The 72,089-nt window shown below is 41.1% G+C and overlaps 2 protein-coding genes and 1 long non-coding RNA gene across 5 annotated transcripts; 2 read left to right on the top strand and 1 right to left on the bottom strand.

The window, feature by feature from the left end:
• Positions 1-26,451: 26,451 nt before the first annotated feature.
• CEP44 (centrosomal protein 44) lies at positions 26,452-36,724 on the bottom strand. 2 transcript variants are annotated; one of them, XM_079990146.1, is made up of 10 exons: positions 36,106-36,724; positions 35,183-35,330; positions 33,770-33,916; positions 33,015-33,167; positions 31,675-31,821; positions 30,709-30,921; positions 29,357-29,432; positions 27,653-27,777; positions 27,399-27,436; positions 26,452-26,654 (listed from the first exon to the last, which is right to left on the bottom strand). In XM_079990146.1, the coding sequence occupies exons 1-10, from the start codon at positions 36,129-36,131 to the stop codon at positions 26,606-26,608; spliced, it is 1,122 nt and encodes a 373-aa protein (XP_079846272.1). In that variant the 5' UTR covers positions 36,132-36,724; the 3' UTR covers positions 26,452-26,605. The 2 variants fall into 2 exon arrangements, with proteins under 2 accessions (XP_079846272.1, XP_079846271.1); XM_079990145.1 differs by having other exon boundaries at positions 36,116-36,722.
• Positions 36,725-37,378: 654 nt separating this feature from the next.
• On the top strand, positions 37,379-54,300 carry FBXO8 (F-box protein 8). 2 transcript variants are annotated; one of them, XM_079991441.1, is made up of 6 exons: positions 37,379-37,641; positions 44,588-44,924; positions 46,698-46,824; positions 48,742-48,860; positions 51,130-51,326; positions 52,116-54,300. In XM_079991441.1, the coding sequence occupies exons 2-6, from the start codon at positions 44,596-44,598 to the stop codon at positions 52,301-52,303; spliced, it is 960 nt and encodes a 319-aa protein (XP_079847567.1). In that variant the 5' UTR covers positions 37,379-37,641; positions 44,588-44,595; the 3' UTR covers positions 52,304-54,300. The 2 variants fall into 2 exon arrangements, with proteins under 2 accessions (XP_079847567.1, XP_079847568.1); XM_079991442.1 differs by lacking the exon at positions 37,379-37,641 and adding an exon at positions 41,120-41,257.
• A 9,313-nt stretch (positions 54,301-63,613) lies between these two features.
• LOC307224144 lies at positions 63,614-64,231 on the top strand. Its single transcript, XR_013842441.1, has 2 exons — positions 63,614-63,742; positions 64,110-64,231. It is a non-coding gene; the product is annotated as an uncharacterized lncRNA (long non-coding RNA).
• Positions 64,232-72,089: the final 7,858 nt, after the last annotated feature.

The following is a 72,089-nucleotide window of genomic DNA, read 5'->3' as shown; positions in this document are numbered from 1 at the left end:
GCTTGCCACAATACACGTGGCAGAGCTTTAAGTGACTCATGGGGCCTTCATAAACACTCTAATAAAAACTTTTGGAAGGTTTTTTTGTCAATTTGTCCTAGTTATATCCTTTAGCCTCTCCACTTTTCCACCTTTGAAGTTGCTTAATGACTGTGGAAATGATGATGTCATAATTATGGGCAAGGCTACATTAGGTAAATCTGTAACTGCATTGAGTCCACTTAGGTAACATTTTTATTTTATTTTTTATCATTTCATTTTTTTTCAGATTAGTAGGCTACATCAGTGGAATGAACAATAACTGGTTTTATTTCTTGGTACGTGTTTTTTAGGTTGGCTCCCATCTTGAAACAACTCCAAAGAACACAGGCCTTGAGCATGCTCAGTTCCAACTATTTTCCTCTCAAAAACACTTTTGCCTTTTATCCTGTAGGAGGCAAACACATAACCCGGAAGTGTCCAGGAAGAAACAAGACATCCTGTTTTCTCGTATGAGAGCACAGTGGCCATTTTGGGTGCCATAATCTTGCATGATTTTGCACCAAGTTCTTGACCTGAAAAAGAACACACACACACACACCTGGAAAAGCACTTGGGGGGCTGTGATCTTATGCAGCACCCCAAAGCACATCTTTAGGACTCTGTAATCTCGAGCAGGACCACGGGCAGGAAGACTTCACCTCTCCTAAGGCAATCCAGATTTGTGGCCATCACTGCCTGTTGTGGGAGCAATTTCCATAGTTTAACTGTGAAGAAATACTTTCTTTAACCCGTCCTGAATGTTCCAGTATGCACCTTGAGGGAATTTTACCCGACTCTATAATATCCTTTTTGAGGTTAAGCAACCAGAACTTTACGCAGTATTCCAAATGCGGTCACACCATAGATTTTTATAACGGCATCGAGTTCTAGTCATGAAAATATCTGTGGTTTCTACGCATGCACACCTCTGCCTTTGTCTTTGCAGGTAGGTAAAAGCCCTTAAGTAGGATGGGGTGTGTCATCTGGGTAATGTGAGGAGTACAGAAAGGAGAGTTCTGGAAGGTCAGATAAAGAAGTGTGAAGAACCACATTTGGCCCCTGGACCGAATGTTTTCCGCCCATGATCTAAAATTACCTGATTGCACCACTGACCAAATTTGCATAGCATTCCTTTCATCCTTTTGAGGCATGATGGTCTAAAGAGATAGCTGTAGGCAATTTCTCTTGCTTGCTTCTAATATGCAGTTAGATGTAGGAATGGAGAACCGTCACATTTTTTGGTCCTGTCCTAACAGCTGTTTCATTTTTACATTGTCTCTTGTTTGAGTGAAGGGGCAAGCCCATTGGGGATGTCCTCTGCAAAAGACCCACTAAAATGAGGACTTACATGAGAAAGGGGAGCAGGGGGAGGCTTTGTCTACAGTTGATTTAAAAAAAAAACACCTTTGCAGAAAGATAAAACAGTACAATCAAGAAAAATTCACAACCCTACTTTAAAACATAAAAAAGTTAAAATACTAAAACAGATTAAAAATACCTCAACTTTCTAAGCATCTGGGTGGACTGGCCTAAACAAGAATATTTTTAGCAGGTGCCAAAAAAGTACAGTGAAGGTGCCTTCTAGATCTCAATAGACAGGGAGTTCTGAAGTTTAGGTGTTGCTACAGTAAACAATCAAGTTCTTATATGCTGTTATATTCTAACAAGGCCTCACTCCTGTCAGCAATTGCGCTACAGCGTTCTGCACTAACTGCAGTTTCCGAATCAAGCGCAAGGGAAGACCCACATAGAGCGCATTGCAGTAATGCAGGCTTGAATCAACCAATGCATGAACTACTGTGGCAAGGCTTTCCCAGTTCAGGAATGGCCATAGTGTCACCCAGCTGCAGCTGGTAAAATAGCACTTCTACCCATGGAGTCTACCTGAGTCTCCAGTGACAAAGGTGGATTAAAACGTTCCCCCGACTGCGAACCTATTCTTTCAGCGAACTGCAATCCCATCCAGGGCAGGCAACTGACCAATTTCTCAGGCACGGAAGTGACTCACCCACAGTGCCTCTGTATTGCCAAGAGCCAATCTCAGCTTGATTTTCCTCATCCTTTTCACCACTGCATCCAGGCAATGGCCAGAGACTGCACAGCCTCTCCTGATTCAGATGTTATGAGAAGTAGTGCTGAGTGTCATGAGCATACTGATGGCACCTCGCCCTGAAATTCCTAATGACCTCTCCCAATGCTTTCATGTGGATAATAAATAGCACTGGAGATAAGATAGTCCCCTGTGGCACCCCAGCCGCCTGGGGGCCAAAATACACTCTCTCAGTGCTACTCTCTGGACTCAGTCCTGAAAGCAGGATTGGAACTACTATAATACAGTGTCCCCAATTCCCATTTTTTGAGCAGTCCAGGAGGATACCAGGGTTGATGGTGTCAAATAGGTAAGGTAAAGGATCCCTGGACGGTTAAGTTCAGTCAAAGGCAACTATAGGGTTGCGATGCTCATCTTGCTTTCAGGCTGAGGGAGCTGGCGTTTGTCCACAGACAGCTTTCCGGGTCATATGGCCAGCATGACTAAACCGCTTCTGGTGCAACGGGACACCATGACGGAAACCAGGGCGCACGGAAATGCCGTTTACCCTCCCGCCGCAGTGGAGCTATTTATCTACTTGCACTGGCGTGCTTTTGAACTGCTAGGTTAGCAGAAGCTGGGAAAGAGCAATGGGAGCTCACCCCATCGCGGGGATTCAAATTGCCAACCTTCTGATCAGCAAGTCCAAGAGGCTCAGTGGTTTAGACCACAGTGCCACACACATTGCATCAAATATCAAATTTATTTAAAAAGTATCAAATATCATCAAGGGAGCAAGAGCTAGCTCGCACTCGCCTTTTTCCACTCTCTGCAAAGGTCATCCATCCAGGCAGTGGCGTAGCGTGGGTTGTCAGCACCCGGGGCAAGACAAGTAATTTGCGCCCCCTAACCCGTGGATTTGCGCCCCTTAACCCTAACCCCCAGATGTTGCGCCCGGTGCGGCTGGCCACCCCTGCACCCCCCACGCTACGCCACTGCATCCAGGTGACCAAGGCCAACTCAGTTCCAACTCCTTTTGAAAGAGAAATTCAAATTGTGATTCCTCTTTAAAACAACAACAGCAAAGTGGCATAGGAATTAAAAAACAAGTGACACCAACGTTTTTTATTTCCCGTCAAAGCTGCTAATTCTACCTAATCTACCTCACAGGGTAGTTGTTGTCAGAATCAATTGCAGATTGAGCACTGAGCACTGTCAGGCTTTGGGGAATCAGATCCCTCCCATAGTGGCAGCCAAGAATCAGAGAAACTAGAAAAGTTCTTACCAAGCAATTTATTCAATAATTCACAGAGAGCGATGAAGGAATGCAGCCTTCCCTAAATAATGGCTTCGGTCCAAGTAAAGTCCCCCCCCCCACGTCTCCCCTATTCTACATCACCCCTGTGTTGGCTAATCTGATCTCTCTGTTCTACTACCCTCAATACCCGTCTGGTCCTGGGAGAGAGGAGGAGGTCAAGAACGCTTTCCAAGGACACTGAGTCTGTCAGCTGTCTCTCCCCTGGTGCTTCTTCTTCCTGCCTCTCCTCGCCAATATTCCCCAGCTTCTCCGCTCTCCAGCCTCTGAACTATGCCCTTCTGCAAATCACTGTTCTAAATCTATACTGTCCTCCTGTTCTCAGGAAGGTTCAGGAGAAGGGGGAGCAGTCTCCACCATTCCTCCACAGTCCAGCCCTTGACAAGCACACTGTAAAGGAAGGAAGGCAATAAATGTTATACCGTATTTTTTGCTCTATAAGACTCACTTTTTCCCTCCTAAAAAGTAGGGGGAAATGTGTGTGTGTCTTATGGAGCAAATGCAGGCTGCACAGCTATCCCAGAAGCCAGAACAGCAAGAGGGATTGCTGCTTTCACTGAGTAGTGATCCCTCTTGCTGTTCTGGCTTCTGAGATTCACAATATTTTTTTTCTTGTTTTCCTCCTCCAAAAACTAGGTGCGTCTTGTGGTCTGGTGCGTCTTATAGAGCGAAAAATATGGTAAATAATAATAAATACCTTGAAGGGTAGAATGTCCAGTATTTATTTATTTATTTACTCTAGCCTCTTAAAGGGTTTGGTTTTCTTGTTTGGCTTGGCATCTCAGCCACTTATTTTGAAACTCCTGACTTCATGCTACAAAGATGCTCAGATAAGCAACAGGCATGGAAAACCTAACACGACCTCAAGGTAATTGTTTTTAAAGTGCAAAGAGATCTGCATTCGCTTTTTAAAACTCGGAATCAGCCCATATACATATAAATTGTGCCATCTAATAGCAAACTCAGATGACGAGTGCTGACAGAATCCAAAGAGAGAATCCAGAGGAAGGTATTTCTACTGAAGTTTTCTGTAGAAGAAAAGGAAATAAAGAAAGAAAAAGGGTAGAGGAGGGAGAGGGGGAGAAAAGCAAGAAATAAAATAACCAAAACCAGCCCCCTGAAGACTGAGGGTGCTTATTAGCCACAAAATGCTTACTATCAGTTGGAAAAGAAAGATGGGGAAAATTGAGGGGGCGAGCAGTATTTGCATGCACAAACACATTACATGCTTCATAACTTGACCCTGAATAAGAAATTGCCCACACATAAAGAGGAACAAACTGGTTTGACATTTAAAAGAAAAGAAAATCCCAAACCAGTAAAAAAAACCAACCTCATAGCAGAAAGAAAAAATGATTGCTGGCTGCCAAGCAAGAGGCGCAGAAGGCTATTTAAATGTTTATCAGACTTTGATACTGACTTGGCCTTCAGAAATTTAGCTGCTATGTAGGTCTCTTACTTAGTTATAAAGATTCCTCTATTGCCATCTAGTGGCACTGTTCATATATGTAGCCAAGATATTCCCCTTGCCAACTGTTATTAAACCACCCAAAAGGAATTCTTCGTTTTTCTCCAAAGTTTTCTTCTAATGCCTTTCTCTCCTTTAAGGTTTAGACAATGTGCACTTGCCAACTAATTAAAATATTTATTTTAGTAGACTCTCTATGTTGCTTTTCTACAATGGGTTTCTGAGTTAAAGCCAGGGGTGTTTGCGAGGGAGTTTAGCAGGGGAGTTTAAGGGGAAGCCCCAGAGTTGTGTGCATAGGATGGGGGACACCTGGCTTACTCGCAGTACATGTGAAAAGGATCTAGGGGTCTTGCTGGACCACAAGCTGAACATGAGTCAACAGTGTGATGAAGCAGCAAAAAAACCCTAATGTTATTCTAGGCTGCATCAGCAGAAGTATAGTGTCCAGATCAAGGGAAGTAACAGTACCACTCTATTCTGTCTTAGTCAGACCACACCAGGAATACTGTGCCCAATTCTGGGCACCAAAATTTAAGAAGGATGTTGACATACTGGAACGTGTGCAGAGGAGGGCAACCAAGATGATCTGGAAATGAAGCCTTATGAGGAGCACTTGAAGGAGCTGGGTATGTTTAGTCTGGAAAAGAGGAGACTGGAAAATATCTTAAGGACTGTCATATGGAGGAGGGAACATGCTTTGTTTTCTCCTGCTCTGGAGGGTAGGACTCGAATCAACGTCTTCAAGTTGCAAGAAAGGAGATTCCGACTAAACATTCATAAAAACCTTCTGACAGTAAGAGCTGTTCAGCAGTGGAACAGACTCTCACAAGAGGTAGTTTTTAAACAGCGGTTGGATGGTCATCTGTCATGGATGCTTTAGCCGAGATTCCTGCCTTGCAGGGGGTTGGACTAGATGACCCTTGGGGTCCCTTCTAATTCTGATTCTACGATTCAATTACTCCTGTTCGAAACTCTATTCAGGAGCAGGTTTACTGCCACCTGAGCCAGCTCAAACAAAGGGAAAGCACCTCCGGGTGCAAGTAGATAAATAGGGACCGCTTACCAGCGGGAAGGTAAACGGCGTTTCCGTGTGCGGCTCTGGCTCGCCAGAGCAGCGATGTCACGCTGGCCACGTGACCCGGAAGTGTCTCCGGACAGCGCTGGCCCCTGGCCTCTTAAGTGAGATGGGCGCACAACCCCAGAGTCTGTCAAGACTGGCCCGTACGGGCAGGGGTACCTTTACCTTTACCTTTAAGCCAGGGTGAGGAAGTTGTGCCAGCATAGCCCCAGCGAAATAGCCCACAAACTGTCTATTCCAAACTTGCTCATCACAGTGGAGCTTGAGTTTGGATTGCACTGTAACAGGGGCAGACCTCGGAGTCTCAAATTTCAGCGGTGCCCTGTGCAATACCAAAATTTGGCACCCTCTGCCTCTTACACTCCATTCTAAATCCCAGTTGCAGCGTTCCCGGCAGCACTTCCAAGGCTCTTCACTCAGTGCGACCAAACTAGTCACACTCCCCTATATTGCGTCTTACTGTAAGTCAGCTAAAAGGATGTGTAGCAGTCAAAAGGTATCTGGAATGAAATCTAATTAGATGGTAGTCATTACATACCCTCCAACATTTCTACAATGAAAATAGGGATGTCCTATTCCAGTATTATGATTATGATTATGATTGTTGTTGTTGTTATTGTCATCATCATCATCATCATTTTATTTATACCCCATCCATCTGACTGGGTTGCCACAGCCACTCTGGGCAGTTTCCAACATATATAGAAACATAATAAAACAGTAAACAGTAAAAACTTCCCTATACAGAGCTGCCTTCAGATGTCTTCCAAAGGTTGTATAGTTACTTATCTCCTTGGCTCCAGGATCATATAACTCTATACCCTCCAACATTTCTCCAATGAAAATAGGGAGAAGGACATTCTGGGATCAAATCAGAAACCAGGATGGTTTCTGGAAATCTGGGACTGTCCCTGGAAAATAGGGGCACTTGGTGGGTCTGTCATTAGTCACAGTTAAATGTTGTTGAAACACATATTACTCTTGACCGCTTTGACCAATTAACAAATCGGCGCAAATGATATTAGCAAGTCCAAAATCCTTCCAGCTCACAACTCCCACCAGAGATTGACACTTTTTGAGAAGACTGGTCTTGCACTGAATGTGGTTTTTCTGGTCTTGTGTTGGGAGCCACACACACGGCCTTGTGTGCTGGATGCAAACATCCATCCAGAAGCAGAGATGAAGCCCCCTTTTGTTATATCATGTCTGAGCAGCTTAGGAATTGGGAAGTAATTCATCTGGTTTCCATTTTGGTCTGCCAATTTGCCTGAACTAAGTGCACTTCCTGAATCAAGTTTCACTTCTTGAAACATAGCTATCTTTTGGAAATTCACACTTCTCTGAATTTTTGTGATGCAGGCCTTCAGCCAAACAGCATGCCGCCCACCCCCGCCCCCCGCAATGTTTTTATTAGGGGCAAGTGTGCATTAAAATGCATATATTCATGACAATAATATAAAAAACTATGTTATATCAGGGGAAATAGCCTGTGTTTAGATTAAGCAAAATTGCATATGAATTGCATATATTAGGAGGAATACACATGAAAATGCATATGAATTTCCATTGGGGGGGGAGTTAAATTGCAAATGGATGTGGAAATGGTAGAGTGAATTTAAAAGTTGGGAAAATGCAGGGCTTTTCTTCATCCAGAACTCAGTTCTGGCACCTCTCAGGTGGGCTCCATTGCCATTATAAGAGAACAAGGGAGGTGTTCAGGGAGAGTTCTGGCACCTCTTTTTTTTTAAGAAAAATAGCACTGGGAAATGATAAACTGAAATTGACAAATTCGCCCATTCCTACACTAGATTGGGACAATCATGGTTTAGACAGATCTTTATCATCAGTTTTCATTGACAAACGCCCACACCCACACCTATAGTTTGTGATCATGCTCAAGACAAAAATGCAAAAGAGCTGTATCTTTTACAATCGTGCCTCCTGCTCCCATCTACTCCATGATGCAGGATATATCAAATCTATTCAAAGTTTCCTCCTGGACGTGAACAAATTACGGTGCGTTGTTGTTGCTTATTTGCACATCGCCAGCTCAAGCAGGCAGCAAGCAAAAATGTATGCAGATCAGAGTGGCTACTTAATGCATCATGGGAAAAAACAAGAAGAAAATGCATCACACAAGAAGAGGGCACAGATTTGCATAAAATTTGCCCTGATGCAAATGTCTCATCATAGTGAAGAAGACTTTGACCAAGTCAGCTGTGTGCCGGCTCAGTCTCCTGTCTATCTGTTTAATGCTGATGGGCAACTTCAAGACCCCTGCTGATCTCCCATCATATGGTTCTTCATTTTTACACTGGGTGTGAAACAGACAGCCCTTCAAACAGAGAACTGCCCTCTGTATAGTAGGCTACACTGCCATCCTAATGCAGATGGTATTGTCAGGGGTCACAATCCAGCACCTGTGGGTGCCATGGTACCTGCAAGGACTTTCACTGGTATCCTGAGCCAGAGCCCCGGAATCTGAGCTTTCATTTCTCTAGCCCTTGGAGAAATTTCCAGTATTTGGATGAAATGGGAAGCTGTGTTTCCTTGTCGGTTGTGATCAGACGTTTCTGATATTGTACATCTGCATGCAAAACAGAGTGAAGGGGAAGTACACAAGTTCAAGGTTCCCCGTGGAAGAATCTCATAAAAGCCAACCAACCAGCCATGGCTTGTAGTTATGCCTTTAGGAAACATGTCCTTCTTTTGCAGCATACCTCTGCTCTGATACCACAGGAAAACCTTGCCTAATTCAATGCCTTCCAGATGTAATGGGCTACAATTCCCAACATCCCTGGCCATTGGTTGTGCTGACTGGGGCTAATGGGAGTTGTAGTCCAAAACCTGGAGGTCAACTGTTTGTGGAAGCCCACCATACTTCTTCATGTGGGTTCCGTTCTCTCTCAGGCTGTGAAGCAAAGCTAATACTGCTCACTGTTCTCAGGGTGTCTTCTTTTGCCATTGGACAGTGTGGGTGACAGAGCTTCTCAGAAACAGAAGCACCTTCTGAAATTGAAAGCAGAAGGGAGAGAGAGAGAGAAGAAAGAGGGAAAATGGAATGCTGAAAATGGCAGTTCTCACATCACGAGGAGAAACATGCTCCTACAGTAGAAAAGGTCACACATCTCACCATAAGATATAATACAATTTTTTAAAAAAAATGTATTACACAGCAACGCAAAGTTCTGCTGTCATGAATTTAAGTGAGTACCACATTCTCTTGTCATGAGAAGAATGTGTTCCTACAATAGAAAAGGTCATGCATCTTGCCACAAGATCTTGTTGTGAGTCTGGGGGCAGGGGCAGGCTGTATGCCTGAGTTCCTTCCAATTCTTGGATCCAACAGGGAATCAATTGCTGGAATAGCCAGGCAAGTTTCTTGGTAATGCCCCTCGCCCTAAGCTTGGGTCCTAAAGGTAACAAAAGAAGTGGCTTTGTGCCAGAAAGCAAAAGGATGGGGGCCCCTCCCTCACCTGGCTTTTAGAAAGACAAAGGCCAGAGTCAAGGTGTATGAGCTAGAAGCTGGAAGCAGACTAGGAAGCTGAGAGACAGAACCATGCCTGATTTCTGCTGAGATCCAAGGCTGTGGCTATGGAAAAGGCAAGACCTTCGTCAAGTGTTAATGCTGTGAACCCCTCCATTATAGGCTCAGGTTGTATATATGTGTAAATAAACCATCTATCATAAAGACACCACAGTCTCCCTCATACCGAGGAAACAGAACCCCAGCTAAGCACCTGAAACACCTGGAATCTCACACTGCTCAGAGATTGGGGTGGTGTGCAACAATATTATGCCACTTTTGATATTGTACAGAAGTATGAAGAAGTAACTGTGATTTGCACTACCTGTCCATTTGGGATTTGGGGTCTCAACTCTCCAATAGACATAAGAGAATGGAGGCATGTCAAGTGGCATCTTCATCCTGCTCATACAGAGGTGGTTAATATATAATCTTTTTCTCTTTGTCCATCAGGACAGTAATCAATCGAGTCAAGGAAGGTTTTCAGGCAAGCACTTTAGTTAGATGACCCTCTGAAGTAGCATTCCTCAACCTTGGGTCCCCAGATGTTGTTGGACTACAACTCCCATCATCCCTAGCTAGCAGGACCAGTGGTCCAGGATAATGGGGGCTGTAGTCCAACAACATCTGAGGATTCAAGGTTGAAAAAGGCTGCTCTGGAGAATTCATTGTTGTGGGTGTGAAGGAATCCTCCCTCAGGAGAGCAGGCAGGCTGATGCATAGTTGTCAACCTTCCCTTTTTTTGCGGGAAATTCCCTTATTCCAGTGCCGTTTCCCACTGCTATCCTGGATTGTTAGATATCCTGTAGACTGTCCCCGGGACAGGTGAGGCTGCTGATCCCTTATTTTCAAATCTGAAAGTTGACAGCCATGGACTGATGTTTCTATCATCTGCCTTGTGAATGAACTGTTAATGGTAAATGATAGAGTAGAAAACGACGAGGATGAACTTTGTAACCATAGGAAACTGCCTCACACCAGGTCAGACAAATTCATCCACCAAGCTCAGTAATGTCTGCAGTGTTTGACTGCAGCTCTTTAGGAATCAGATAGGAATCTCTTACACCCCTACCTGGAGATGGGGGGGGGAATGGGACCTTCTGTGTGCAAGGAGAATGTTCTGTCACTGAGCGACATCCCTACCCCTTTAACTCTGTAAAATATTTCTATGTCCATTTGACTGGATATGCTTAAAATGGCTTTTTCAGCTGCTTTCACATTCACCTGGGTTTGCTCTAGCGTAAGTTTACCCTATCCCCCCATTAAAACAAATCAGTTTGGGTTTAAGTACACCCATCCTGTGAAATAGTCTTCAGGGAGCATAAGCAAAGCCTCTGGTGATGAAATGTATGGAGATTTTTATTGCGACATTATCACATTATTGCCCACAGCAGAAAAAGTACTCAACTCTCACAGACATTAGAATGCTGTGAGGGAGCCATTTTGGAATTGTTCCAATTTTGTAAGCATCTCGGTCAAATATGAGACCATAGAGATTATTGGGAGGGGGGACTGGGGGAGAGATATTAACATTGAGGCAAAGCTTGATTTACTTGAGAGAGATGACAGTGATGGCTGTTTAGAGACGCTCTTGCCAAGGAGGTGATGACTAAAAGGGGAGAAAACATAAAATTGAACATTGTTTTCCCTGCTGCATGGCAAAGTCTGCTTATCATCAGTAGAGGAAACAGAACCCAGGTTGCACTGTTTTCCAGAGAATGATAAAGATGTGACTGAGGTCATAAAATAAAATTAAAATGGTATATTACAATACACACACATGTTAATAGCAGGAAAGCTTTATGGACTTTAGTAAGGTTGTGTGCATATATATGTATACACACACATAAATGTGAAAAGCAGACATTCTAAGATTGGTAAACATTGTCGAAAAGCTCCTAAGTATCCCCCACACACATAGTTTAACCCTTCACCATGAAGAAGCAGAACCACATCCCAAATGCTAAAACAGGTGTACTGATCAGAATCATACATGCAAAAACAAAGGTGACTTATAGAATTGCTAGACCTGGATTAATAAGAGTTTATTTTGCTACATTTGTGGCTATCTGATTCAGAGAAAGAACCTTGTCTTTTAGAAAACAATATATGTTTATTTTATAAAAATGTCAGCATTATTATTTTTTAAACACTGTTGTTATAAAGGTAAAGGGACCCCTGACCATTAGGTCCAGTCGTGGCCAACTCAGGTTGCAACGCTCATCTCTCTTTACTGGCCGAGGGAACCGGCGTACAGCTTCCAGGTCATGTGGCCAGCATGACTAAGCCGCTTCTGGTGAACGAGAGCAGCGCATGGAAATGCTGTTTACCTTCCCGTCGGAGCGGTACCTATTTATCTACTTGCACTTTGACATGCTAGGTTGGCAGGAGCAGGGACCAAGCAACGGGAGCTCACCCCGTCGTGGGGATTCGAACCTCCGACCTTCTGATCGGCAAGTCCTAGGCTCTGTGGTTTAACCCACAGTGCCACCCATGTCCCTCTACTGTTGTTATAAAGTGTAGTAATTAATAAAATAGGAGACTTTTTATAGCTGGCCATGGGTTTATCTATTAAAAGGCTCACAAATGATTTAACAGTGTCATGGTTTTTCATTCACTAGGGTCACAGTCACCCCATTCATTTAAAGCGCTATGATACCACTTAAAACAGTGATGGCTTCTCCCAAAGAATTATGGGAGCTGCAGTTTGCTAAGGGTGCTAAGAGTGATAGGAGACCTCTATTCCCCTTTCAGAGCTACAGAAGATGTGAGCACGCTGTGGAAATAACAAAGAGAGCAAATTGGCAAATGTGCTCAGGCAAGATTCACACACAACAGGAGGCTTTGAAGATGCAGCTTGAAAGAGCAAGCGACTCTGGAATACATTAAGAAAAGGTTAATCATTAATCCTGCACTATGTGTGTTGATGGCACCCTATAAATAATACATATCTTGAAGCTCCCACAAGATGGTCCTCAGGTAATGGATTATCTACTAGAGCAAACATCAGATTCTAAACTTGGCCATTTAATCGAGAAGTTAAGTCTCCTTGTAGAATATTGAAATCCAAACTGGATTCCCAGACTTTTTATTAAAGAGTTTCTTATCATTCAAGAACTCACATTTTGCTTTCAGTTCTTAACGCAGATGTAAAATTCCCGGTGGCGCAGGAGGGACGCAGGTGGCGCTGTGGGTTAAAGCCTCAGCGCTTAGGGCTTGCCGATCGAAAGGTCGGCGGTTCGAATCCCTGCGGCGGGGTGCGCTCCCGCTGCTCGGTCCCAGCGCCTGCCAACCTAGCAGTTCGAAAGCACCTCCGGGTGCAAGTAGATAAATAGGGACCGCTTACCGGCGGGAAGGTAAACGGCGTTTCTGTGTGCGGCTCTGGCTCGCCAGAGCAGTGATGTCACGCTGGCCACGTGACCCGGAAGTGTCTCCGGACAGCGCTGGCCCCTGGCCTCTTAAGTGAGATGGGCACACAACCCCAGAGTCTGTCAAGACTGGCCCGTACGGGCAGGGGTACCTTTACCTTTACCTTTAAAATTCCCGGTACCATCTGATAAGCAGAGAGGCAAAGTAACATGGGTCTGTGATCCTTTGGGGAAAATGAGGCACAGTGTAGTCTAAAGTGTCTTTGGAATATGATTTAGTTACACCAGAAACTTTCAAAGGTGGGAGATTTCACAGCATTCACATCTCAGAAGCAGCTTGTCCTCCACAGCAGCCCAGCATTGGATTACCATACATCTCTGTCCTTCTCTCCCAGCCTGCCAGTATGGTCCTGGTCTTGCACAGCAGCTGACTGAGTTCTCTCCATTGTTCCCCAACCTCTAAATTTCAACAGGATACGTTTTTCCTGTGTGACATCACCCCTCCCGGAACCTTCTCCCCCAACTCAGCTATTTACCCAGAGCTCAGGCAGAGGGTCAATGACTGGCCATTGCCTGGTAAGTTCAGGTTACCAGATTTTTTTCAAAGAATTCAGGGACACTTAAAAAAAAATAGGGGGAAAATTATTTTTTTTAATTTTTTTTTTAAAATATTAAGAATTAATATCTTATCTTCTGTGGTCTCCTTGGTCACGTGGCCTTCTTCTGGGCCCTGGCCTGTTCTCCTGGAGCATTAGCCACCATGGAGTAGGCTCGGGTCGGGCCTGGGCTCAGCCATGTGTCCTTGCCCTCCAGTTGCTCTCCTTCCTCTCCTCCTTAGCGGCAGTGTCAGCAGCGGCACGGCAAGGTCGGGGCTACCCTATTTTTTTCTCCTTCCTCTTTCTCTCTCTTCCTTCTCCTTCTCCTTCTCCTTCTCCTTCTCCTTCTCCTTCTCCTTCTCCTTCTCCTTCTCCTTCTCCTTCTTCCTGCGTTAGCTCCAGGGTTTTTACTGGCCCCAGAGCACCGCTGGGCAGTCGGCCGGGTGGCTGGGCGCTCTCACTCCCGGCTCGATTTGGGTCGTGGGGGGGGGTCAGCGGTTCCCCCAGTTGATGCACTGGGCATCCCCGGTTCCCCCTCAGCAGTGGCAGCGGCAGTCTCAGGAGCCTGGAGCCAGCCTAGTAGCACAGTTGGCTCTGGCTGGCTTCAGGAGCTGCTCGCTGTCGTGGCGCCCGCCATTTTGCCTCGCTGGAAGTCCCAATATGATGTGTCTTGTGCCATTGAACCAATCACGCAACATTCATTTCCTACTAATAAATCTACACCACTTTAAATACAAATCTGGGGACATTAAATGAAATCCGGGGACATTAAATGAAATCTGGGGATATTCTGGGGACGGATTTTGTCTGGGGACAGATTTGTAAATCCAGGGACTGTCCCCAGGAAACAGAGACGTCTGGTAACCATATGTAAGTACACCTTGATAGCCCTTCTCCCCAGGGATTTCCTGGTTTAGCCTGCATTTTACATCTAAGAATCTTCGCTTTAATACTCCAAATATTGTCTAAATGCTACCATTTATTAATTTCTAACAACCTCTAACTCTACCAGCCCTTACACCCCCAAAACATTGTGACTTGAGATCTGTAACAAAATGATTGACCGAATGCAGAAAAGCTCCCCCACTGCCCAGAATAAGGATGTGATGATGGAGAAAGTTTCACCTGCTGTAATATTATAATTATTTTGTAGTAGTAGGGGCAACTACCCTGCTCACTTCTTCCACCAACCCTACATACCCGCTCTTTGGCAACTCCCTGTCTCTTTACACCTGGCCAACCCCAACTTTACACCTAGCCCCCCAAAAAGCTTCCCTCCTTTACAGTTTGCCCCCCAAAGCCACTCCACCCTCTTGGCCAACCCCCCTCCCCTTGGCTTTACACTTTGCTCCCCTTGGCTTTACACTTCACTGTGGCGGGAGGGGAACCCTCCAAGAACTAAAACACATTTTCAGTTAAAATGCAGACATTCTCCTTCATATTTCCTATAGCAGTTTGGGGTGGGGGTAGATGAAGGAGAGGAATAAGCCCCAGAGGAGGGGGCAGGGCAGGGCTCAACCTCTTTCAATTGCAAATGCATTGTAGGTCTTTTATATATATATAATTTATCCTAATTTGTAAAGAGAAGCTGAGAAATCTTTCTGCAATACAGATTCATTAATAATTGTCATTCTGTCTGCGCTGTATGTTCTTTGCCAGAGCTCAGATAATTTTTCACTTTATAAATGGAGAGCATCAGTGCTGTCACATTACCCGGAGCTGTGAGTCATTTGCATATAAACTATAAGCAGCTTTCAGTATTATATGCACAATTTTGTTCCCCCTGGATTTAACTTCTGTAGCAGAACAAACAGGAGAAAACACTTAGTACTTCATAGACAAATCACACTGGATTGATTTAGATCAGTCAGAGTTTAAAGGAAGAGTTATTAATCTTCAAAGTTTTCAAAATATTTTACCCTTCCTGTCTAAATTGACTCTCAGCTTGTTCGCAACATAAGAATAATGCAACATAATACTGGAGATTCAGCTGTGCATATTTAGACAGCATTTGGATGGGTGAGAACAGAAGCTGCTCACCCAAATTAATGGGCATTGCCATTCAAATGATGTGTGTGTGCCGCGTCTTGTGATCAATTAAGCAGGGCGGGGCATACCTGCTCCCTCAATACTTTGTTGAAGTTGGCACCCCAGTTACAGGTCTTCTCTTTTCCTCTGGAGTTCCTTGTCCTGTGTCTAATAACCTTTGGATGGGTGGTACCTTAGACCCAAATTGGCCCTGCTATTTGATATGCTGCAAAGGCATGAAGCTCATATGTGCAAAGGATGCATAGACAGACACCTTGATCTGGGTCAGACTATTTGTCCAGCTTTGAAGACAAAAAAACACACACTGATGCAATACTGCATTCTAGATTCCCAGGCTTCTAGCTCTATTGCTGTCTCTCTCTCTTTCTCTCTCTCTCTGACTTATTAGTCCACTTGCTTTAGCTGTGTGTGGGGAAGAAGGGAGTGTTACCATCCTCAAGTTCTGATAGGTATCTAATTCCTGACTATCTCCTAACCAAGAGCTCCCAAGGCAGAAATGTCATCAACTAACCACTCTAGACTACTGTTAACCAGCAGTCTGCCTAATAGAATGACAGGCCAAAATTCATAACACCAAGGTGTAAAGAAGACCTGTAACAGTAAGGAAAAATGTCTTTGCTGACCCACATCCTGCCCAACTTTAGTTTAGTATCACCTGGTCAAGGCAAATTGCATTGCCTCTTTGAGAGCCAGCCCCAAAGATTGCAATATACAGAATCTGGGTGGCATTAAATGCTAATCCTATCCAGAGTAGATCCATTGAAGTTGATGGGCATGACCAATTTAGGTTTGTTAATTTCAGTGTGTTTACTCTGAGTAGGTCTTGTTGAATACAACTGAAGTGCCTTCCTGGACATGTATGCCCTCTCCAAAATGTCACTCATAGTTGCATTTAATCTACCACATGACTTTGTCATGCAGTGAATGTTTAGACCACCGCTGTCATGGAAATATAGCCATATTTGTAATGCTTATTTAAGTATTTGCTTAAGCATTAATTTCAGAATTGACCCCAACACTGCAAACAAATGGGAGGGATACCATGGAAATCAATGAATGAGCATTTATGTCAGAAAGAAGAATGTGCATGCTTGGACGGCTTGTACATAACAGTTGTGCTTCAGTTTACAGGTTTTCTTGGTTGTCACAGGCCAAAAGTCAGACATTAAATCTGGTTCTACAACAGAAGAAATCAAGAAATGTGTGCATAGTAGGATACCTGTTGAGGGCAACAGGCTTAGAAGAAAATCTTCCCATTATTCAGAGTGAAATACACACAATGAAAGAATGAAAAATAAATTTGATTATTTTTAGTTGGAACCATTATTGAAATAAATGTAAATAGCATACTAAAAATGAATAAAACATACCAAAGGATGACTTCATGTTTATTTTTCTCCAAAAGTGAGTGCAAGCCTAATGTAATCATTATTTTTTCTATTTTAAAAATGTTAATGAATCATTAAGGCATTTCTGACATTTTATTTTAAGCCTTTTTTGTTGAAGTTTTGTTCAGCAATACATTAACTCTTACACTAACAAGTGCTAATGTAGATCCTGCCTTCTCTCTAAAGAGCTATAAAACTCCAGAGCTTTCAGGATTTAAGCACAGTTATAAATCTCAAAGCCAGGTGTTTCTATATCATTTTCTGTAATCTGCAAATGATACTAGACTTTCTCAGCTCAAGCCAAATATGACTGTTGCACATGTTAGTATTAAACGTAACCCGCTTAAGAATGAATATGTAAAGCAAAACAAAAGGCACACTGACAGATTTCACCTTTGGGGAAAGAATGTCAAATGCCCTTGAAAATCAGATTTGAAAAGCCAGCCGTGGAAAGGTATGCAAGAGTGATAAATGAAAGGTAAAGCACCACAAACTAAGCTGGACAAAATACAGTAGGGACCTGATTGCCTACTTCAAGTAGCATTCCTCTTAATTTATGACCTACCAAACATCTTCCAAGTTATGTCAGCATTGACGATAGTTTGAGCTGGGTTGGGTTGCTTTTTAAGTTTCAAGCCACCTCTCACATTGTGAATGTAAACTGTGAGGGTTGTTTTTGTTTTTAAAAAAGAACTGCTTCTGAAAAGCAAGCAGGGAAACTGCAAAAAGCTGCCAAGAGGCCAAAACTCATTCATTCCTCCTGCAAGCCCTGTATTCAGTTTTCATATGGCTCCACGCATTTCTCTGCTGCCATAGGAAAACCTTCCCTCATTACTCTGACTGATTACTTCAATTACCAACCGAGCAAGGCCTAATGTTCTAGGCTTCATTCCCAGGAATGCAAAAGGTTCAATGATATGCTTCAGATCCATCCAATTAGGAGGGAAATTAATGCTAAATGCTCCAAGAACACACGTGCAGTGCCAGCTTGTAAGTATTTGGCCGAATAATCTCCACGTACTATCTGCACACCTCTATGTTTTCAATGACTATAGCTTTGTTTACTTTGTATATTTATTCCAGAATAAGTGCTGATGATTAATGGAGCTTTCCACTGGAAAGGGCGAAGAATTTAAGTTGTGTGGATGGCAGTAGGCCAACGACTGGGACAGAAATGAGAAGAAACATTACAATTAGCACACTAAGGCCACTACAATTTATACACAGGCTTAACTTTCCCAGCACAAAGAATTCTGTTGAAATAATTAGCTAAAAAGTATTTTACTGTGACAGGGTTGCAAAGATTAGAAGCCTGTGTTGGCGTAAGTTGGACGGCATGCTCTATGTTACACAGAGGAGCAATTTGTTGTCCTCATTATTGATTTTATTGTCTGGTATTATTACTTGATTTAGAGCATTTGTAGCCCACGCTTCAGACAAAGTGCCTCCAGAGCATCTTGCATATGATCAATTAAAACAAGACACTCCTTGCCTTTAGGCTTAGCTTACTGCCTTTAAAGGGGGGGAAAGGACAGGGAGGGAAGATGAAAATAAAAATCTACATTCAGATACCCATTTCTAAACAGCAAAGCTGATGGAATGAGCCCTGCTTCCTCTCTCTCCCACTGAGGCCGTCTCATGGAACGGCTGCTCCCTGGAGACAGCTGAGGGAAGAGGAGGCTTGATGGAGTCACAGCGGAGCCAATATTTGTACCAGTTACTTTGGAGCAACTACATTATACAGGCAACTCACAACTTATGCACATTCAGCTTTACATGCTTGGCAAAAAAAAGGGGGGGGAGGTGGGCATTCAAGAAAAAAGAATCGGGCAATCCCACCTGCTATTGAACCCAATGTGTTTTGGTCATTCACGATTTTGGCTTCATGTCCTATCCCCAGAACGTAACCCCCATGTAAGTTGAGAGTCACTTGTACTCAAAATAAGACAAACCAGTGTGGTGTAGTAGTTAGAGTACTGGACTAGGGTCGAGGAGATTCCGGTTCAAATCCTATCCAGCCATGAAGCTCTGTGGATTAACTTGGGCTAGTCATGAGTCAGCCTAACCAACCTCACAAGGTTGTAATGAGACTAAAATGTAGCACCGTGTATGCCACCTTGAATACACTTGGATGAGCAGGTTGAACTGCATTAAATAACTAAAATATGGGAGGACAGAGTTTTTAAAAATAAAAATAAAATCTGGAAGAATCCATTTCAAAATCTGGGGAGAACTATTGATTTGAGAATGGTTAGATTAAAATCCTAGGTCCCTTCTATTCATTGGCTAGGACTCCCAAAATTGCTGGGGTGTTTATGTAAAATAGAAGCTGAAATTTGGTACCATAGCAAGTTACTAGAAAATTCAGTTAAAAGTTCACTTTCAAAACACAGGACACAAATGGAGCTTCCTGACATCCTGTTTCTTGAGCAGTTGTTTGGATACGTTTGATGCTGCTGCATTAAAAAAAGTGTTCTCTCACACTTTCCAGTTTCCATTTCACATTTTCCTTGTCGCAAATCTTTCAGGGAAGCAGGGATGTTACACAAGAGTTCCACATCAATCATAACTGTGCAACTTGATTGAACTTCACCTGAAAACAGTGAGTCTGGAACAGTGGCGTAGCGTGGGTTGTCAGCACCCGGGGCAAGGCAAGTAATTTGCGCCCCCTAACCCGTGGATTTGCGTCCCCTAACCCGTGGATTTGCCCTAACCCCAGATGTTGCACCCGGTGCGGCCGGCCCCACCTGCACCCCCCACGCTACGCCACTGGTCTGGAAGCACCCAGGGTCTGCCACAAAGCAGCATCTTGCCTACACGGTTCAATTTATGGGGAGGGGCAACCAAAAAGGCCAACAAGCATCTGCTCTAGAATGTCCCCCATAATCATTTGCAGTTTCCAGAAGTTACTTGGCACTCCTGCAGGGCCAGGAGCTGTTTGACCCAAAAGGGTCATCAAAAAAGAAAGAATATTTGTAAACAACTGTTGTATGTGAATCAACAGGTTTTAATGTGAACCGATGAGATGACATATTAGAACTTTGGCTCTAGTAGTTTACTCAGGAACATTCAGTAAATTACACATCCAGCGTGGGGAAACTTGTGTCTGCAACATGGATAGCATTTGTGTAGCCCAGCCCACTGAATGCTTAAGGGCACCATGCATCTTGTCTTATCTGACATCAGGCATCACACAAATGCTGCAACACAATCCTACTTTTGCTTTCCTGGGAGCTCCAGTTCACAAGAGCCTTCTTACCCTGTTCAATGCACAAAGACAGCTGTTTGCATATAGTGCTGTCACACCCTCCCAGGTTTGACCAATAATGAAGGGAAAGCCTTGCTAACACAGCACCTTTATGTTGATTCTAGTGCTTCAGAATCTGGTTAGAGCATAGATTCATGTGGCCATGCATTTTCATTAGGAACAGCTTCCTTTTTATAAAGAAAAAGAAAAAGGCCATGTTTTCCCTTTGATAAATTACTTAAATCAACTAACTGCACTGACTAATTTATTAATGCTTTCAGACTCACCACAAGTATATAAACACACATTTAAAAACTGACTGACATGAATATACTTATTGTGTAAAGCTACATTATTTTCAAGGCATGAGCACTTCACCGCGAGAGTATTTATTCCTTGGCACTTCCTCTCCCTCTCCCCAGCCTGATTTATAAGGTTCTGTAGTTAATTTGATGTTAACATACTGCCTTACAGCTATGCTGGTATTCTTCTTCAGGAATACATTTTCCAGATTGTCACTTTAGTCATAAAGTACGATCAGAATATTTCAACTCCAAGTGCTGAAAGTCTAAAGGGAAACTTTTGGTGCCTCCATGTTTATTGAGAAAATTCTCTCACCGGTCTTGTATTTTCTGCTTTAAACCCAGAACTGTATTTCAGTAGACTCAGTTAAGTGATACCAGTTACTTGACATTTATTCCCACCCCACTGTGAGTGCTATAAAATGATCACTAGAGTGTCAACATTCTTTCCAATATTTTAGACCATAGCTATGCAAGGTACTAGGGACGCGGGTGGCGCTGTGGGTAAAACCTCAGTGCCTAGGACTTGCTGATCGTATGATCAGCGGTTCGAATCCCCGTGGCGGGGTGAGCTCCCGTCTTTCAGTCCCAGCTCCTGCCTACCTAGCAGTTCGAAAGCACCCCTAAGTGCAAGTAGATAAATAGGTACCGCTTTATAGTGGGAAGGTAAACGGCGTTTCCGTGTGCCGCGCTGGTGCTGGCTCGCCAGCTGCAGCTTCGTCACGCTGGCCACGTGACCCAGAAGTGTCTTCGGACGGCGCCGGCTCACGGCCTCTAGAGCGAGATGAGCATGCAACCCTAGAGTCAGACACGACTGGCCCGTACGGGCAGGGGTACCTTTACCTTTACCTTATGCAAGGTACTAAAATAAAGTTAAATATTGGTGAATGAATTCCAATTTTATTTAATTATCTAAATTCCTATTTTATTTTATTAATTTTATTTCAGGGGTTGGGATGATTTGAACTCAAACTCACTCAGGGACGTTAGGTACACTCTGGAGCAGCACCAAGGCCGTTGCGTGGGAGATCAATACAGATCAAAATGAGATCAATACAGATGAAACTGGACTGATGAAAGACCTTTTTCATTGTATCCTTACTGAATTCACAACATTCCCTTCAGTTGTTTACTCTGAGCTTGACAGGACAGTACAGGTAGAGTTCTGTATGCAGCTGCCTCATCAATTACTATTATTTATTGATATACCAATGAAGGCCAAAATAGGCTTCTATTACTCAAACTGTAATAGGAACTGTGGCTTACTGCCATGAAAAAACAAAAAAAGAGATATGACCCATTGATTTCCTCATATGCAGTTCATTCTTATGCACTGTGCTAAATCAGCTCATTGACAGTACGCCCTCCAATGTGGTTTATAAAGAATCTATTTTTCTCAGTCAAATACTAGAATTTCCTGAGTTATTTTTTCCCTTAGGAACTCCTTAGATCAGGGAAGCTTTTAATGTTTGGTGTTTTAATTTGTTGGAAGCCACATAGCGGCTGGGATACCCCGGTCAGATGGTTGGCCTATTATTATTATTATTATTATTATTATTATTATTATTATTATTCCCAACTATATGCCATGATGGCTGAGGCTGTTGGGAGTCCAACAACTTCTGAAGGGCCACAAGTTCCCCATCTCTGCCCTAGATCCTAAGAACACTTTTGCTTAGAAAGTTTAAATGCAATACAATCCTATGCATGTCAGTTCAGAGCTGAAGAGGTCAAAAGGCTGTGCCAGGCATCCCCAAACTCGGTCCTCCCAATGTTTTGGGACTACAACTCGCATCATCCCTAGCTAACAGGACCAGTGGTCAGGGATGATGGGAATTGTAGTCTCAAAACATCTGGAGGGCCGAGTTTGCCTATGCCTGGGCTGTGCTATGTGAGACAGGCAAGTTATGAGAAAGAACTGAAAGAGTTGCTGGCAGATTACTAAAATTGCATTTGGATGAGAGACAAAATTTATTTTCAGACACCACATTTAAAAGGTTTGGGAACTACTGCTATTCCACAACAAAAATTATAGGAATTTTTCTTGTACCACAAGGTGGTGCCAAAAATCTACTAGATCTCACAGGTTTTCAATAAGATGCTCTTTTCCAGAAGAAATTAGTTATAGCTAAAAGATCATTTACTTTTCAAGAACCCCCCCTTTCATTGCAGCCTATCACATTCCCTCCTCAAGATACCTGAAAAATATGGGACTCTGCAGAGTGAGATTTAACCTGTTATTATTGAGAAGATAACTGTCTTCCTTAAGTCCCACCCTGCATCCTGTGCAGTCCAGAAGCACTTTCTGCTTGCACACCATTCATTTTTTAAAAAGAGAGTAGCCCACAGGTTCATTCAAAAAACAAACAGCAAATCACCACCAGATTAAAACCAGTTTAGTGGCATGCTGATATGAAAAGGTCTTTACTGTGAGTACATGGCATAAGATACTTATCAGCAGGCAAGCCATAATTGTTAACACAATTGAGAAACTACCTCTCTCCAGGTACTCTGCCTAACCTCAACAGGGGGACTCAATGGGGGTTTCCAAATAAACCTATTAGGTAGGCTTGTGTGGGAAGCAATTATCTGTCAGATACCCATGCATGAATATTGCTTAGGATTCTTTGTATCCAAGGCCATACAGCAGCTGTTGCAAAAAGGGTATTCTATACAAACATGTACAATTTTAGGAATTATTTACATGTATAAATTTGTTTTTAATTTCTTTTTTTGCTTTTAACTTGTTTTCAAATTTTAAGTTGTTATTATTTGGCTTTATGTTTTCATATTGTTGGAATATAACTGTGATATATTTCCATGATACGGGGCACAGAAATATTTGAAAGAAATCAAAAGTTCTACTTTAAATAAGCACAAAATGTTTACTCATAGGATTCTTATTAGTGAAAATGCTGTGGGGGGGTGGGGGGGGTGGAAGAAAAAAGTGTCCTTAATGCAACAAGTTTCCAAATATATTTTTAGAGGCAAAAGGACTCAGAACTAAAGAATACTATTTTAATATATTAATATTAATAACAATATGAACAGGTGACTTTTACTGTCAGTCACTTGAGTGGATGTCAACTCAGTTCATGACAACTGTTTATAAAGTGCATGGTTGTCCCATATAGCACAATGAGAACCAAACTGGAGACTTTTACAAATGAAAATTCCCCAGGATGCAGTTTCCTTGAGCACTGGGAAGCCTATTTAAAAATGAGAAGAGAAGCTAACCACATTGCTTATGCAAATGAACATAAAATAGCCTCAAGGCCTAAGCTTCTTGCAGTTTCCCTGCCTGCAACCTTTCTGCTCCAGATTACCCACAAATGTCTGCCCTTCAAAACACACATTTTGAACTGCGTAGGAGTGTGTGCATGCAAGACAGAAATCCAGAGCAAAGACACCTTTGGACAGATAGTGTTAAGCAACACGTCCCTAATGGTGGGGTGACAGCCCACTTAGTTACTTTTTTGCGAAGGCTAGAGGGGAAATGATTTAGCTAAAATAGGAGCAATTCAGATACCTGGCTACTTAATTTCCAGTAAACATCCCCTACCTTTTTCTCCTCCAAGCAATGCTCCACTCTTTCTCCAGTCCAAATTCCTGGGACCCAAAGCAGCTTCCCTTTAACTAAATAAGAGAATCATTTGGGCTTATGCTTTTCAAAGGTAGTTCATCCCAAACTCACATTCCATGAAATACAGGTCCAGGCAAACCAAATATTAATTTTTTTTAAAAAAAGGGGTGAAATGTTAAAAGATGCAACTGTCTTCATGCCACTTCATGTTGTGCAAAGTTCTATTTTTTTAAAAAAAAAAATATTTATTAAAATTTTACAAAATCAAAAATACAAAAATGCATAACAAAACAAAAAACAGAAGAAAACTCTCAAACAAAAATACAAGATACAAAAAACAAGAAAAATAGAGAAAAAGAACATAGAAAGTTAAAACAAATCCATTTTTTATAACTTTAAACTCATTAACTTATTTCTTTGACTTCCTCACACCTCCCCTTTTTGTATTCCCATTAAAATATTCAAATCAGCAAATCCTTACCCTCTTTCATTTATCTTAGCTCTAAATCTTCACATATTGTAACCCTATAGTTTCACCAAATTTCTAATTCATTTTTGCATACTCTTTTTAACTTTTGTCGCTAATGCCACTTATTTTCAGTCCAACATCATTTTAACATTCACTAATTTTACAGTGTTTCTGCAAATAATCTTTAAATTTATTCCAATCTTCTTCCACCAACTCTTCTCCCAGGTCTCGGATTCTGCCAGTCATTTCCGCTAATTCCATATAGTCCATCACCTTCATCTGCCACTCTTCCAGGGTGGGTAGATCTTGTGTCTTCCAATACTTTGCAATAAGTATTCTTGCTGCCGTTGTTGTATACATGAAGAAAGTTCTATCCTTCTTTAACACCAATTGGCCGACCATGCCCAGGAGAAAAGCCTCTGGTTTCTTCAAGAAGGTATACTTAAATACCTTTTTCATTTCATTATAAATCATCTCCCAGAAAGCCTTAATCTTTGGGCACGTCCACCAAAGGTGAAAGAATGTACCTTCAGTCTCTTTACATTTCCAACATTTATTATCGGGCAGATGGTATATTTTTGCAAGCTTGACTGGTGTCATGTACCACCTATAGATCATTTTCATAATATTCTCTCTTAAGGCATTACATGCCGTAAATTTCATACCGGTGGTCCACAACTGTTCCCAGTCAGCAAACATGATATTATGACCAATATCTTGTGCCCATTTGATCATAGCTGATTTAACCGTTTCATCATGTTGTGCACAGTTCTAATCCCACACAATAGGCAAAGGTGGCAAATGGAAAAGGTGTGTAGTACAGATAGAAAAGGTACTGAAGACAATCCAGCTTTAGTTATTGACATCTTCCTCATGAAAAACACTGAAACATCTAAAACCTTAAAAATGCAAGGTGCTGGGGCAATATTGGCTCAATAGAGAATGAATAACTGGAGGTAGAAAGATTACCTCCCTAGCATAGTTTAGTAATTTTTATATTAGGATTTTTTTTAAGTTTATGGAATGGAAATCTGCTACACCAGTTGAGACATTTTCATTTAAATTTAATTCAAATCTGCTTTTTAAATTCCTTTCCCAGCAAATTTGGTGTAGCTCACATATGCTTTGGAGAAAGACAAGAAAGCTTATGAAATTAGCCATGTTTTACAACAAAAGAGAAAAACTGTTTTCTCATCATCCGCTAGCCACCCCATTAAAAACCTGTGATGTCGAATGCTGTTGCGATATCACTGCGAGATCTTATCATAGGAAGTGGTGGAATTAAGGTTAATACTTTCTGATTAAATAGGTCCCTGTGCGGGACAGAAAAGTATGTGGCAATTCTGAGATCCAAATATCTCCAGTTCCTTCCTGTCCCCCACCATCTACTTTTCACCCAAGTACATCATATTTATGTCTGCTTTACATGAACTTTCCTCTTCAAAGAGACATTTTATATGGCTTCAAAATCATAAAACTGTTGTGTATCTCTGTATACTGACTGGATGGCCTCCAGCTGTGCCAAGTCTTAAAATGTGTCAGGTAATACAACACTCAAACGCTCAACACATTTCCCAGTCCAAGCCTGTAGACCTACTTACATATTTTAGTGTTTCAGATCCAAATGGCCTTCACTTTGTCAGTCTTAATGGATGCTACAAAGTGTTGGTGTTTTCTGACCAAGCATGAAAATGTATATTTTTTCGAAAAGGCTTTAGAAAGTACACGTTTACAATATGGTGTACTTGGGAGTTTTCGTTAAGGCTTCTACAGCTTCACAGATGGAAGGCATGCAATTCTCTTGGGTGCAATATGAAAGTCCCAGCTGGAGCATTTCCAACAGGATGTAAACCATGGTCCTTTAGCTGCCCTTTCAAAAACATATTACTTAGGCCAGTGCTAGCAAATGTCAATACGAAAACAGAGTGCAAGTATAGAACAACTCTGCCACATGCACAGAGGGTTTTTTGTGCAGAAAGTAATTATGCGCAGTTAGGTGAAAATTGCATCAATGACAAAGATATTACAAAATATTTATTTTCATAAAAATAAATAGCTTTAAATAATTTGAGTTACAAAATATCACAAAGAGATTCAGATAGCTCTAAAAATTTAAAGGCATACATAATTGCTTGCAGATATCTGGCTGTGCAGGACAGAATGTTCTCAAGAGGTGTTTCTTGAGGTCTTCAACAACTCTGAAGTTTCTTCAATCCTGAAGATATTATACAAAGAGGTTAGATATGCCAAACAAAATTGTCTACTTGCAGAATGGTAACATTGAATAAGCACCAACTGCATTTTCCCAACTATCTTGAAGCGGGGGGGGGGGGGGGGGTGGAGGGAATCAGACTAAAAGACAATATGGAAATATGGATTATAGAAAACACACATTCCAAAATATCAAACACATATTCTTAGTTTTCCAACTTAACTCAAAATTTTGCACATCTTATTTCTCAGTAGGAAATTATTTTAGAACAATACAAGTTGGGGTGAGTGTTAAAAATGAAACCTGTTGAAATAGAATTATACCGAAGGAAAAAACAAACAAACAATGATAATGTAAAGTTTCACAATCAGGCATTACTACATCAAAGTACAATGCTCTTGGGTGCGAAAATGATCATGGTTTTCATTTTGTTTTTAAAAAAGAGAAACTCCTTCAATAAAACATTACCGGGGGGGAAATCTAATCACTAATAAACATATTTAGCACTCTAATCTCTAGCAACCACCAGCAAATTCACTTAACGTTGTATTTCAGAAACAAAAATAGTGACTCATCCCACAAACATGGAACTGTAGCTCGATTTATTATCCAGTACAGCCTTAAGGAAATGCCACACCTGATGCAAAGGCCTTTGAGGTTTGGAAAACACATGTACTTTCTAGATATGTTTTAAGCCAAAACAATTCCCTGCAGAGAAATAAATTTGTCTTCCCTCCTCTTACTTACATTTTGCTTATTCTCTCCATTCTTTGTACTGTTGTCTCCTGCAATTTCAAAACAGGCTAAATTAATTCTTTGAAGTCCGCATTTTTCTAAGTTTAAAGGCATGAACAGAGTAACTTTATACAAGCACTTAATTTTATCAAAAGTGCTTTGAAAAAGTTTGCTGTTACCCACCCCCCAAATAATAATAAAAATCAACCAACATCTACAAGCTCTTCCAAAGCAAATCAGCCTGCATTTGCTGGTTTTTAAAGTACCTTTGAAACCTCTGACAGACCATGATTATTAACGGCCGTGGCTTTGGGAGATGGGTCTGCAGATAACTGTGAACTGTATCCAGACGACTGATGAAGAGTCTCTGGCAGCTCCGCCTTCTCCCTATCTGCAAAGAAATATTCATTTTAAACATCACCTTTGCCTTTTTGCTCTCTCACATCAGGTCAGCCATCACACAGTTTGATTTACAGAATATATTGACAAAGGAAATTGAGGGAGATGAATTTGCAAAGCTCCAAGGTCTTTCTCTCACGTTATTTCACAACCGTATATTGCAATTATAACATAGAAACTACCTGCGACGATTAACCAGGTATGCTATGATTCCTAGCAATGTAAGCTGTTGCAGATGCCATTACTCAAAAAGGTCATTACTTGAGAATAAACTCTTTCCTGAGAGCTAATGCTTATCCAGGGGGGGAAAACCCAAAAGTTTAACAACTCTACAAGCAACACAAATGGCATCAGGGTTCTTCCAAGCCCTTCTTAAATGCCACACTGTTCATGTCAGTAGGATCTTGGCATTACCCTAAAGTGTTTTTATAGGCCAACCAAAACCTCTCTGCAGTGAGAAAACATCACATTGTATAAAATATCCTGTTGGCAGATCTCAGAGCCAACAGAGAACAGCTGTACTTTATCATACAATAAATCAGTTCCAACTTAGAGACGACAATGAGTTGATTGACAAGTATTCATGCAGCAAACCAACCATATAGTTAATATACATTTTAGATAAAATGAGAACGGATGTGGAAAATTTTCTGTCTGTTCTGCAGTTCTAAGGCATGGTGAAGTTTTAAATGTGTCTCTTGCAATTATGCTCTATAATTTTTCAAAACAAGATGTTTTCCAAAACAGTTTACAGAAACATAAACATACAAATAAACTATAATACAATTTTAAGACAAGTCTAAAAATGTACATTTCAAAACACTACAAAGTATTATTAAAACTAGCATGAACATGACCATACAAAACAAAACATAAAACAATCACAACCCAAAACTAGCCATTTAAAAGGATCAGTAAAAAGATAGGCCTTGAAGGCTCATTTAAAGGTCCTGAGGGATGGAGCCTGCCTAACTTCAAGCAGGATTTAGTTTCTTAGTTGGGTGGCCAATGCTGTACATGTACAAAGAGAGGACAAGGCAACATTCCCAAAAGTGAATATCCACTTTGGTCTGGATTCCAAACTGGGCATCTCTCTGAGGGCTACTTTTGACAGTGGGAAGATCTGCCTACCTGTCAATCACCTGATATCATAGGACATCAGGTGGCTCTATGTCCACCAAAAAGCACCAGGGCTTGCATTTGGTGTTATTTAAATTTGGTGCAGAATATAAGCACCACTGGGATTGGTTCCATTTGGAATCTTCTAGTTGGGTTAGGTTTTGGAATTGGGCCCAAATTTAAATAGCGTAGAATACAAGCCCTGCTGCAATGGAACAATCAGGATTTGTTCCAGACAACAGGTGACATGTGAGTGTGGTTGGCCAACAAATGGCTGCATGGGCCAAACTGGTGGCCTTAATTTGACTAGCAGGCCAGAGGTTTCCAACCCCTATTCAACAGAAAATGAAATTTAAATAGACTGCATTTCAGTTTGCAACAACACATTTAAACTGACAATATCACTGCGTAGTTTTAAAAGTGGACTGGAGAAAGCTACATCAAATACTCACCAGGAGAAACTGGAGTCATATTTCTGCTAGAGGTATTTTCTTCGCTCATGTTATTAAAATCTGCAGATAAATCAGCCTGAAAATATAAAACATTTCCGCCTTTATAACAGTGCTCTTCAGCAAAATAGCTAGCATTTCCTAGATCTGGTTAATGATCTCCTTCAGTACCTTTCAGTGAATGGATTATAATACACTCCCTAAAACAACAGTATCAGCAGCATAGAGACAACATCCTTTTTCAGACACTACCTTTTAATCAGGAAGATCCCATGGGTTCATGTATGCCAGTTCTATCCTTTGTTTCCTCCAATCACAATCATCCAAATTTGGCAAACTATGGTCTAAACCAAGCCACCAATGTTTCTTGCACATCACATTGGGCTCAATCCAGTGCTGAAATTATGATGATGCAACGGCCTTTCATGTCTACCAACAGAGCTCCCTCTCCTGTCCCTTCCAGCACTCCCTTGCAGCCTCAAAATCAGCTCTAAAGGACTGGGGACTATTCAGGAGGGAGATGAGAGAGGAAACAGAAGTCCCATTGCGTCAGTGGAACTAGCTCAATTGGTAGAGCATGAGACTCTTCATCTAAGCATCATGGGTTCGAGCCCCATATTAGGCAAAATATTCCTGCATTGCAGGGGCTTGGACTAGATGATCCATGTGCTTCCTTCCAACTCTACAATTCTATGACTCTATGATTCTATACACACAGTGTACATTGAATGAAGCAAGTTTATTTCTTGCTAAAGTAACCAACAGTTATTCTCTAATTACAGTGGTGCCCCGCAAGACGAATGCCTCGCAAGACGAAAAACTCGCTAGACGAAAGGGTTTTCCGAGGTGCTTCGCAAGACGAATTTCCCTATGGGCTTGCTTCGCAAGACGAAACGTCAGGCGAATTCTTGCGAGTTTTTTCCCTCCCCCCCTTTTTCTAAGCCGCTAAGCCGCTAAGCGCCACTAAGCCGCTAATAGCGCTAATCCGCTAATAGCCGTGCTTCGCAAGACAAAAAAACCACAAGACGAAGAGACTCGCGGAACGAATTAATTTATTCTTGCGAGGCACCACTGTATACCTCACAACTGGAAATTTATGACCTACACAATTTACATTCAACAGAATAAAATTCAAGGTGCTGGAGGTAAGAATAAATAAAAAATAAATACAGTAAAATAAGTTAAGTTGGCTCATAAGAAAAAAGGCCACAGTTGAGCAACATCTTTACTAGAAGCAACCCAAAGGATACACAGCTGGTAAGCTAAAACAAAACATCATTATTATTATTATTATTATTATTTAGGAGCTCAAAGTGGCAAATATATCAATGTAGCTGTAGGTGGTAAAAGCATACCTTTTTGGACTGCAGTAACAGTTGTGTTTCAAGTAGTAACACCCGGCTCAGTAAATTATTCCACTCCTTTTCATCTATAACAACCTTTCCCTGCAGTTTATCTTCTAACGCCTGCAACTTTTCTTCTACCCAGTCCAGTTTATTAAGCTTCTCCTGCAGTTCATCAAGTTGGCTCTTTAATTCTTGCATTTCATTAGTAGTTTCCTCCAAGACCTGTAAATAATATTTTATTCATCCAAAGTTTTAGATAATCTTTACTCTTTAGCCCCCTTTGTGCCTTAATTCTCTCCGACAAGAGGCAGTGACGGCCACCAACCTGAACTGCTTTAAAGAGGATTGAGGGTTAAAGAAATGAATGGAAGATAGCCATCATGGCTAGTGGCCATGGATAGCCTTTATGTTCCACCTCCACTGCAAGAGGCTTTATGCGTCTGATACCACTTGACAGGAATCACAGGTGATGGGACTGCTACTGCTCCCAGGTTGTGCTTGCAAGCTTACCACAGGTATCTTTCTGGGCACTGGAGTGCTAAGACTAGACAGGCTTTTGGCCTTATTCACAGGCTCTTATGTTCTTAAAGGGTGGGTGCAGCCACACTTTGGGCCCTACTGTTATGATGAATGCCTCAAGGGATTACTGGTAGCATTATGTAGATTGTTTTCCTACTAGCTGCTTTTGCTATTTAATCATGTGTCAAATTTATTACTATTTCCTGTACCATTGGAACAATCTTTCCTCTTCTCCCCCCCCCCACTTTTCTAGGGGTTCTTTCAACCCCCCACCGGAGCAGATTTGGGGGTGCAAAGGGGGAAGAAAGCCCCGATGTGCTAGAGGGACTCTTGCTGGCTCCCACTAGCACACCTCTTTAGCCAAATCCAGCCCATAACAATGCACAAGATATATTAGCTGAAAAATTATGATTATTTCAACAGGCAGGTGAGTAAAGAAAATTTAAATGGTCCTACCTGTTCACGTACACTGACTGGATCATCAGCAATACAGGCAACTTCTTCCTGCTCCTCCTGCTCCTCTTCCTCCTCTAGTGCTTCATTGATTATGTCTTGAGGGAGTCTTGCGCTCAACATACTTTTATGATGTTCTATTTGAGGATTCTTTGCCATGTAAAAGACCCCATACACAAAGTGATGCAGAGAGTATTAATAAAGGCCATATAAGTCAACAGCAGAACACTTTTTAATTGAACCTGGCTATAAAACACATGTATGTGCAGGATAAAATACTTGAGGCATAAAATACAAAAACTTAGAAGTGATTTTGAAAAGATAAAAACAAAATAAAAAAACCACTCCCAGTATTGTATAGACAAGGAATCTCTAAAGGCCCCATCCTCATATTCGTTCAGCATTAGCCCTATTTTTAATAAGTTGTGAGAACCAGGAACTGAGTTTCTAATATAACTTTTGTGAACTGTTTTAAAGGACTGTTTTAAAGAGGACTGTTTTAGGAACCCTCTATCAATGGTATTTGATGCCTTATTAATATACAAATAGGGTCTGATAAATGTTGTAAATGTGGATTAAACAAAACAGATCACATACACATTTTCTGGAATTGTTCTCAAACAGAAATATTCTGGAAATCCATTCAGACTAATATCTGTGATATGTTAGTATTCCCTTGGAACCTAAAGCATTTTGGCTTGGTTATCTAAAAGAGTTTATTCTAGAAAATGATCAAGAAATAATGTTCAACTTTATTACTGCTGCTAAGATTATAATAGCTAAAAATATCTGAATGGATTGAAAAATTTTGGTCCATAGTAGCCATGATTATGCTAACTTATGATAAAAGACTACATATAAACCAGCCTAACAAGTTTATGGAAAAATTGGGTTTTTTCATAATGTTTTGGAACAAGTTCAATGATAATATCCAAGTTTATGCTGCTTTCAACCTACTGCAATGATATTTCTTTATGTTGTTTGAATTTTGTTTCATAAATTTCTTTTTTAAAAGTATGTTCCTACAGACACACCAAATTGCTGAGGAATTCTCCCCAGTCAAACTGCTTCAGAAGCATAGGGTCAGGATTCATAACTCCATATTCCATATTCCGATTACCTGAAAGGTAATCTTACAGTGCCAGGATGACAAGCCTAGAAGGCAGTGGCACAAAGAATCAGCCAGATATCTGAACACAGTTCAGTTTTTGGTGAGCATTTTTCAGACAACTTGTTCAGTAAAAAAGCTATTGTTGCTGGGAACATCTACAGTCTTTCAGGTTTTTGTCTAAAATAATTGTGTATTTTAATTCTTCTTCTAAAATAATTTTGAGTGCTCTTGCCTGCTGAAAATCCATAGTAGAGATTGTTGCAGAATTCGGAAGAGTAGGAAAAAGATTTGTAGCACAGAACGTTGTAGAATCGGGCACACTAGGACTGTTTGCTTGTAGCTGAGGTCTAACTGGATGGGTTCTCTTTCTTGTTTGGGATTTGACCTATAAAAACACACAGGAGTCCCATCCAAATAGTTAATGATGCATATATTTTCCTGTTTTTACAATATGAAGTATGTTATAACAAAACATTTTGTTGACGTAATTATGCAAGTATATGAGCTCTAAGGGAAGGATATAAACACATACACTGTATCCTCTCAAGAGTGATTTTGAAGAGCAAATTGTAGCAATCAAATCCAAACATAATATTAAACAACTTTGCAAGAAGTTATAACTGAAATTAAGTCAAAGTATGGCACTATGTCATTTTAACTGCCTATACACTGATGTGCAGGAAGAAGAAGAAAAATTAGGGGGAAAAGGAGAATTATCTGATTTCCCCAATACCCATAGACAACAGAAAAGGGGAGTCTGGTCCACACCCAAACCAGAGCCAGTTCAGTAAGACACCCTGAGAGCCATTCATAAATTTTGTTAATTAAAATAATAAACTGATAAATGGAGCAAACACAAAGTTTTCACACATCCAAGAAATGTAATAACAAAAATGTGCTGGTTACCGGTATTTTACTTAGACCTTAAAATATATTAACATTTTTATTTCTCAGAAGTATGAACTAAATTAATAACTTGATCAATACCTTATTCATATTACTTAATTCTTTATGCCTTTTATAGACTGAATTAATAATGTCACAAACAATCTGTATTTTTCTCTCTGCAAAGCCATATTGGAGGAACTGCTGTTTTGATAGGACTGGCTTATACTGAAATTGATCTCGGAGAACCTGCAAGGAACAGAGAAAAAAGAAATTGCTTTCACAGTCACTATAACTGTGGTTACAGGTAGGCAGCCGTGTTGGTCTGCCATAGTTGAAACAAAATAATAAAAAAGTTCCTTCCAGTAGCACCTTAGAGACCAACTAAGTTTGTTATTGGTATGAGCTTTTGTGTGCATGCACACTTCTTCAGATACGGGTTACAACTAGTGCATGAAAACCCAGGAAGTGCTTTTTTGCATTCCTGTAATTTCTAGCCCTGTCCAGCAGTTGAAACCATATCAAAAAAGTAAGAGAGAGAAAAAAAACTTCTGTTCATTAGGATTCCTATTAGATACCTAAGACTACTTAAGTCTATACTTTTTATCTGGACAAGAGTTCAGAGATATAATTTATCCCAATTTCCCTATGCCAGTTTGGCTTGTAATACACAGGTCTGTGGATAGCTTTCACTGTTGCGATATTGCATTTAATGGTAGTGAGACACCTAGTTAATTTATGATAAGCAGGAGTAAGTAATTTTAAAAATACAGTGAGTCATGCTCTATTATGCATCAGCTTATGTACAGATCACTCATTACATTATCTGGCAAGTGTAATGAGCACCAGCTTTCCTTTGACTCTTGGACATACAGAGGAGGGCAGATTCCTGCCTGCTCCCCAGCTCAAAGGCTGAGACTAAGGCCAAGAAGTCATTTGCTACTGCATTGTGAAGTGTGTTGCTGCAGGGCTTCCACCAAACTCTCAATGTCTGATGCTAGAAGAAGCTTCTTTAGTAGAGTTAAGCCAGGATTGGGGGATTGTTCCTGCATAGTGTGAGATCAGTGAAAATAGTATGGACAAGGTCCTGGTAACAGGTTTTAGCTTAGCTAGTAAGATCAGCCCTAAAACCATAGATCCTTGAACTCACGTGTGAACAAACCCCATCTTATCTCTCACTTAATATATCATACAAGCTAGAACACTGCCTATAAAACGTCACAACATAATACATGCTGAGATCACACGATCATGTGAGTACTATAACAATTTAAACCTGTTTGTAGCCTCCATAATGGCACACAACTTTTTCAGAAGACCTTTACCCCATGAATGTTGCTTTAATGTTCTACTCTTGGAGGTTTTAACATATGTTTTAAAGTAGATTTTCCTTTTTTTCTTTTTGTAAGGGGCTTTGAGACATGTGGTGAAAGTAAAGTTTAAAACAAACTTTTACTTTTCTGTTATTCTCAACAAGTGGTAGTGTCACAAAGGACTCTTGAACTATATAAATACCTTATAAACGGCATCAATAAAACGCAAGTCATTCTTTGCCATGAGTTTCACATCCGATTCCACTAGAAGTTCTGCAATATACGTTGAGAAGGATGTGAAGCAATAGCTGATGATGGGCAAAAATGCAGATGGATCCCCCTTTGCCAACCTGTAATAGAGAGAAAAGCTAGACAGTAAGATAATATTGTATTCCACTGCACCAGTGGAAGTGCAGCTGTTCTATTTCTGCTCCTCTAGAAACACTATATTAAAATCAGAGTTGTAACTATTTTACAGTGTACTCACATTTTGGGTGCTTTCAAATTTCCAAGCATATCTCAAGTCCTTTTTCTTGTTAACTGCAACCAACATTTTGTAAGAAAATTTCTACTTTATAAGCATCTTTGCTTTCCATTTAAAGACACAGGAAGGGGAGGCAGGGTAACAAAAAAGGGTCCCTTCAGACCACTGTTTGCTGCATGTCTATTCTGCATTTGTGGTGAATTTAAACTGCAGCATCCACACATCATTCAGCTTTATTAGATTTTCTGCAGTGATGATGCAGTACCCTGATACAATTATGAGCCCAAAGCATCATGAATGCACAATTAAAAGAATGCCTGGAATGCACAATTAAAAGAATGCCTGGAATTACCCTTTCCCCATCCAACATCAGACTATATGGATTAATATGCTGCAGATAGTTGGTTTCAGCTACTTACCAGTGTTCTTCTATTATCCAAACAGGAATACAAGCAAAATTCTTGCCTATTCTTTAACAAGTCAGTTTATTATACAGTACTGTATATATATTTTTAACTGGTCCACAGTCCAAGCAGAAGCAACATTAAAATAACATGATTCTGATATGAGAACTGTAGATACCTTTCCCAGCAAATCGTGCTTGATAGAACCAATGAATATTATAAAAAATAAAGATATACCTGCACTTACCCAGCATAATCGACATCTCTGGGATAATTTAAAAGTCGAAGTCCTTGCTCTATTTTACGCAAGTTTCCTTTTAAATCTCCTGTGGCCATGTTATCACGTTACAATTCTTATTTCGTTCAGATCATAGGAAGTGCTCAGTAGACTATAACACAGAATAGTTGCATTTTAGAATTCAAATGTTTTGGTTAGTCATATTATACGGTCACATTATAGAACTAGCTCAAAGCCAAATTGGACTCAAGCTTCATTGTATGAAAACAACTATCCACTTTCAACCTTGCACATGGGAAGGACACATTTCATCTTAAGTGGCATTTTTAGGGTCGCAAAAACAAAACAAAGAAGAATTGTTTTGCAAATACCACACTTTCACTCTGGAAACCCAGGCTACAACTGTATACCCATTAAACCCAGTAGGACTAGCTTCCGGAGCATAAAATAGGATTGCACTGGGAAGGTTACAGCTCTGCGCACACTTATTCTGCTTGCAATCCAACCGCCCTTACCTGGAAGTAAGCCTCGTTAAATTCTATAGGACTACTTCCGAGCAGACACGGTTAGGAGTCTGCTTCCCACTGAGTTTATTTCCACAAAAATCAGGTGTAGGGTCAGACTGCAATCCTACACACAATTAATTTACTTGCTGTTTAGCAAGCGCCTACTGAACCCGGCAAGGCTTATTTCTGCAGCTGACACATGACTATTGTCATTAATAAACAGCAATGTCAACGGCGCCTTATAACGAACAGGTATGACAGGTTCCTCATAGTTAAAAACAGACTCGGTACAACAAGAAAAAGGAAGAGGGAAAGAGAAGCACAGGGACAGGGGAGAAGTATAGGCGGTTATTTCGGTTACGCGTGCATAAGGTCGCAGAGTCAGCTTACCGGCCCCGGCCCACCTTTGGACTGAAGGATGGTCGGAGCCCCGCCCACCTCCTCGCGCTCCTCGCGCCGCCCCCGCCCTTTCTTTCTTCCTTCACTCCCCTGTTGGCGGCAGTTTGAGCGCTCCCGCGGGAACTCGAGGCAGCCTTTCACTCCGCTCCAGCAGATTCCTCACACCTTCCCCTCTCTGTGGCTGCTAGCCCTATTGGCCGGCCCCGAGAATTTCTTCTCAGACAGCGCTGTGTCCTGCAAGGGGGAGGGAAACCGCCAATCTTTCGCAAAAATAAAATAAAATAGATGTATGTTTTATTTCCGACCCCCGTGGAACCGAATCTACCGCTGCGAACCCCGCGTCGGTCTCTCTGGGCCAGAAGGGGCCGACGTCACTTCCGGTAACAACATATGCGGCGGCGGCAGCTGCAGCAGCAGCAGCAGCAACAACAACAACCGTTTAGACGCTCTGGGGTGTGTGTGGAAGAGGTGACGACTCATGTTTTTGCGTAGGGACCCGGAAGCCCGTTTCCTCCGCCGGCTGCACGAGACCGCCTGACGACGGTCCCTCCCCCCCGCTGCTTATAAGGCTCGCGCACCCGATTTGAACACGGCTCGTCGCGGCGGCGGTTGGGACTGGAGCTAGCACAGGTAATGGGAGCCTTGAGCGCGACACCGGGGGGGGGGCGGGGAGTGGGGAGCGGACTTTGCAGTCTCTCATCCACCCCCGGGTTGGGATGCGGTTGGGCAGCATCTCTCTTTGAGCGGGTTGTCATGGCTGGGAAGTTGCCCCAGCTGCCTGTGTCCTTCGTAGGGTTAAGTTCCTCCACGCATGCCTTCCTTGCACAGTCTGGCTCTTCACATCAGAGTGTCACACGCCTGAAATCGCCATGGGAATAGTTCAGATGTGGTGTAATCTCTCCCCACCCCCCAACCGGCAGCCCTTCCGGTGCATGTGCATGGAGGAAATTAATAATATTTTTTTTAAAAAAAGCCACCAAACCTGTTTAATAATTTGGGTATTTAGGAACCGAGAAAAGTGATTGCATAACAGGTAACTTCTGGTTAAGTTAACTTGGGCTACAGTCCTATTGCATACTTAGGTTGGAAAAAGTGGCGCTGGATTCAGTAGCAGTTTCTCAATAGACGTTAATGCAATTTTGCCATTGGATATGTGCCTCTAGCATAGCTGTCAACTTTCAGATTTGAAAATAAGGGATCAGCAGCTTCGAAAATAAGGGATCAGCAGTCTCACCTGTCCCAGGGACAGTCTACAGGATATCTAACAATTGGGGATAGCAGCAGGAAACGGCACTGGAATAAGGGAATTTCCCGCAAAAAAAGGGAAGGTTGAAAGCTGTCTTCCTTCCTGCAGTTCTACTCATTTTAAATTTTTGCAGTTCACCTTGAAATTATCAATAAAGGGAAGTTTATAGATGGTCTGACTAGTGTTTCTCTCCATACAAGCTTGTGCATGCCAAAACAAGTAAATCCTAATTGGAGAGATGTTTGCCACTTCTGCTTTAAAGCTAGGTCTCTAAATCACCAGTACATTGAATTGTTGGCTTGGCCTATGACATGTCATTTTATTTTATTTTAATTTTTTGCCTCTTCCTCTTTGGCTTCAGGACTGACTGTGTGCTTAGGCTGGATGAGACAATTGCTTGAGGCAGCAGATACCATTATTGGTGTGGTGGTGTGCCTGTCTAGTCATCAGCCCTTTGACACTTCCCTGTCAGAGATCACTGCTGCTGGTTCCACAAAGGCTTTCATACACCCCCTAAACTTTCCCTGTTGCCAATGTTGAAGTATGGTTTAACTGCCAGTTGAGCCAACTTCTGAGTATGGTATGGACAGCACCATCTTGACCTTTGCCTTAGACAGCAATATGTCTTGGGCAGGTTCTGCTATGGTGCCCTGCTATGGTGAGGGTTTAGAGAAGATGCAACTCAGGGGTACAGCACATGCTTTGTGTGCCTAAAGTCCTCAATTTAAGTCCTGGCATTGCTGTATTTAACTTTTTAGGTGTTGAAGATGAGATCCTGGATTGCTATTTTGCCAGTCAGAATGGTCAGAGATACCAATGTCTTGAAGCAAAGTTTTGTTTCATTGCAAAGGCAATGATTCTGTTGTTACTTCTGAATTTTATAGATAGAACCCTACATTACATACATTACTTGAATGTTGGTTTTCTTTCCTTACACTTTTGTGGAGGGTGAGCATGGCATGTCACCGGCACTTGTTTGGTGTGGAGAATGTGAACTACCTGCCCTGTTTGGGCGTGGATTGATTATAATATTCTAACATCCATACTTTCTGTATGCAGAGTTAATCTTGCATCAGATAGGATTATAGTCACATTTGTCCATGGAAGGGGGGGAGTAACTTTCGGTCCTGATCTTTCATCACTTTCTCTGCTCACATCTGTGACATCTGCGGTGCAGTTGAACTGATGTCCGGTCAATGTCTCCTGTGTATGTGGTGCTGGAGCTGTGCAGTTCCATCAGTGCAAGCTAGCAGCTAATGAGTTGCACTTGACAGGAGAACTTAAGACACTCTCCTTTCCAGCTCCCACAGAATTTGACAGTGGATAGAATGTGGCACTATATGTGCTTTGTTGTAATTTAGATCTGTAGCCTGCTTAATATGCATAGTTTTGCATAAAATTAGGGTGTTCATTATTTATGCTTTGTGGATTTCACTTTCTGTGGTAGCTGTCATCAGTCTGAAGTGTGGTGATTAGGCACCTGTTCACGTTTTTACCTTGAGAAATGTCATTTGGGCTTTGGTCGGATATTGTTCAGTTAGTTATATAGTTTTAGCATTTATTTAGCTGCTTCTCAGATTTACTCAGGGTGAGATACCGAAATTAAGCATTTTAAAAATTAGCTAAGCTAAACATCAATAAAATCAGAATCAGATACACCATTAAGAAATTACAAATACAGTAGATATGTTTTAATGCATAGAAATAGAGTAGCAGCATAAAAATGTATGTTATAGATAAGGCTTAGAATCTTCCTTAGCGAAACTGAATTTATTGTCGTATGTATTCTTGCATTTCAGGCTGAAGAGATACATAAAACAGATTGACATATATAACTACTAGCCAGCCAATGACTGCTGTGAAACAAAGAGCTTAAGGCTCTCTGAAGCTTTTCAATGCTAACCTAGAAGTAAACTCCTAATGTGCCCAGTGGGGATTACCGTATTTTTCGCTCTATAGGACGCACCTTGTTTTAGAGGGGGAGAACAAGAAAAAAAAATCTCCCCTTCTCTGCTCAGACCCCTTCAGTGAAGCGGCAGGAGAAACTGAGCCCCTTCCATTTCTCCTCCCGCTTGGCTGAAGGGGCGCTGCGTAGCTCTCCCTCTCTGCTGAAGCCAGGGGAGTCCTGCTCTCCTGGCTTCAGCAAAAGGAACCTGAAGCCTGCGGAGCAGAGCGGGAACTTGCGCTGCGCTCCGCAGGCTTCAGGCGGCACCGACCCCTCTTGCTCTCCAGGCTTCAGCGAAAGCAACATGAAACCTCCAGAGCGCGGAGGGAGCACTCCCTCTGCAATTCGGAGGCTTCACGTTGCTATCGCTGAAGCCAAGGAGCCTGCATTCGCTCCATAGGACGCGCACACATTTCCCCTTAATTTTTGGAGGGGAAAAAGTGTGTCCTATAGAGCGAAAAATACAGTACTTCTGAGCAGACATACATAGGATTGCAGTGCTGGTGAAGCAAATTTTGAAATGTCTTCTGCTGAAGTTACCTACTGTGTACAGGTTGTGTCTGAAAGGTGTTCCTGCTTTCCCTATGCAAACTTCAGAATAATCCATAATGTTGTTATTAGAGATGGGCAGAGGAATCATGTGGAGATGAGGTGGGGCAGAGAGTTCATGGCAGAGGAACTGCTGCTTCTTATGCCCTGCTGACTAGAGTGAAAGTTGGTGGGGCAGGGCAATTAAAAGAAATTCTGCCGTGATCAAGGGTTTTCTTTTCTTTTGCTGCAATTGCCTGTTTGGGAAAAGGAAAAAACTACGGTAGTTCAAGGGTAGGCATAATTTTGTGGCCAGTTTGGGGGAATGGAAGGACTTTAGATCTTATGGATCCAAGCCCCCACTCTCATATTTCTCCTTTTCATCCCCCACTGATTGGAAGGGTGTGGTGGTAAAGAAGCCTCTGGCAGTAGAAAACATCCTTCTCTGACTCTCTCCAGCCATGGAGGGGAAGGCTATGGCATTCTATAGCCCATTGGCTGCCCACCCTGGCAGCTGAAGGGGAAAGGTGATACTGGCTTTATTAATGTGTGTGTGGGAGTGCTGAAAGACAAATTGCACAAAAGCATGTGCTTTTTGTTATTTACATCATGCTCTTTTTTGCTATATGTTTCTTCCAATGGGCATTGTTCATTACAGGATATGAGGTTTTATCCTAGATGTTCCAGTAGTCAGCTTCTGAAATGTCCATCTCAGGATTATTGCTAAAAATAATTGCTTTGTAGGAAAAAAGCAGAGATAAATCCTTGGAAAAGCCACAGAGAGCCTTAAGCTCTTGGTTTCACAGAAGTCATTGGTTGGCTAGGAGTTATATATGTCAATCTGGTTTATCTCTTCAGCCTGTTCAGTTAGTACTTAGTATAAAGGAGAGCACAACCTATTTTTTATAAATATTGTTAACAGGTTTCAGTAGTTACAAATAAAGTTTTATTAGAGCCTCTCTTGTGAAATACTCCCATGTTGTATATGAAATCTTAATTTTCAGTTAATTTTTAATCTGTTACCCATTTTACAGTCTGGTTCTAATGCATTTTCAGAGTGTGTCTCCTAGATAAGTATGCACAGTTTGCAGTCTTATACCATTAGTTGCCCTTGCAAACAGTATATATGGCAATATAGGCTGTTTTCAGTTTGGATAGCTGCTTTACAGTTTGGATTTCACCAAAGCCTAGCCTCTAAACACTTCACCACAGCAATGCAACATCTTTATTTAAGCAGGCTTGTATTAATAGGGGAAGTGTATGTGGTATTTAAGTTTTGTATGTTTTTGCTTCTTATTGCCTATGTTCTTATTGTCCATCTAAGAACAGGTTAATTTATAAATAAAAAAGAATTTTTACTGTATTCTTCAAATATGAGAAGCATGTTATAAAACTGTACTGAACACTACTGATTGTTGGAATGCAAAACAACTGGCATAATTATTTGTTCTGAAAAGCGGAAGCTTTTGTTCCGCTCATAGTTATTACAAGTGTATCTGTTGTTCCTAGACTACAGTACACAGCTTGTGATCTGCTGCAGATCAGAACACTGTGTTACAAAAATAAGTTAAAATGCTTATTTGAGTTATCATCAGTTGTAAAAAGCAAGATTAATAGTAATTAATATTATCATCAGCTGAAATAGTTTAATTCTTCAATACCATTCAATGCTTATTTAATGCCAGTCACGTGCTGTGCACTATACTGAAGTGATAGAAAACTCTTTTGGATGTAACGACATTGCATAGGGAATAGGAGACGACACCCCCACCCCAAGTGCCATATCCCTGAAAGCCCTCCCTGAATTAAGTTTTGCCTAATTTTGAATTTTTATATTCAGGGTTAAATGATGTATACCGTGCTCTGCTGTTAGCAATGAGCTGCAATGAACATTTCATCTATAAAGCCCAAATGATTTAGGATCTGTGTACCTTTAAATGTCTTTGCTGCTGCAGATTGGACATGTTTATGCAAATTACTAGAGCAGTGTTGAGATTCTGGGCTATGTTTCTTCCATCGTGAGTTCGCATTTATGACCTAATTCAGGAGACCTTTGATTTGTTGACCTTCTAAGAATTGTGCAAGACTCATGGTTGTTGTTTTAATCTGGCTTTGCTCATTTGTATGTATTATCATTTATGGGCAAGATAAGGCTCTCAGCCTTATCAAGCCTTCACAATCTCCTCACTCAGCAGCCTACACTACTGTTACTGAATTGTTTGGTGTGGGGATTGGTCCAGATTTGTAGCTTGTGAACCATCTTCTGATTACTCCTGTGATAAGTTGTTGGGATTCTTACCTTTTTTTGTTGATCTCTTTTAAAACATGTAAATAAAGTTTATATACCGGTAATTGTTCTACATTAAGTGATTTGACAAGTTCTATATTGTCACAACATGCATTCTTTCTCTAAAAGTTGCTTTTATTCTGTTCATGCGCCTATGTGCAAGTCAAGAACGGATAACTACTTTTGAGTTTGGGGATTGACCTTGGAAAGCCTGTTCTGCCTGCACAAGCCCCACTAAAATTAGCAGGTTTTATGATGAGAAACTATGAGCTTATACAGCTTTCCTTCAGTTTTTTAGTAAATACAAGCCAATACTGAAAAACGTAATGTAGGTGCCTAATTTACAAGGTGACTGAACTAGACTTCAGGGAGGATGTTTTTAATTGCAGTCTAAAACATATGTTGGACATATTTAGGATACAGTCCTTTGCACAACTCTAAGCTGCTGTTATATTCTATTGAAATCAACAGGATTTAAGTATTCCATCTGTATACACAATGCAGCCTCACATGTATTGCCATGACTCCTTTCCCAGTGCAGTTTGTTTATCTAGGCAATGTCATTGCTCCCTTAATGCTAGAGAGAAGTGAAAGAATTTCCAAGTCCTAAACAGCTGTCCTAAAGTTGCCTTCAAAGCTGGAACTTGTAAAATATTATTTGGCAAATAATTGTGGAGAACAATTGCTAGAATTCAGCCCCCCCTTCCCAAAGTAGAAATTCCTTTCACACACATACATAGGGAAAGGGCTGATCTTTCAATGAGCTGTCTCTTGCAGCTTTTAAGAGGTGCTGCTCTACCTGACCTGCTTCCCAAAAATGTTCTATTTTTCATCTCACCCGTAAAAGGAAGTGGCAAAGAGTATAAATTTGGAGATATAGATAGTCATAATAAAGTGGACTTCATTAAGCCTGAGCAGAAAAAATAGCTCTTGGAGTGTAAAATCTTCCATCAAATAGCTTCAGTCATACCTTTCCAGTTTTCTCAAACACTTGATAAGCTGCTTAAAAGCATGTGTGCTTTGTTTTAACACAATAAAATAAAATAAAATCTAGTTGTTATATTTATATACTAGGGACTCAAAGTTTTTAAACACCACAATTTCATAAGATACTTGGAAAAGAGAGATTTTCTGCAAAACCACAGTGAAAATGTTCCTGGTGTCTGCAGACTCACCTGAATGCTTTCTAGTGCAGTTATAAGACTTCTGTTGGTGGTGGTTGTTTGCACTGAAATTTTAATGGTTTTCTGAAGTGTCAAAGTAAAGATACCAGTTTGATTTTTTTAAAAGCCAGTAGTTAGGAAGAATGAAAGTTGTAGTCAAAAACATTTGGAGGGCACCAGGTTGGAGAAGGCTGTTATGGGTTATGTTTGTCATGCCTTTCATTCATTTTGTAATCCTTTGGGTGAAAATCACTTTAATGCTGTGCACTGTTTAAGCATAATTGCATGTAGAACCATAGACTTTATTTGCTTGTTCTTACAAATATGACTATGAAACTGTTGCTTCTGTTGGTTAATGAACTAATCTGGGTGTATCCTTGTGTTCCTCCTCCCTTTACAACCTGCAGGCTTGCAGATGGGTCAGGGGCTGTGGAGAGTGGCCAGGAACCAGCAGCTGCAACACCAGGGATACGCGGGACAAAGCTATTTGTCCAGAGAGCATGGTAGAAGGATAGCTGCTAATAACGTTTCAAATGCAAACCATCGGAAACATGCCCAGGGAGGCATTGACATTTACCATCTGTTGAAAACTCGGAAATCAAAAGAACAAGAAGGGTTCATCAACCTGGAAATGTTGCCTCCTGAACTTAGCTTTACCATTTTGTCATACCTGAATGCAACAGACCTCTGTCTGGCTTCATGTGTTTGGCAGGATCTTGCTAATGATGAGCTTCTTTGGCAAGGGTAAGTTAATGAGAGGTCATGAGCACAGGTTACAACAGTCAATTTAGATCCTGGATTTCTTGTCCAAACCACTTGCTTCTTTAAACAAAACATCAGAAATGAAAAACTACTATGTAATTGTAATTGTGGCTAATTAACTAGGCTTTTTGAGCCTCCAAATTGCAACTTAAATCCGATAAGGAGAGTACAGAGTGATAGAACTTCAGGAGCAATTAACTTAAGTTTTCAAAGGTGATGGTACTTCAGAAAAAGAATGTGCTCTCAGGTCATGCAGAGGCATTTCAGAAATGGTAAGCGTTCTTGCACGTGCTTCTTACTCTTGTGGAAACCGTAATGGCTCTAATAAAAAACTAGGTACATGGTGGTCTAAAGCAGGCATAGGCAAACTTGGCCCTCCAGATGTTTTGGGACTACAACTCCCATAATCCTTAGCTAACACGACCAGTGGTCAGGGATGATGGGAACTAGTCTCAAAACTTCTGGAGGGCCAAGTTTGCCTATGCCTGGTCTAAAGACTCTAAAGTGGAACTACATGTTTGGCGAGAGCATGAAACATAACACTGAACTCATTGTGGCTGCTTCTAGAACTATTCTTCAGCATAGCTATCGCAAGTATCATTCAGTTGCTCATGAAAATTCAGTTCCTATCCTGGTCTACATATGGCTTGCTGAATTTGATAGTGCAAATATTTTCGAGATCAGCACTTTGGGCTACAAGGTTGTCTTAAATGGAAAGGGCCTGTTTTTGTGCCAGTCAGTAATGTTTCTGGAAGCAGAAAGTTAGCCTTCTCTTCATAATGCTCAAAACAACTTCTTGCCTGGCTACAGCTTGACTAACTGGTCACAAAAAATGGACAGTGGAGAAAATGAGCTTTGTGTGTGCCACTTCCCAACATGTGGCTGTGCATTAATAAGATTTTGTACCGGGCAAAGTTAAAAAGCCTTTGGAAGGGTAAAGGGAATGTGTTGACCCATGCAGTTGGAAATACGTCTTGAATTTCTTCATGAGATTTATTTTTTTCATAAAAATAAATTTAATAGTTCAATTGCACCCTAAAGCACCAAGTTCCAGATATAGTTAGATGTTCTTTACTTATTATATACTGTCTAAAGGATAGGCAGTACTGGGTTGTAATCCTGCATGAAGCACACAACCACACACTGGATGACATTCCTTCTCTGTGAATTGATAAATTATCTGAAAGTAAAGCTTCTCTCTCCTAATGCCTGGTAGGTTTATTATTTTTTTAAGATTCAAGCTTGGGTCAACTGATGTTTACATTTACTTACCCGGTTAGTCTCTGAAATATTAATTAATGAGACTTTTAGGATGAGAAGGCAAGTACTGGATAGCACCATTCATTAAGCCCCTCATGCTACAGAGGCTTACATGTACTTACAGTTATCTGTTTGACTATTTCTGTGTGGAAATTTAGACATGTATATGTTTGGAAGATTTTTGTACTGATACTACTTGCGTTGGCAATGATGCAGTACAAAAAAATAAGTCAGTTTTTTTGGTAGTTGTGCAAATCCTAGGTATTTAATTGGTTCACTCATGTTCATAAAACATAATGAAAAGTATGTTTTAGACTATTTAGAAAACCCCTATTAAAGTCTGTGTGCTAAGTTATATAACTGAAACATTAAGTGGTACTTTTCAAGTACTACTGTAATATCTGGTGGGCTCTTAGAATCCTGAAATCTTGGACCTGAAAATGAATTAGAGCATAACCTATTTCCATATTGAACATGCTTCTTCCATTTTTGTAGATTGTGCAAATCCACTTGGGGTCACTGTTCCATATACAATAAACGTCCGCCTCTGGGATTTTCATTTAGAAAATTGTATATGCAGTTGGATGAGGGCAGCCTCACCTTTAATGCCAATCCAGAAGAGGTGAGTTGATGTTGATGACAATAGTAAGTGTTAGTGATAGTTCTGGTCTCTTGTTGGTTTCTAAACTGCTGGGCAGATCTAAAGTTAGTGGAGCATAGAAGTGCCCACTAGATGTACAATTGAAAAATAATAATAATAATTAATTAAAAGCATACTTTTTGGATGTACATTTTGTTGAAATCCATTTGTAGTTGCTTAAAGCAAATGTTTTAGGATTAAGGTTTAACAGAAAGTACATTATTTTTAACTTCGCCTTTGACTTCAGGTTTATGAATAAATGTCTCATTTGTAGAAAAAAATGAGAACATAAATATATGCAGTTGTGGCACAAAACGCTAACACAATCCAGTGTAGTAAAGCTGTTCATTAATTGGAACTTCAGCTTTGTTATGGAATTAAGAAACAAAGAAAGCTTGACTCATAATGATTGTCTTACTTTAACAAAGGATGGAGTTGTCTCTGATCACTTTGTAATGCTGAAACAAACCTTAAATCTAAAGTAGCGGGTTTGATAACTGAGAGCTTTGGTTAGCAGGTGGGTTAGAAATACTCCAAATAAATTAAATACTGTTATGTGTTACATTTATGCATCCTGTGTGTGTTTAGAGCACTTAATTTTTTGATCATGTTCATTTTCTAATTTTCTGTTTGCTTTTTCTGTCTTGTAAAACTATTTTGTTGAAATAAAGAAATGTTAGGTAATCACCCCCTTGAGCCAACTTAGGTGGGCGAACCACCCACCTGTCAGTCCTCATTATGACATCAGGTGATTGACAAATGAGGGTTTCTCATCCACTTGTCAAAGCTGACCTTGGGGGTGATAAAGATCTGGCCCTTGGGGGTGATAAAGATATGGGCTTGGGGGTGATAAAGATCTGGCCTGCTGGGCCCAAAAGACTTGCAGTATAGGACCATCAGCTAATCTGTTCTTGTCAGTAGCAATCTAGTTATGGCTTCCTTGCTCCTTTTAGCAAGGACAAACACTGATGAAGGAGCACAAGCTGGTGTTGGGAATAGGTGCAGTTTCCAGTGGGAGGATACCAGAAGTGCCTTGTGCAAGTGTTATGTTTCATCATATATTTTATAATTTTCATTAAACGTGTGTGAACGGTTTTCCTCTTCTCTTCCTCTTCTTTTCCTCATGTGGATAGTGTTTAGCCTGCAGGCATAGGCAAACTGGGCCCTCCAGATGTTTTGGGACTACAACTCCCATCATCCCTGGCCACTGGTCCTATTAGCTAGGAATGATGGGAGTTGTACTCCCAAAACATCTGGAGGGCTGAGTTTGCCTATGCCTGGTTTAGAGCAAGAATAGTTTAGAAAATGTAATCAATATTTCTGTAATTTGATTATAAGAACTAGACAAATAACATATTTTACGGCACATGCTGGTCTGTGAGTTTCCTGAAATATATTTTTTAACATTTAGAATATGTTATGTGGTTTCAAGACATGTGCAAGCTAAACATGCCTCCATTTTAACATCTTATAAGTTCAAAACCATGCATTCATTTGAATGTGATCTTGTACACAGCAGGACATGAAAATGACTGTTTTAAAGTAAAATGAATGCTAAATAATAAAGGCTGACTAAATTTTCAGCATGATACCCAGTTAGGAAATGAAGTCCGGTTCCACAGCAGTCTTAAATTTCAACCTAGTTTGACACACACAATCAAAAAAGAGAGAAGGTTCATGTTGAAGGAAGATATGTTTCCTGCTGCTTTAATACATATAAAATCTCATTCATAACTACACTAATGCATGTTTTATTTGCATATGAATTGGATGGCATATATTGAAATGTAGTTCTGAAGATAGAATTTCTTCATCATTATTAGGATTTGTTCCATTCCAAATTCCCCTGTTGAGCACAAAAACCTAATATTGCATATATAAAACATCTCTTTGTCCCAGGGAGTCAACTACTTCATGTCCAATGGAATACTGGATGATTCACCAAAGGAAATAGCTAAGTTTATCTTCTGTACGAGAACACTAAATTGGAAGAAACTGAGAATCTATCTTGATGAAAGGTAACTTTATTATAAACTGGGAAGCATTGTATTCCCTTTTATTCAGTAGAGTTGTATTTTCATTTGAAACACTGGAAGAATGGGGCATTAGTTAATAATAAAATACATCAATTTAGTGACGGCAAAGCTGAGGATCTTTTTTTATTCTTTTTTTGGCACTTTACCAATGAACTTTACTTTTACCCAGTAGTGGAAAAATGTGTTGATAGCAAGTTTCTTGCAATAGAAATCTAGCATTAATTGGAATGATGCTCCTCTGCTCTTCATCAAACACTTCAAATTCTGGAAAGGAAAGTAATTCCTCAGTTAAAATCTTATTCAGGTTGCATCTGACACCCACTTGCCCCAGTTATAGAATCATTTCTTTAACCATGTTAGGTTCAAACTAGTAAGCACTACTTGCTATAGTGCTTGAGCAAATTCAGATGTTCTTGATACTATTTTAAAAATATACTATCCATATATGGTATTGAGGATTTCCTAGGAATAATTACTTGTTTACATGCTCAAGACTATCTCTGGGTTGCTGCCCTGGGACAGCTATCTAGCTTGCAGAAGGAATCCCAGAGCTGTTTTCTTGACTGCTAACTTTGGTTTTTATCGGCTCACTATGTACTGTATGTCTGGAATTGTCTCCACTGATGATGATGATGATGATCAACAACAACAACAAAGTTGTGATTCCGTTTATAACGTATCTTGGGAGGAAAAGTGAGAGCCCCTCATTTTTATCCAGTCCATGAAAGTCCATGTATTCTACAAAAAGATTACGCCATAATCTATTCCTGTTAAGGTACCACAACACTATTGATCTAACCAGAGAGTTTTCTTTTGAACTGAAGCAAAGGGTAAAGTAATGAAAGGCTAAAAAGAGCCAAGCAGATGTAGGAGTAGGAAAATGGAACATGTAAATAGGCCCTTAGAAAGAGAAAAAGTGCAGTGTACAACAGAAAAACCCCAAAAATGTTCCATATACACAAACCCATAGACAAATGTCAGAAAGGATATCAAAGTGATCTGAGGATGAAATGAATTTTAGAGTTTTAGAGACATCTCATTTTGGTAAAAACCTGGACCGTAATTGGAGGCTGTAACTAACGTATAGCCTGTTGTGACCTGCTTCCTGTATACATCTTCCATCATGTGTTCTCTTCCTTTTATCTGACATTTTCCGTTGTAATTGTGTTCATATGAAATGTATTATTGTTTAATATTATCTGTAGTTGGCTTTGTTTATTTGTCAGTTGATGGCTCAGGTGTTTGAAATATTAAGGTTTCAGTTCTGTACATACGTACCTGAGAAGTAAGCTCCTTGGAAACTGCCTACGTAGGATTAGGTTGTAAATTGTATTGGAAATATTTTGAAAATGTTCATGTAATCTTGTTTGGCACTTACTGAGAGCTGTTGCAACCTGAAAAGTTTGAGGAAGTGTCCAGGATATATAGTCTCATTGACAATACCATGCAGATTCTTAAGGTTGGGTGCATTAAGAGCTGAACACCTGTGTATGATCCACTCAAAGAGCCATCTTGTGATTGAAAACAGCAGCCTCAGAACTGTTACTTATTTTTCCAGCTCTAGTAGCTATCAATGAACCAGTCTTACAGACTACTGTACTACATGCATATATGATATATGACCTTCATCAGATGTTACTGTGGCATATCTGATTACATTGCAATGCATTGTTTCAGTATTTTAAAAGAACTGTTAGTCTTATTGCCATATCTTTTTCTAGCAGAGGGAGGTTTTGTTTTCCATTATTTGCATATCTTGATAAATTATGATGTCTGGGTTTTTTTACAGTATGTTGTTGATACATACAGACTTGCAATGCAATATATTTTTGCCATTCTATATCCACAGAAAATAAATAACTATACGTATTGCAACACCCTTTAACATGCTATACCAATGGACAGGAATCATAATACTTTGGTGTTCTTTATAGTACAAATCACACCTATCGTGCTAAATATATGTTAGGTTGAACTGTATACTGTTTGTTCCAGTTTGTAGATCTTGCCTTATAGATCCCTGTAGATCTTCTCTTGATGAAAGGAAGGATTTAGAAAGGAAAAGTAACCCTCCCCCCAAAGTCCTTATGGTTACAGTTCTATACACACCTGGGGGTAGGTTCCATTGAATTCACTGGGGCTTGCATTTGAGTAGATTTGCATAGGTTTCACTGATAAGTTTCAAAAATGTGTTTTGCATAATTGTCACTTGTCTTAAAAGACTTTTCCTTTTCCTTTTTTTTTTAATTAGGCGAGATGTTTTAGATGACCTTGTGACACTACACAACTTCAGAAATCAGTTCTTGCCAAATGCACTAAGAGAGTTTTTCAAGCACATTCATGCCCCTGAGGAGCGTGGTGAATATCTTGAGACTCTTATTACAAAGTTCTCACACAGATTTTGTGCTTGTAACCCTGATTTGATGAGAGAACTTGGCCTTAGCCCAGGTAAGAAGAAATGGCTTGCAGTTTAGATGGTGTGGAGTGTTGTTTTGTAGTATTAATCAAGTCCTGACAAATATGCAAATGTTGCTTTTTAGGTCTTGCAAGATTTAAGAGCTCTGAATCTGCATATCCTTATGGCTTAGTAGTGCGTTAATGGAGTTTATTTCCCAGTAAATATATTTACTGTAACCCAACACAGGCTTATCTTCCTTTTAAGGTCAGATAGGTTTTAAAGTGATTTGAGCACCAGTAACTACACATTGGATTGTTCAGGTTAGATGGATACCTCTAGTAAGCATTGTGTACAGCATTCCAGGTATAGTCATATTCTCTGTGCTCCATTCCTTTACCTGTGATTGTTTCTTCTTTAACTCAAGAATATTGATGCATCATAGGTGAAGCTTGTTAGAGCAAGAGATAGGACTATTTTGGAATTGGAAGCCCAGTTATAGAACACCTTGTCCAGGAAGATACATGTAGCAAAAAAACCCACCAACCCACCAGACAAAGCCCTCTTTTTTTCCCCACCCAGCCCTTTAAAAACACTTATGATAATAAAAAACATTTTAAGTACTCTTAGGTGATCCAGACAGTCATGCTTAGAGTAGATTTATTTATTTTATTTCATAAAATTTAATTATGTTGACTGTTTTTAAAAAAAAACCCAAGAAAAACATTGGCAGGGCCATGCCCTAAAAAATATTTGTTTAAAAAAATGTTGTAAAAAGTTGTTGTGTTTTCTTAAAATGTTATCTGTTCAAAGTCATGACTTTTTCTTCCCTTTCCCCTTAGATGCTGTCTATGTACTATGCTACTCTTTGATTCTGCTTTCCATTGATCTTACAAGTCCTCATGTGAAAAATAAAATGTCAAAGAGAGAATTTATCCGAAATACACGCCGCGCTGCTCAGAACATTAGTGAAGATTTCGTTGGGCACCTTTATGACAATATCTACCTTATAGGCCATGTGGCTGCCTGAAAAGCACAATTTGCTAGGACTTAGAATTTATAGTTTAAAAGGAATTGGATCTCCAATGAGATTTGGGTTTTGTTTGTTTTGTTGGTAGATATGGGGGTTATATTAGTGCTGGTCATTCTAACCTCCGTCTGCAATCAAAAATGTACAAGAACAACATTTTTTTAGCAATTTACCATGAGAACTGAAGAATTTTGGATTTTTTAAAAATTTTGCTTACAGTTTGCACAAAAATTACCATTAGTTTGACATGTTACAATTTCTGAATGTTAAACTGACATTATGATTTTAAACTGACAAGATGGTGGACTTATGCAGTAGATTTGCTTGAACACGTTAACCAGTTCTTTTGTTTTTTTTAAATACCATGTAATGTGTACATATTTAAAGAGATTTATAACCATAATTATTTTATTGTAAAATATTTTAACTAAAAAATTTCCTGTCTCTCTCTAGACTAGACTATGTCTTTTCGTATTTATTTCTTTACTTTGTGAGACTGCTCTGGTTCATTTTGCTGTTGCCTTTGTTTAATAGCATTTGGTGTGCATACTCTTCAAAAGCTAATTTAAAGACACAAAGCATTTTAGATTCTAAATTGCCATTCACAGCTACCAGCCTAGCATAATTGGGTAGTAGCTGGCTGTCTTTGTGCCTCAGTGTTTAGTGCCTTAAAACATACGACATTTTTTGTAGCTATGGCTCCTCAGGGTTGGGTGCCTTCATAGCGGCTGCCCAGAAATAGTAATAATAAAAAAATTAACACTGAAAATCATGGAGGTTATGCAGGAACAGTTGCATTACAGCTGATTCATTTCACTTCCACTTAAGCAAGAGACATTCATGGTGAATTTGACCTAGAATTAGTGGCTGGGATCCTTTGCACAAGCCTAAGGCATTTCTGTTTGCATACGCTCCCTCTTACCCAATTTCCACCAATTCCTCCTGTTCAAGTCCTGACGCAACTATTCAGAGAGATCGGTGATGCTCAGGAATTCTTGAGGTGGGAGAAATGAGAAAAGCGCATTGTATGTGTGAAGTTCCACTTATGCAATGTTAACAAATAAATCTTTCCTGCCTGGAGTATCCCAAGTGTGCCTTGCATATGGAAAATTCTCCTTTCTCAGTTACTTTCTGCTGCTACCTACTACAGTGCCTGTAAATAGGTTGTGAGAATTATCTGAGCGGTATTGTTCACCAACAGCAGCACAAGCAGTACTTGAGCTGGTACAGGTGAAACACAATAATCATAACTCACAAGTGGGAAAACGTCCATTTCCCCCTCAGTTATAGCTTGTGTCCATTTTTCCGTAGAAAAGCCCACCCAAGAACTATATATGCTCATGGAGTTTCACAGTATGAAAACTCGGGGTCCTGATTATGATAATGAAATGTTAAAAAAGATATTTAAAAGCTATGGAAATTAAACAGCTTGGGTTCCTTTCATTTATGCACAAATAACTGAACCTGCTTTTTTTCTCCTTTGACCAATCCCAGTGTGTGGAAATAGGCTATTTTCTTTTTTGGGTGAGGGAGGATAAGGTTTTTATAAAAACCTTGTAGGGACAGTAGTTAAACCCTCTCCATCCCTTAATATAGGCATAACTAAAGCCAGCTTTGATATGGAGTATAACTCATGCTATAATGTAGACAAACATTAGCCACAGGAAAAGTTTGAGTCCCAATATAAAAACTTACCCGGGGCCTCACAATTTCCATAGAAAACCCAGACATCCAAAAGCAAAGAAATGTGTTCAATGTGTAAATTTCAGTTCCATGTTTTGTAGATGTTCAATATATCAGTTTCATTCAATTTTATTTTAGATACGAAAAAAATCTTGTAAAGCTACTATTCCTTGTTTTCAGGGCTACTCTGTATCTTTTGGAAAGCAAGTTAAACCCATCCTACATTTGGAAGGATACATTTAATATATCTTTAAACATGCAATAAGTTAAAACATTTCTCAAAGCTTCAAATAAAGGACAAATTTGAAGAAGAATCTACTGACTAAAAGGTCCTCGACTGACAATGGCTGCATGCGGCTGTTTTGAAAAGATTTAAAACACCACTTGAAGTAATGTGGTGTTGACAGTGCTTGATAATGCTATTTAATTCATTATAATTGATTTCCCCCAATTACTAGGATACATGATTTATGCGAACTACTAATTTGTAGTTTCTTAGCTTGACAAACTGGTATTATTTTTCAGCCAATATAAGTGCATAGCTACACCATTTAGAAGAAACTCCAAATTACACTACAGATTTCTTTAAAAAGAAAAAAGGGGGAAAGGCAGGCATGCTTCCTAGTGAATTGCAAATGAATATGTTGCCCCCTTTTATGGTTATTTTAAATAAATATCTCAATAAGCTTAGAGTTGATTACCAGCTTTTTTTTTTTTTTTTTACTGCTTTTAGAAAATCGTCTCCTCTAATCTCCAAAGCATTATTAAAATGAACAAAGGACAGACTTGAAGGATTTCCTGTTTCCCTCGCCATGCATGTTTTGGCTTCATTTTCATTTAAAGTGTAATAAGATACAAACTTCACAATCTGCATGCAAATCTGTCCCACTGTGCTAAAAGGCTTTTAATATTACTATAGTGCAGTCCTAAGGATGGCTATGCAGATGTAAGTATAAAGTTCAATGGGATGTTAGCCTTAACTAGATTATTATTAAACTGATGAATAAGAGTCCTTCAAATAGCATGCATGTTTAGGTATAAATCTAAGCTTGCACTTTAACTATTTTGACGGTGCTGTTTTTTTAGGAACTCTTGTTAAGGGTTTGTCTGCAATGCACGTTTGTGATCAAATAGTCACCCAACTATTCTGTGGCTCTGTGAGCCACATTTTCAACACAGTTTGGTTGTGAAATTGGACTTTTAATTTTACAATGAAATTAAAATCATTTGCACCCTTAGTCAGAAGACAGACAATACGGTTAACAAAGAGCTGCTACTTCATTGACATTTAAAACAAGCGATTGGCAGTGGTGCTCCAGCTGTGGAGAACTGAAATCTGCAGATCCTTCCAATATCTATGCAAAGGAAGGAACCCATTGGCTACACCTTAATTAATCAGTATGGCAGCTTTAGCTGTATGTTCCACACAAGCTTCCAGAGGGTTGCCTACCCTGCTCCATAGGGTTCAAAGCCCTCATCGGCAAATCTTGGAATCCAGGCAACTCCCATTTTACATGGGGGTTGCGTTCCGAGGCATCACACACATCTGTGAAATCGCATCTATTTGAAACAGCATTGGAAAAGCCTGCAAACACTCCATCCCATCCCTTTTTGTGACATTAATGGGTCACTTCCGGGTTTGGGTTGATGCGTGTGTGCACGGTCGCACACATATTGAACACACATAAATAGGGAGTTGCCTGTAATCTATCACCATAAAGGTGACTTGGGGCATTCCCTGATAACTCGTCTGCTCTTAGAGTAAGTTAAAGAGAGAGAAAGAACCAGACCTGTTTCCCACAGTGTGGCACCTCCCCAGGTTGGTGGGTTGGTTGGTTTTTAAAAACTTAGTTGGCCATGAAGCAATCAACCTGACCTATACTGCCGCCTTAAGGTTGGGTGTGAGAATGTCCAAAGAATGTCAGCAAGTAGCAAGGCTGGTTTAGCTTATGCCGTGCCAGCTTGTTTAAGGCTGCTACCTTTGTTTGCATGCTGGAATATTGTCTTGCCTCGGTCCGTTGTGTTCAATGACACTACCAACCCACTTATTGTTTGGGTCATGCTGGAACAGGGTCACACAAGTGGGACAGAAACTGGCATTCTAGTGTCTGTCCATGGTGCTATGTTCTCTTTGCCCTCAGCTTTTCATAGAATGGAGACACAATGATGAGATTGATTTCAGCTGTAGATTTCTTCCTCCTCTGAAGCTAAGGAGTCTCTTCATAAATAAGCTGGAAGCCCTATTCTGTTGGAAGAAGAGAAATGAAAAAGGCTGTAACAGTGATTTTAACCCCCCTAATCCTCTGCAATCCCTCTGGCTTCTGCTAGCCATTTTTGGTTTCCAAAACAAGATGAACCAGCTCTCTTTCAGTTGGCTATAGCTCCATTTTTTTTACCAGAGATAGCCAACCAAGTAACTGCCGGCAAGTTCAACCACAGTATTTTTTTTTAAGAAACCAACACTTCCTCTTCACCATGTTTATATAGAATGAGAGAATATGGAGTGTGTTCTGACTGTGAAACCTCTTTCCATGGGAGGCTCAGCAAAATCTGAATGCACGGCTGTCCCTACTATTAGGTAGAGTGAGGCAATCACCTCAGGTGGCAAATGTTTCTTTGTGTGCAACATGGCCATCCTGCACCACCCACAACTACATAGCTTGCTGTCCTTGGATGCAATGGAGAACAACATTTGCGGCCAGCATATCTTGTCAGTTTCTGTATGTGGACCAGAGGGGGCAAGGAGTACCATTTTGCCCTGCATTGCAGGTACCATAAAAGACCAAAGTCCAGCCCTGTCATTATGAGGCCATTTTTCAGAAAACAAATCCCAGTACCCAAATTCAGTGGGTCTAGTTTGGTAAACTTAACTAGATACAATGCTTGAATCCAGCAGCAATGAGTCCCTTTCAGAAATAATACTTTACAGTTTGTCATGTTTTCATATTTTATATTGTTGTGTGCTTGAGGGGGTGAAGCAGATTGAAAATCTAATAAAATTTGTGAGGAAATGGAAAAGAGTTCTAGCTGGGCCGGAAAATTCAGCCCATCACTAAGTCAGGTTAGAAACTGTTATTTCCTCTCTGTATGTGTCCTTCAAAATCTGTTTATTTGGAGAGCTACAAGGCTGGGATATTGGGTCTTTTTCCAAAGGCATTTTCATTTGTAAAAGTTAGCCTCCTTCTTGGCAACGAGGAGGAATGTTGTATTTAATTTAAAATGATTAATGAGATTTTGTCAGACTCCTGCCCTCTACCGCCACTGCAGTATGTCAGAACAACAACCTGGGAAAACGGACGCCACTCTGTCGCCCCAAACAGCTTTCCAGGAAAAATTAAAGCTGAGTAGCCAGCACCAGGTACTTGTTAATGGTATTGTCTCTTGGTTGCTTGACAGTTAAATGCCAAGTTAAGATATTTACCTGTTTGGAATATAAGGACCTACATTAGTTAGTTACTTAAGTAGGTCTCTCTCTCTCTCTTTTATGCTAGAGATCAATATTCGGTTTCTGTTGTTTTCTTAAAAATAATGTGTGATGCTGGAATTAAATTGCATGTCTGCACCCAATAAGCAAACATATGTCAGTCTTGTTGGATTTTGAGAGAGATAAGGCTCTCCCTGCTCACAGATTAGAATAGCGGACAAGAAATAACCTGATTTTGAGGTGAACCTCATACAGATCCTTTGCAGTAAAACTGTGAATGTGATCCAATTGTAAGATATAATATAAATCAGCATGAGACCCTGCAGATGATTGCTTCTGTGTCATTGTCCAGAGAGTGGCACTCCAAAGGGACTGAGGAAACAGGTAACTAAAGCCTTAGCTGCCATCTCACTCTGTTATTCCTGGGAGAAAGCCCCACTGAGCTCCATTTGGCTTATGAATAAACTTGTAGAGCAGGGGTAGGCAACCTAAGGTCCGGGGGCCGGATGCAGCCCATTCACCTTCTCAATCCTGCTCGCGTACAGTCCAGGAACTAGCATGTTTTTACAGGAGTAAAATGTGTCCTTTTATTTAAAATGCATTTCTGGGTTTTTTGTGGGGCCTGCCTGGTGTTTTTACATGAGTAGAATGTGTGTTTTTATTTAAAATGCATCTCTGGGTTATTTGTGGAGCATAGGAATTCGTTCATCCTCCCCCCCCAAAAATATATGTATAATCCGGCCCACCACATGGTCTGAGGGACAGTGGACCGGCCCATGGCTGAAAAAGTTTGCTGGCCCCTGTTGTAGAGGATTACATTTATTAAGCTAGGTGCATCTACATATGTATGTACTTCCTTATTTAACTACCAGTGCAAATCTGTATGTGTTTGTCCTCTTAGTGGTGCAGCTATAGAACAGCTAGCACATTTGCAAAGCTAAGCAGGATCCAGTATGGTTTCAAATTGGATGGGGGACAATGTGTTGAGATTCCTGCATAGCAGTGGGTTGGACCAGATGACCCTCGGGACCCCTTCCAACTGCAACTCTATTCTTCTCCAAAGTAAGCCTCACTAACGACAATGGGACTTCATCACAAGGTATAGGATTACAGGCAAAGAATATTAAAACAAAGCCTTTAGCCATCTAGAATATTTCCAGCTTTCCACTTCAAAAATAATTACATTTTTAATCCTTTTATTGACTGTTAATTATGCAGCTACAATTGTACCCAGTAACTTAGTGACAGCTGACCCTGTCGAGAAAGACAAAACTATAGAAACAATATTATAAGTTTGTCAAATTAATACAAGAAAACCTAAGCTTAAGTCCATGCTCAAACAGAAATTACGCCTTTGGCCTTAGTTAAACTGCAGTCATTCTGGATGCATGAAGAAGAGTATTTTTTATGTGTTTCATCTCAGGTTTGCGCTCTCCGTTCTTTTCATCCTCTTTGTTACACAGGCAACAAAGAGCCTTCTTCCTTGAATTGTGTTGTTCCTTCCCTCCCCTGAATTTGTGTGCATGCACCTATTCACCTCCCAAATGCTTTGCCAAGATGGAAAATGAGCGATTCTGGTGTAGAGCTAGCATCATAGGGCTTTACTTGTTGAATTCATTCATGTTAAGCAGTTGTGAAAGACACACACACCTAAATCTGTTTTCTATGACATTTTATTAAGTCTGCATATCTGCCAAGGTTAGCCAGAGGGTGGTGATTAAACTATCTGTCCTAGGTTTTTTTCCTGGCTTTCTGGCCCCCTCTTTCTCTGTCTTACGCTTTCTCTTGTCATTTGACTTCTTGCAAGGTATTTGGAGATATTACAGCAAATCTTTCCCCCTGACGTCTCCAATCAAGGGGAGAGGTCTGTCTGCTTCCCCTTTGCAGAGCGCCTGCTGGTTATCTGTAGTAGCATCAAGGGCATGAGCAGCTGCTATAAAGCAGGGTTAAGCAAAGCAGCCTCCAGGGATTGCAACTCTGCCCTGGGAAAAATTAATCATCCTGTCCTTGCTTAGACTCTGAGCCTGGGAAGGGCCTTTCCAGTTAAGCAACTCACTGGTGAAGAGGTCCATTTCATTTTTTAGCTGCAGTCTAAAAGTGCCCAGTTTGATCCTAAGATTCTGATCCTAAGCACAATTAGGAATTATTCACACAACCCTTCACATACTTTGTAGCCACAAGAAGTCTGAGCTGGGTGCATTGGCTCCCAGACTGTGGCATACATGAACCAGTCTGTACACAGGTGGTAGATTAAGTGGGTCCTGAAACAAAAGGTTGCATTATAGAGGACTGTGTTAGAGAAGGTTAGAAAAAAGATTCCTTCTCTCCAGTAGCAGGTTTAGAAGAATGGAGATTGCTCCAAGCACATTAAAACTGAGTTTGACTTGCATCTGCCCCCATCCACCTTTAAACAAACATTCCCCATAAAAACACTTAGGCTAGAATAAATCACACACTCTTAGCTTCACAAATAAGTGAATATTTTACTCACTGAGTTTTCAGAAGTTACAGCAAACAAGTCTCCGCCAGTTGGCAGTAAAACAAAGATAAAAAAATGTTCCAAATGACTTATAAAAAGAAAAGTACTTGGTTTCCTTTCAAAAAGGATTGTGCAATATTTGGGTTAGGAAAGGTACAGGCTTTAAAATATCTTTTTAGAGAAATTCAGTTCACTTTCAGGGAGCCATGGTAGTAGCATGGCTACTTTGCTTGTTCCAGGAAGCACAAAGAGAAAAATAATAAGAAGTGGGGAGCAAATGCTTCCCTTAGGGGTCCCCCCCCCTCTTGGGACCAGCTAATATCTCTCCCTCTGGACCATGCATAGTGCCATCTTGACTAGATAAGGATCCACACTTAAAGAATGCATAAGATGCTAAGAGATTCCAGAACATGAAAGTGGTAGTAAGTGCATAAGTTCAGCTCACTATTTATAGTGCCTTCAGTGTACATAGTGCTTCACAGAATAATATTTACAGAAGGTACCAGCCCAATGCATGCAATTATTACAAGCAATCACCAGGATCCCAAGTAATGGTGTATTATTCTAATCGGAGGGGTTTTTCATTCCATGCCGCAGTCAGATCATTAATACATTTACTCCTTTCAAGTGCAGGAATTGCAAAAAGGTGGTATGAACCTGAAGTCACATGACTGGGTTCAGTGGGACTTGTTCCTAAAAGGATGACACTGCAGCCTTAAATTAGTTTTTGGATTTCCATTGCCTGAGGCATACATTGGCTTGAATTTACATTGAATCACTTTCTATCCTAATTAACAAGTGAAGTATTTATATTTAGTCCATAAATTTTGGGATCTGAACCAAGGTCATAAACCCATTGATACAAAAATCCACTTCTGGTTTCCCACAAAACATTCTCTTTCAACAAGCTTGCTTTTTTGTGGGGGAGGGGAGTAGTTGTTAAAGTTAGAAATCCATGGTGATCTACTGCAAATCACACAAATATCTACCAGTAGGTCTTGATCTACCTTCTACCTCACTTCTAGTGTAGAAGATGACATTGTGTGAAGTTCAGTTGTTTGTGTAAAGTGATAGTTGTGATAAGAAAAGTTGCACCTTCTGAAATTCTCTCTTCTTTGCATAGATACAAGAGCTGTTTTGCCACTGATCGTGCAATTTCTAGGAATGGCAGTTTGCCATTTCTGATGGTGGGAACTGTTTCAAAGCACTTCACATCCATTGTCTCGGTTTATGAGAACTACTTTTGAAAAAGAAACAATTACCAGTTATTCAGCCCTTTTGTGTTGCTGATTTTATGCGTTGCTTAACATTATGATGTAGGCAATAATGATCTGATTAAGATTTATTTAAAATAATTTCCCTGTTATGAGAAGGGTATAACACAGCCTTAAAGACACCCTTAGATTTCCACAGATTAGCAATCATTTCTTTTTAAATATATATATGCTGTTATATTATTTTTTAAAAAGCAGTTTACAGTGATTTCCACATACATTTTTTTTTATTTTAAAAAACCCCACATAAAATTTAAAATTAGAAATCATCAACTTAACTGTTACAGAAAGGTGTCCTCCTAACTGTCTGCATAAGCCTGGCAGCAAAGAAAAGTTTTAGGCAGGCGTTTAAAGGTTAAAACAGAAGGCGCCTGTTGAATCTCTATTGACAGAGCATTCCATATAAATCTTTGCCTCTGACATCCACATTCTGTTGCATCAGGCAGGGTTTGCTAAACAGAGTACTTTGGTACTCAAGGTGTTAACCACACAACAGTGCAGAGTGAAGTGCTGTAGCAGGCACATTTATGCTTGGCCTTGTGAAAAAGTGAATGCTTGTAGTTTTTTTGCATTGTCTGAGAAACTGGGACAAACAGTGTTCTGTTTAAGAATTGCCCAACTGGCTCAGAGCAAGTTCTCCCTAGTCCAGAATACTGTCTCCATCAGTGGCCAGATCACAGTAATAATAATAAAATCATCCTCATGCGTGGTATTTGGGTATACTCTCCATAATCCTGAGAATTCCATTTAGTGATCAGGTTTCCATTTGTAATGGCAGCTAATCTCTAAAGACTGGTTCTCGTTGGAGCAGGTGGTCATCACCATCTTGGAATATCAAATTCCATGCAACAAGATTACCCATTCCCATCAGGAATCATGCTGATAATGCTGTTTTTCTGGCTATGCCATATTAATTCAGCATCTGTAGTGAGAAATAATCCTAGGGTTCCCGTTAAGTCTGAGTTGAGTAGAACCGGATTTGCTGACCAAAATTTGATTCTATTCAGTTTGGATTTAATCAGAACTGTGGGTCTCATTAAAGCTATGTTATGTTAGCAAAGCATTGCTAGAAAGGCAGTATTATCATGATGACTGGCCACTCGGATCTTACGTTGTAGCTCTTTTATGCCCCAGAATGACATTTTGAGGCAAGATCTTCTCCATGGCCCTCCCTGTCTCCAGTGGCAGAATTTGGGGCCTCTGTGCCACAGCGCCCTCTGTGACACCAAAATTAGCACCCCTGCTTCTTCTGCTCCAGTCTATAGAATAGTTGTTGCATCCCCAACAGCACCCCTGAGACTCCCCACCAGGTGTGACTGAACTCGTCACACACCCCTAAATCCACCTCTGCTGTCTCCTTATTTGTGTTAACAAGATAATATTCCATGCATCTAATGAAGTGGGCTCTAGCCAATGACTCTGCAAAAGCTCACACTGTCTTATACCCACAAATCTTTAAGGTACCATTAAACCCTTTGCTGTTCCTGCTACTACAGGCTTCCCATGGAGGAAAGGGCTATTGATGGCTACTAGCTATTTTGGCTATGCTCTTCCTCCATAGTTGGAGGAAGCAGTGCTTCTGAAAACCAGTTGCTAGAAACCATGGGAGGGGAGAGGGCTTTTGTGCTTGAATTGTGCTCTTGGCTTTCCCATAGGCATCTGACTACTTGCCACTGTGAGAACAGGATGCTGGACCAGATGAGCCATCGGCTTGATCCATCAGGCTCTTCTTATGTTCTTACTAAAACAGGCTGGTGCTGGAGGAGACTCTTGAGAGTCCCATGGACTGTAAGAAGATCAAACCTATCCATTCTTAAGGAAATCAGCCCTGAGTGCTCACTGGAAGGACAGATCCTGAAGCTGAGGCTCCACCTCATGAGAAGAGACGACCCCTGGAAAAGACCTTGATGTTGGGAAAGATGGAGGGCACAAGGAGAAGGGGATGGCAGAGGATGAGATGGCTGGACAGTGTTCTCGAAGCTACCAGCATGAGTTTGACCAAACTGCAGGAGGCAGTGGAAGACAGGAGTGCATGGCGTGCTCTGCTCCATGGGGTCACGAAGAATAGGAAACGACTAAACAACAACAACAACAAAACAGGCTATCCAGTTCAAATTCTACATCTTATTTGGGGAGGGAAGAATACTTTCTTTTGTTTTCACTAACCTACTGCCAATCAAATCCTTTGATTAATGTTGAATTCAGGAGGAGGGAAGAGTGGATCTTCTATCCATGCCATACGTATCTTTATCAAGCCTTCTGAATTTTGTTTTGTCAGGATGATGTCCTCATAGCAGTCAAAAACATATTTTCCACTCCCCTACCTGATCCATCCCTGTTTATATGTGCAATTTAGGCTTTAGCCCTATACCCTTGTTTCATTGAACTCAATGAAACTTACTTCTGAAGAAGTCATGTATAGGATTGTGCTGTTAGGTGGTTTGTGCCACATACTCATATCATACAGATGCCTCCATATTAACTCAGATAAAAATCCCATTTTGCTCACTAGTGCTTTTTCCCTAAGTAATTGTGTTCAAGTTGCATTGCAGTCAACTTGAAGTCATGGTAAGGTAAAGGTAAAGGTACCCCTGCCCATACGAGCCAGTCTTGACAGACTCTAGGGTTGTGTGCTCATCTCACTCTATAGGCCGGGAGCCAGCACTGTCCGCAGACACTTCCGGGTCACGTGGCCAGCGTGACAAGCTGCATCTGGCGAGCCAGCGCAGCACACGGAACGCTGTTTACCTTCCCGCTGGTAAGCGGTCCCTATTTACTTGCACCCGGGGTTGCTTTCAAACTGCTAGGTTGGCAGGCGCTGGGACCGAACGACGGGAGCGCACCCCGCCGCAGGGATTCAAACCTCCGACCATGCGATCAGCAAGTCCTAGGCACTGTTTTACCCACAGCGCCACCCGCGTCCCCCTAAGTCATGGTACTCCAAAGCAAATAATCAAAAACCCTCCCCATACTTCTCTGCTCCTACACACAATATAATCAACACTGTAATGTAGATTGGAATCTGTTCTTGTACCTATTAACCCCCATTAAATAATGGAGAATGATCACTAGGAGGGAAGTTCTGATTCTGTTGTGGCTGAAACAAAGGCTGCTGTCTCTGATTTTAACTTCAGCTCATGTGTGCAGAACATGTTAGCTTTTATAGCATTTCAACCTCTTGAGTAAATGGATCTGTTTCAGTATTTCAAAACAAAACACCAGAAGATTAAATGCTCATTTCAGAGGGGGTATCCTGTCCAGGAATAATTCTACATTCTTAACTGCTTTGAAGTTGACTAAGGGTTTGGATTTCAAGAATTATTTTGGATTATAAGGATATAAATATTTACACATCCAGTTTAGGGAAGGGGAGAGAGGTTCTATTAATTTCTAGCTAGCCATATTTCAAATACGTAGTCAAGACCTTTTCTCACTCTTTCTCTGAAATGTATCTTTGAAGACACACGAGGGTAGGGAAGTAGCAACATATTTACAGTCTTAGAGAAGCAAGATAGCGGCAAGTCTTCTGAACAATTTGTTGCCAATTTTGGTTAAACAGATGGTACCCGGCAAATCCATTACTCGTGCAGGGCAACCCTGTTGTATCTTTACGCAGAAGCAGACTCTACTAGGTTCAATGGGTCTCACTCCTAAGTAAGCATGCATAGGACTGGTATCTCAGGCTACAATCATATGCCCACATTGCTAAGACTGGGAGTTAGACCCATATAGACTGTAGTGGGACTTACTTCCGAGTAAACATGCCTACTGTAAACTACTCTTCATCATTCCCGTTAAGACTTGCTCCTTGCTTACACACAAAAACCTGCAGTCCATCACTCAGACTTCAAAGATATGTGAAACAGCTTGACTCCGTAGCCAAACTCCGGATAAAACAAACAGCTTGATTACGCAGGCTACTCGGAAGTAAGTCCTATAGAGTTCAATTGGCGTTAACAGGCACATAACTGGGCCTGCAGATTTCCTTAGGATCGGGCTGTAAACGGGCCTGGGATCTGCGATTTAATTTGATTTTAAATCGGTTCGAATCTAAAGGCATTTTTTAAACAATAAGGACTGCTTTGCACGAGAGATTGGTAACAGGGAGAGCTAGCTACTGTTGTTGGAAAGCGAACATACTCTTTTTGTTCCAGTTAGGGGTGGGGATAGTGGATTAAAAATAATGATAAACGGTCTATGGGGAAATCTCTCCCCCCCCCTCCAGTTTTTCCTCTCTTTCTGCATTGTTCTCTGAGACAAATAAACGATTACAGGAAGACACCCTTGAAAACAGAAAGGTCACGTTACGGCAATAGTCCGGGCAGCATAAATGTGAAGTCTGGAAAACGATTGACAGTTTGTGCGTGAGAGTGCAAAGTGCGTGCGAGTTTTTAGCAGTCTTAAAATAAAATTACACCCTCGCTTTGCAAGCAAGCAAGCAAGCAAGCAAGCAAGCTAGCAAACAAACAAACAAACAAACAAACAAACTCTTCCAGTATCAAACCCCCTTCCCCTAAAAATAAATCCCCCGTATATCCAAAAGTTAAAACGCAGGGTTTTTGTTTGTTTTCATCTGTTTTGATACCTCTTAGGTGAAAAGGCAGAGAGAAGAGCGAATTAGGTTTGCTTGGTAAATTCTTCTGTGCTTCGTCGTTCGTGTGAATGGAATAATCTACCACTCCCGGGATAAAATCCCGCAGTGATTGACACCCGTGTGAAGCATTCCAGTGGAAATTGACAAGAGTGAAACCCTGACACGATTCTGTTAATTCCAAGATTTCTTATGAATGGTTTGTGGACCGAGCTGAGAAAGAAGCGCTATAACGTTGTGCAAGTTAGAGAACAGGTAACTTTAGGCTATCGGAAAAAATCCTGGCGTAACTTCCAAGGTTTAATTCCATCTTCATCTGAGCTGATTTCTGAACCGGAGGCTACAGTTGTATTGTTTCTGCAGGAGGCATTATTTAATAATTCGTGTGTTTGGAATTTAGGCTCCTTATTTAGAAGTAAACGTCTCAAAACAAAATTGAATTTACTCTCGAGTAAATATACGTAGAATCCGGCCTGCAGACAAGTTCTCACGCACCCCTAATCTTAGAAAATTGAACAGAAGCTGCTTCTGCTCTTTCGAGTATTAGCGGGTCCCTCAGTTCATAAAAGAAGTAAGGCTACAATCTTTTGGGAGTCGGTTCTGTTGAACTCGGTGAGGCTTTTTTCTGAGTAGACATGCATGTCATTGCGCTGTTAGTGATGCCCTTTAAGCATTAGAAAACAAAAAAACGGCCCCATTTCTCGCGGGCGATATTGTCTGACATATCAACAGCTTCGCTCTTTTTTGTCTCACAACCTTGTACAGTGGTACCTCGGGTTAATTCGTTCCGGAGGTCCGTACTTAACCTGAAACTGTACTTAACCTGAAGCACCACTTTAGCTAATGGGCCTCCTGCTGCTGCCGTGCCCCCGGAGCACGATTTCTGTTCTCATCCTGAAGCAAAGTTCTTAACCCGAGGTAATATTTCTGGGTTAGCGGAGTCTGTAACCCGAAGCGTATGTAACCTGAAGCGTATGTAACCCGAGGTACCCCTGTACGTGCTGGAGAGCTAAATCTGTCAATCTGCGACAGCAAGCACACAAGAAAAGGTTGTCTTGTTTTCGATGGAGGTAGCAAAAGCTTTACCTAGTAAACCACCTATGCAAAATTACCTGAGAGCAAATCCCATTGAACGCACCGGAATTTGACATTGAAGGTTTGCCACCCTTCCCTGGGGGTAGATTCCCTTTGAACCCAGCAAGACTGACTTCAGAGTATGCGGACACGGAGTTGCGCTCCGTGTCAGTACTCCTGAGGTCGGGCTGTTAATTGTGGCATCAGCCTCCGCAGAGCTGAGCCTGCTGCTCAGTGGGTTGAGCATGAGATTCTTAATCTCAGGGTCGTGGTTCGAGCTCCACGGTGGGCAAAACGACTCCCGCATTGCAGGGGTTGGACTAGACGACCCTGGTGATCCCTTCCACCTCTACCATTCTATGAGCTGCAGGTGGATGAATTTGGACTCCAAACTTCAGCGGGAAAATCGGAAACGAGGGGGGCAAAAAGGGCTGTGATATTTCAGCTCAAAAGTGTACGAGATATGGCCAGTGACCATTCACAACAGCAGTTAACTGGGTTGTCGCTAATCTTTTGCTCTGCTAAATTTATCATTGGTGTAGGGGGAGGGGAGCAGTCATACACAGCTCACAGTCAAATTCTTTCATTTAAAAAAACCTTTAATTGTGTTTATATTTCATTGAATACATATCCTAAGTCTATTTAATTGGTGTATTGATTGTTAAATTCCACATGGGCCGTTTTAATGTTTATGTAACAATTTTGGGTTTTGTATGCTGGTTGTTTAGCCGTAATAATAAACACTCATTCATCCATCCATCCATCCATCCCATGGAGACATTTAGGAAGAAAGCTAAGCTTGGTGTATTCAGCAGCCCATGCCAGTGGACCATTTGTGCGCAAGTTAAGCACTCGCTCAGGCTCCAAACCGACCTCCTTACTCAAAAACCGTCCTTGGGCACTGCGTTTTCTCCATCCCAATTATAAACGCCTGAAGTTCAACCTTAGTGCCACCATGTTCAGCGGAAAGGATCGCTGCTCAAAAGCGTTTCTGTGCCTTTCTACGAGGACAATAGCGTTCTTTTTTTGACTTGAGCACCCCCCCCCCCATTTATCCTGCCCCGCTTTCCAAAGCGCTCCGGGCGGTCTACATCTTTCTCTTTGCAACGGCCAAAACTCAATAACAGCAGTCTAGGCGGGGAGACCGGAATTACAAAGAAAGTCGTCACCACGTGCATTTTTGTTGCCGGGCAGGAATTCGAACCGCGGTCTTCTCCTCGAAGACCAATACCCTAACCACTAGGCCACGATACTTAGATTCTTTTTTGTAAGCCGCTTTGAGAGCGCCTTTAACTGGGAAGCGACTTGTCAGCGCGCAGCGCAGCTGCAGGCTGGCTCTGCCCAAGCCTCCGTTGCTGCGCTGCTGCCTCTGGAGAGGCACCGCCTTGATGGAGTTATAATGGCTGGCATAGCGCCAATCGGTGGCCATCCAGCTCTCATCGCAGGTGGGGCGAAAGGAAATGGACCGGCCTGGAGTTCTTAATCCAAACAAACGGGTCATTGGCTGGCCAAAGAGAGGCGGGAGGTCAAGAGAGTGTCAGCTTCGACCGTGGCCTTCCCTGGTCTCCAGGACGCAGCGGGGAGCGCGCGGAAAGTCTAGGTTTACTAAGCTCTCTTGGCTTTCAAGACCCTGCTGCGCAGTCAAGAGGGACAGGTTGATGTTCGTGGTTATATTAACAAGGCTAGAGCTTCGCCTTCCTTCGTGGCACAAAGAAACAGCCCTGCTTGTAAACGTCAGGGCGAACGAATGGATTCCTTTCCTCCCTGTCCACTTGCCAAAAGCTCCAAGATCAAACAAAAGGATGTTTGCGGGGGGGGGGGGGGTATCCAGCTCCCATTGCTTGACTGCCTTTCTTCTCCTTCCCTCTTTCTTCTAAGCCTTCGTCGACTGTAGGGGTGAAATTACGACATGATCTGGCCACCTTGGGGGGTTTGTGGCGTGGTAGTGGGAAACGATGGGGTGGAAGAAGAACGCTGACCGCCCCCCTTAGTTTTATTTTATTTTATTTTATTGAGCGATGGGGAGAGCGGGTATGGATGTGCTGCCAAGATCAACACGGCAGCGCAAGCAACTCCGGAGTCTGGCAATCATTCCTCCTTCTGAAGATCAAAACTCGAGCTCGTCAACAAGCGGCGGTCAGGTTTGGATCTGGCTGCCTCCATGACATCATGCCAGTTGCAACGCTGCGGAACCCGGATGCTTTCCTTGTTAGTCACTTAAAGCTGGGTTTATGTGAAGGCTGGTGTTGCAGCGGGGAGAGAGGGCTCTTTGCTGCTTTGGATTAGGGCAACCTCACGCAAGGGATCAGCCCAATATACATGTCAGGCAAAAGAAGGAAAAGACAAGCGGAACAAGCCCCCACCGCCTGCAAAACAAAAAAACCAAAAACTCTCTGAAGCTGTGGGCAATAATGGGCCCGAAAGCAGCTCTTTAACAAGCGCCAAGCAAGCCATTTCATCGAGGATAGAACTGATTCTGATTAAACGAGAGTTTCTAGGATTCTTGACTGCACCAAGTTAAGGTTATTACTTTTCCCTCTCAAAAGAAGGGGGGGGGGGGAGAGAGAGAGAGAGAGCCAGGACCTGGTTCAAGTTAGTTGTGACCAACAGCACTGTCTTATACAGATCTGTTGAGAAGTAAAGCCCATTGAGTTCAATAATTCTAACTGGGTATAGAATTGCAGCCCATCCAACTCAATGGGACTTACACCCTTCGGATTGCACTGCAGGGCAATGAGGACGGAAGCCACGTTTGCTTTCCAAGGCATTAGGCTAGAACCGGGCTGCAGAATGGATTGTTAGCCTGTTTCAATAGTATCTAGTCACAAATTCAAGTAACTTTAGCTTAAATTGAATCTGTTACGCCCCCTTTTCTATGCCATAATAGACAAAGAAAACAAGTGGTGCTTTTAAGCTTTTCTTTTGCGCCCAAAGGATTGAGATTTTAGACTTTCCATGCTAGGCTAAGGTTACTAATCAAGCGTATGGTTACTGATCAGGAATACAGTTGCTGATTGGTCACATATTTTAAACTGGTAGAGCTTTAATTTAATTTCTGAAAGGGAGGAGGCTGTGCCCAAAAGATACAGGTCATTAAAATGCTTTAGCAATGGAGTACTTTTCTGTATGGCCAAGGGTTTCAGTTGATAGGTAATTATTTTTTCCAGTTTCAGACAATATGTGAATTCTTAGTCCAAGCGACCCCTTTGAATGGACAGGTCAGTCTAGGTAACAGGTCACTTCCTCCACAATCTTCATGTTCCTTGAATCAGGAAAGTTTTCTAATACCTTTTGGAAACAGCAGATATGTTGTACTATTTCAAGTCAAAAATAACACAACCACTGGATGATACCAGAACATCACCCACAGATACTAGCTGAGGCTGTAAGCAATATGTACTTGGAAAGAATCCTTGATTTTTTTTAATTAAAAAAATTAATAATAATTTCTGATGTCCATTCTAAAAAAACCAAAACCAGTGGTTGGGGTTACAAGATAAAACACCTCCCTCTAACGATCTACAGTATACTTACAAATGACATGCTTTGATATTGTATTACCATCATCATTTCACGTGTGTGAACATGGGATAACCCCTCTTTATCCTCACAGACTCATGAGGTATTGTGACTGACCCAGGGAATTTTATTATTATAAATATAATTAATTGCCTAGTATAGTAATACTTGGCGTAGTGCCTTTGCAGATTATGAAAGTGCTCCGCATATATATCTCTCTGTGATCCTTACACAACAGTCTTGTACGGTAGGCCAGTATCAATCTTTTCCTGCTGCAGATGGCTGGAGGTGGGGGCTGAGGCTGAAAGGAGTGTGCAAAGGCCACTTGAAAAGTTCATGGGTAAAAGAAAAACTCAGCCTGGGACTGTCCTGCTCACAGTTCCTGGATGAATAGTGCAATCTAATACTGTTTAGTGATGAGAAAGTCCCACTGAGCTTCTTGTGGTTTACTCTCAGGTAAGGTAGAATGTAGACTTAAATCTTATGATATGCTAGGAGACCATAGATTGTAAATGGGATCACTGATGATCTGTCCATTGTAACCATCCATTTTGATGTGACTCTTAATAGACAGTATAGAGATCTAGAGAGTTCTTTCAAAACATCTTTATATATTTGCTAGGCAACTGCAGTACAATGACTGCTTAGACATTTACTTGTAATACTCTTTGAAAGCATTTGATAAAAAACACACCCCTAGGAGTCAACAGCATGGCTAATAATAATAATAACAATATTATAATTTATTATTTATACATCGCCCACCTGGCTGGGTTTCCCCAGCCACTCTATTATAAGGATATCACTTTTCTGTAGAGCCATTGGTGGCTTGCTTGGTTCAAAAGGAAAGACTCACCCCTTTGCAGAGGACCTCCAAGTTCCCCCATGTTCAGCCTGACACCCTTCTGGCACTGTCTGGTTAGGCTGCAGGGTGAGCGGCCCTGCGTCCTGACACTGACATTTGATTTAAAGCTTGCTTCATCAGAAATAAAAATAAATAACAAACATGACCACAGACTGACATGAGCTGCAGCTTAAAATGCTGTGCGTGGATGATAGAACCACGAGAGTAAATAAATCTTCGGTACCTAATTGAAAGGAAGAAGAAAGCTGTTTGTATAAATAGTGCTTCAGACGGAGGAAAAACAGAACCCAATGACATGAGACAACTGGCGGTCCGTAGGCACATGTGTAGCTATGGGATGTCTGGGCGGCGCATTGGAAAGCTGGCTTGGCCAGCTGGGATGGACTCGGCCTGTTCAAAGGGAAGGAACCAGCCCTGCTTTTCCTCACACATTGAAACACTGTCATGAGAGAACCCACAACAACATTTCCGTCAGTGACTGAGGTACCATGAATAATTATCCCAATGCTGGCTTACGCTTTTCCAAATTTTGACATTTGAGGGTATGTTCAGACAGTACTGTTATGCCTGGGATTGATTTCCCAATGGTTGAGTGAGGTATCTGTGGGGAGGGGTCCTCTTTTGAGAAATACTCACTAGGGCAGGTATGGGGTATCTAGATGATTAGTGCATAGATCAGAAATGAGGAACAATGTTCAGCTCTAGGTCACATTCTCTTCTGGGCAACTTTCTGGTGGGTGAGGCCAGAGGCAAAAGTGGGAAGAGTAACATATGTTTTTTGTGCATACACACCTCTGTTTTTAGGAGTAATGCAACAAGGCTTGCAGTAAATTACCTGAAGCAGATGGGGATGGGGAACAGGCAGAAAGGCAACCTA

Source organism: Podarcis cretensis, assembly GCF_951804945.1.
Source record: "Podarcis cretensis genome assembly, chromosome: 9".
In the NCBI taxonomy this organism is placed as follows: domain Eukaryota; kingdom Metazoa; phylum Chordata; class Lepidosauria; order Squamata; family Lacertidae; genus Podarcis; species Podarcis cretensis.
Note: the sequence above shows the minus strand (reverse complement) of the source record. Positions and strands in the feature narration are given on the sequence as shown.

Coding starts and splice junctions, on each gene's coding strand:
- CEP44 (XM_079990145.1), bottom strand. CDS start 36,204: ATGGCCACAGGAGATTTAAAAGGAAACTTGCGTAAAATAGAGCAAGGA. Junction 33,917..35,182: donor TTATTGATGCCGTTTATAAG/GTATTTATATAG, acceptor TGTTCCTTGCAG/GTTCTCCGAGATCAATTTCA. Junction 30,922..31,674: donor CAGTCAGTGTACGTGAACAG/GTAGGACCATTT, acceptor TATTATTTACAG/GTCTTGGAGGAAACTACTAA.
- FBXO8 (XM_079991441.1), top strand. CDS start 44,596: ATGGGTCAGGGGCTGTGGAGAGTGGCCAGGAACCAGCAGCTGCAACAC. Junction 46,825..48,741: donor TTAATGCCAATCCAGAAGAG/GTGAGTTGATGT, acceptor TCTTTGTCCCAG/GGAGTCAACTACTTCATGTC. Junction 51,327..52,115: donor AGAACTTGGCCTTAGCCCAG/GTAAGAAGAAAT, acceptor CTTTCCCCTTAG/ATGCTGTCTATGTACTATGC.